Source organism: Populus trichocarpa, chromosome 5 (genome assembly GCF_000002775.5).
Source record: "Populus trichocarpa isolate Nisqually-1 chromosome 5, P.trichocarpa_v4.1, whole genome shotgun sequence".
In the NCBI taxonomy this organism is placed as follows: domain Eukaryota; kingdom Viridiplantae; phylum Streptophyta; class Magnoliopsida; order Malpighiales; family Salicaceae; genus Populus; species Populus trichocarpa.
In genome coordinates this window covers 20752186-20820656 of record NC_037289.2, presented here as the reverse complement: position 1 = coordinate 20820656, position 68471 = coordinate 20752186, and the positions used below count along the sequence as shown (strand labels likewise).

The following is a 68471-nucleotide window of genomic DNA, read 5'->3' as shown; positions in this document are numbered from 1 at the left end:
TTTATTTTATTTTTTTCAATTATGAGAACTTCATGGTCAGATTGATCTGTGACCAACTTTGCATCTAAGAATAGAGCAGCGTCTGGTTGAACTTGTCTGTGTCATACCAGTGCCACTTACATTCCGGCGCCATGCACGCCTTCATGATCGCTCGCCATCTTCTAATTCTCTGGCTCCACCATATGCTGCTCCTTCACTAGGGAATGATTGCGTAGGTTATAGTGGGCCTGTGGGTGGTTCTCGATGGGGTGGTGGTTCAAGACTGGATTATGGGGCGGTGGTTTTGGTGGTAGAGGAGGTAGAGGACGTGGTGGTTGGAATAATAAAGGTGGTGGGTGGGACCGCGAGAGGGAGCAGCATGTGATAATGGAGTTGCATCAACATTCCATGAATTCCCAAAATGAGCAAACTGTATGATACTTTTCTATTGAGAAAACACCATCTGGTTTGGTTTGGTACGTACTTTATTGGAATCAACAGTCATCGGCGAAATCATCTTAGGAAGATTTTGTATTAGTTACTGGTAAGACATTATTCAAGATATTTACAAGGCTGAGGCGAAGAACCAAGAAAGCCATATGGATCTGCACCGAAAAAAAGAACAGAAAAAAGAATGTGAGTTGCAAAAGAAGAACGAGCAAAAGTCAGATAGACTTATAGTACACCACATGTCTAATTAATGAAAGTTCAAAATAAAAATAGCAATATAGTAATCACTGCAGGATTGCCATGTTTTATTCATTGGCATTTTTATTTATGCTGACCCCTCTTGTGATAATATTGTAAATAATTTATTTTTTTTATTGATTTTGTACATGATGTAAAGTAGTATAAATTTATAAAGTTTAAGATGTAAACTAGTAGTATTAAAATTTTAAATATATATATTTTTTTTTACTTAATGTAAGGTAGTATGAACTTGTAAAGTTTAAGATATTAGATTATTAAAAGAATTGAGGTAAAATAAAAAAAATAACTAAACAACAAGATGATATATATATTATAAAGATGTTGAATGCAAATTAAATATGAAAATGAAGGAATAATTTCCCTTTTTATTTACCTAAAACTATATATAATAAAAACAACTTACAAACGTAGTTAAATCCATTTCTAACTTCGAAAAACCCTTAATTCATTTAAAAAACCAAAATTAAACCAAATAAAAAAAACTCTCGATCCTTGATCTACTTCTTCTAGCAAAATAAAAATTTCAAACTATCTTAATGTCACTTTTTTCAACGAGATGAACCAATTGACACCTAAATTAGCTTTTTGATAGTCGAAATGTGATCAACCAATAACTTTTTCTCTTCTTTCTTGTTTTTCAATGACTTTCTTAATTTATCCTTTCTAAAAATTTAGAGACTAAAACATGAAAAAAAGAATTTTAAGAACTAATTATAAAAGAGTTAAATTAAACAAAACAAAGTTTTTAAATGAATATTTTTTTGGATGAAAACAAAGTTTTTTGGATGAAAACAAAAAAGATCCTCTTCTTTTTTACTTTTAATTTGATCATTATTTTGTTAATTAGTTTTCACAATATAGTAAATTTAAATTATATTTTATTAAATTGAATTCTAATTCAATTTTGAAAATTTATCAAACACTTTAAATTCCTAAGAATATACAAAAAAAAATAACTATTAAAATATCATCAACATAATAGATAAAAAAAAGTTGAAAAAAATAATAGCTAAAATGAAAAAAAAATGTTCATTGAATAATGTCTCAATTGCTATATTACTGCACGGGAAAACATGATATTTGTGTTAGTTTATGAAGAGTGACATCCATGATAAAATGTACTTTTACCACAATATGCACTGGAAAACAAATTAGGTAATTATCATTCAAAATATAATTAAATATTAAAATAGTATATGATGAATTTTTTTTTAATGAAATAGCACAGTTTTAAGATATTACGGTTAAAAAACAATAATGTCACGTTTCTGAACCATGATATTCTCAAGAAGATCATTTTGAGAAACAACTAGATATTTAATAAAATGGTTGAACTGTAGTCAAAATGGTCATGCTATTTTGACTATTGAAAGATTTTGAGTTATTTTTATATTTTAAACTTGAAAAAGTTTATAAAATTATAGTATTTGTTAATCTGAAATTTTGTTTGCTTTATAATTTTATCAAAATTTAGACAAAGTTTCCTCTATATAGAAACTATACCCAAAATTTTATCCAGCTTAAAAAAACATGTAAAAATCCACAATAATCACAATCAATAAATTCTAACTAAATTCATTATATTCTCTTATACACACGCAAAATAAATATAAAATAATTCAATAGTATAATATTCAAGTAATTCTAAAATATATAAACATTGCCCATCTACTTATATATATTTCCAGTGTTTACTGGATGATGTGGATCAACCAAATGATTAAATCTATTTAGTTAATGTAATTGTTGTGTTCTAGAAAAATAATATTTAATAAATATTATACTTTAGAAACATGGTAAAATCAAACTATTTCATTTTGCAAAAAAAAAATTCAATCAATGTCATTTCCTCTAATTTTTAAGTTTATTGTTCTGATTTAATATTTAATATTTAGAAGAATAATATTTAGAAGGTATTATATTTTAAAAGCATGACAAAATCAAACTATATCATATCATTTTGCATAAAAAAAAATTTTCAATCAATGTCATTCCCTTCCATTTTCAAGTTTATTGTGCTGATTTAAAATAAAATAAAAACATATTCCTTATGTTTTTTACTACAATGCAATGAAAAGTAATGATGAGAAAGGTCCAATCTGATGCGTGATATGGGCGGGAATAATTTAGGTGGAGGTGTTTTCAACGCTCAAAAAAGGAATAATAATAATAATAATTTAGAAGGACAACAATGAAGAGCTGAGATTGTTGACTTTGTTTACTCTTTAATTTCTTCATTGGAAAACGTTTATATACATACAGTTGGCATTTTATTTTTATTTTTATTTTGTACAAGCTCAAGTCAACAGAGGGCATCAGCATGCTACTAAGGAAATGGGATATTTTCGTTTATTATCGGTGTTTAAAATAAATTGGTAAAATAAAATAGTATGAATTTTTTTTTATAGTAAAATAATATAATTTATATATATCATGATCAGTAAATGCAACACGGTATTCAAACTTGTTGTGATTCAAAAGCATGGAATGTTAAATAAATTCTAAAATGGACTGACACGATTTATGATAAAAAGAGAAGAGAAAAAAAAATTAATCACATAAACTAATCAAACTCTGATTACGACACTACCAATACTATAAAAAATATCTAAACGAGATGAATCAAACAACACTAAATAAATTTACAAACGGTGATTGGAATAGGTCACACTTGTTATCCAAAGACAACATAACATGGCAGGAAAAAAGTCACTTTTAAAGCTTAACTTTAGGGGCTTAATCATTGAATTTGGGGCAATTTGATCTTTTACTTAATGCTGATAATAATTAAAAAAAAACTATTTTATTTCTTTTTCATTTCATGCATCAATGTTGAATTGGTTGGGAAATAAACTTCATAAATAGTTTCTTTTCTGCTTTATTTAGGGTTATCACGGTCTTTAACAAATATCTGTTTTGAGATTGATATTTTAAATTGTGAACATCTAATTTTTATCATATAATTAAATAAAAATTATCTTTTTAAAAAATATTAAACCTAACAAAAAAACTTGGCTCTAAGGTCTTTTTTTTTTAAAAAAATCACTTTTAAAGCTTGACTTCAGGGGCTTAATCGTCATCTTTGGGGAAATTTGTTCTTTTACTTAATGTTGATAATAATTAAAAAAAGATTATTTTATTTTTCCTCATTTCAGGCATCGATGTTGAATTGGTTGAGAAACAGACTCTATGAATGATTTTTTTTTTTTTTTGCTTTGTTTAGGGTTATCACAGTCTCCAACAAACATCTGTTTTAGGATTGATACTTGAAATTGCGAGTATCTAATTTTTATCATATAATTAAATAAAAATTATTTAAAAAAACTTTTAAACCCAACTAAAAAACTTGGGTCTAAGATCTTATTTTAAAAAAAAATAACTTTTAAAGCTTGACTTTAGGGGTTTAATTGTTAATTTTGGGTCAATTTGGTCTTTTACTCAAAGTTGATAATAATGAAGAAAAACTATTTTATCTTTTTCCCCATTTCATGCATCGATGTTGAATTGGTTAGACAATAGACTACGTGAACTTTGTTTAGGGTTATCACGGCCTCTAACGAATGTTTGTTTTAGAATTGGTGCTCGAAATTGTGAGCATCTAATTTTTATCATATAATTAAAAATTATTTTTAAGAAAAAATTATTAAATTCGGCTAAATTCATGAACCAACTCACGTGTGACCGAAGTCATAAAATATGTCATCTTCCTTTTTAAGAAATTCACTGTTCCTATAAGATAAATTATTTTGGATTCGCATGATGATTTTTTTCCCTTTAATTTTTTTGGGTCATTTTTTTTCAATTTAATCACTCTATATTTTGTTAATCTAAAATTATACTTCATGATTTGTTTTATGCTTCTTTCTGTGGATTTTCTTGGTCTCAAATACATTTCAACATTGATTTGGTTTTGATTTTGCCGAGAATAATTTAGTTTGATTGTTTGTGAATAATTATAAATGAGGGGACCAAAATAGCAACCCTTCATTTTAAAAGATGATATTTTTGTTTTCTGGTTCTTCTTTCGTTTGGCCATGGAGCTTTCTTTTTTTTTTAAAAAAATATCTCTTCACATTGCGTTGAATGATAATTTGACTTTATGAATTGGTTTGCATTACTTTCTTTTAGCTTATCATAGTCTCATAAAAATATCTTGATATTGAGTTAATTCTCGATTTTGCAAAAAAAAAAAATCAATTTGTTTCTTGAGAAAAATTAAAAATGATGGGATCAAAATTAAAAGCTCGGTGAAATGACAACTCTTTGTTTTTTAAAAAAATTATGTTAGTGCTTTTAGGCTTAGGATTTTATCCAAAATTATTTTTGATCTTTTTAGTTTGAAAATTATACGATTTGGTTCAAGATTTCATTTTATTCACATTCTAGTAGTCTCTAGGTTTAAGAGAGAAGAGAAAAAGTCATTAAATTATGAAGAAAAAGAGGGAAGGGGTTGGTTGTTCAAATTGCATTCACAAAAATAGCTAAATTTGATGTTAAAGTGTTCCTCTAAAAAATAAAAGTGTCATTAAAGTGTTTTAAGGCTTCTATATTATTTGAAAATGGTAGATCAAAATTTAGAGAGTTTCTTTTCAGTTTAATTGTGTTTCTAAACAAAATCTAGGTTTTGTGAGTTGAAGAATTAGTTTTTTGAGGTTTTAAAAGTATTTTCAAGTGAAAATATATTGAAAATTGAGTTTTGGATGAAAAATAGCATAGCTTTATTTTCCAGATACCATTATAATAGTTGGATTATAGGTAGCAACAAATGCGTTGCTTGCTATATTTTTTTCAAAAAAATATGCTTATTTTTAAATAGCAGGCACACTGAGCCACATAAACCCACATGTTTGGGTTGTTTTGTTATCGTGTGTGTGTGTGTGTGTGTGTGTATATATATATATTCTTAGATTAATTAAAAAATATATTTTATTTTATATAATTTAATTTAATTTAATTTTTACTTTGTTCATGGACAATTGCTCTTTTTTTACAACCCATCATACTAAAAAAAGTTACTTATTTTGTTGATTTCTCGCGGTCACTGATTTTTTTTTATATAATTAAATAAAAATATTTAAAAAAAAACAAACTTATTGAACCTAGTTAGATCCATGCTTGATTTGCAAGTTTAACAGGTTGACTCGAATTGATCAAATGTATTGTTGCCTCAATATTAAAAAAATAAATATCATCTTGATTTTTTTAAGTCAAGTCAAGTTTTTATCAATTTTTTAGGTTGTCTTTATACTAGTCAAGTCGACCAAGTCAACTCTACACAGTTTAGTTTGAAACCCATCATAGGCATAAATTCAGGTTAGAAGGTTTCTAGGATGACCAATTGAGCCGAGTTTAATGATATTTTCAAAGAGTTTCTCATGACAACGCGCAAGTGTTGTATTATTATCATATATTTTTTTTATACTTGCATCAAAATTATCAGGGTTTTATTTTTTTAGGATTAAAACTTGCTTTTGGAATGTTGAGAGAATGTTGTCTAAGGACAAGTGCTCTAGTGAAAGTTTTCAAAAAAATAAAAATTAAAAAAAGCACTTTAACGAGACAAAGAGATTTTAGTTTGAGAAATATTATTTTATCCTAATTTTAAATATAATTTTCAACTCAACAATAAAGTTGACAAAATATAAATGAACTAGTTAAGTAAGTCATTATGTGTTTCATTACAAAATACCTAAGTCATAAATTCAAAATAAATTTCATTAATTTACAAAGAAATATAATTTTTTAAAATCTCAAACAAACTTTAACATGTACAAATCATACACTCATACAACAAATTTCTTTGAGAAAAAAGCTATAAAACAAGTAAATACCTAAACAAAATACATATACTACAAAAATATGCAATAAAAATTAATATTTTAAAATTGATTTCAAACAAAAAATGGATAGTTTTGCTTATTTTTTATGGGGAATCCTCAATAAAATTTGAATCAGAACAAGGATGTTAACAAACTGAGTATTGGAGTGGCTCGATTTGTGGTGGGAAGTTGATTTGTAATAAAATAGAGGGTGTGTGCTGTTTGTTAGAGTTGGGAGGAAGAATAAGAGAAAATGGAGGGAGGGAGGAGATGAGGATTGCTAGTCAGGTCATAAATTAAATGTTATTGACAGCATTACGAATGAAATTCACCGACGAGTTAGTTTCTTCGGTAAAATTATCTGTATGAATGACACATCATCATAGTTTTTGGTTTTTTTTATTTTTTTTTCTATCAGTAATTTTATCAGTATATACCGAGAGACTATTTTTATCGGTGTTTATCAATAAATATAGCGAGAGATTATTTTATCAGTAAAATTTATCATAATCTACCGATGAAAAAATTCTATCAGTATTTTTGTTTATATTAATAATTTTCTAGTAGTGATATCCTGAAGGCTAATGATTAACGCTAGAAGAAAAGGTCGTATTCTTGTAGGGTATACACAAAGCAAGCATCAATATATACAAAGTAGTGGTCTATAATATATATCGAGATAATTATAACCAAAGCAAGCATCAACAATTTAAGGCCAATGGTTAACGGTTGAAGAACAATATTGGCTAGAGTGTTTACACTTATCCAACTATGATATCGAGATTATAACCAGCAAATCACTCAATATTTCTGTTTATACAAGGCACACTAAACTATAAAACGTGTAAAGGGGCTAGCAAATTAACAAGGCTTGAAACCAAAAACCTCTAATGGTATTTACGAGGGAGTCATTAGTTTGTTTATTTTTTAATTAGAGTTTAATCCTAAAGAGTGTCTCATATCAAAATAATATTAGAATAAACCCTGTGGCCATAAATATAATTCCCCCGTCCCTCTGCCTTAATTATTTAACGTTAACTCTTTGATTGTGTGAATGTTGACTTGTCGAATTCTTTTTATGTCGGGGAAAAAATAACGTGGCTTGCAAAACCAGATTCAGTCCTCGGGATATGAAACCAAGTTGGCTCTGGCGATTTTACTTCCGATATTTTAGCCGTTAGGTTCAATTTTCTCTGGTCAAAAATTGGGGAATATCGGACAAGATTAGGTTTTAGACTTGCCTAATTAATGATGAGAATATTACTTGCCGTCTGAACATTGCTCTCCCATTTATCTAGCACTTATGAGAGTCCCTTGTGGCACCTTTTACACACACTTGTTTGGTTAAGTGCACAAAGTCCTAAAAAACGCTCCGGTTTTGTGTGGTGTGGTGCTGCAGCTGAAATCACAACGAGGGTACTTTTTTTTTTTTTTTTGAAAACAGCGTTTCAACCGATAGTAATTTAATAAAAAAATTAAAATTAACATTGATGATCAAATATTATAGATTTTAAAATTGATGATATATTTCTTCGAAACTAAGAACACCCATGTTGTAGTCATTGATTGTTTTGAAAATATACTCAGCACACATTCTCTCAGTTTAAAATGTTGATCCTTGGAATAAAACAAATGCTCGTATATATGAGTTCGTGCTGGTAGTACCCTTCATTTCCATTAAATAAACCCGATGTAGCATGAGCTTTGTTAAGCGATGAACGACTAGATGAACGAGCATGAAAACAAAACTTGAAGTTATTCGAAGATGCTAGAAAAATGGTGGTTGCCCAAGTCAGAAACTTGACTTTTGTCACTCTATATATATATATATATTCTGTAATTAATCTATACATAAAATATTTTTGTTGCTTTATGAATGCATGTCAGTCAGACTTTTCAATATTATTATAATTTTTGAATAATATTACTATTGTAAGTTAATTCAATTATATAACACCAACCAAAGCAATTATTCAAACATGAGCATCGGATGGATTTATATATATATGTGTGTAGTGGTGCTGTCGAGGGCTTGAATCGTTCTTGACTATCAAGCTCCCAACCACAGAAGTGTTTAGACCATGAAAGAATCTATTCCACACCAAAGTTGCTTCTCCTAGATTGATCTCCATTAATTAACATTAAACACATGCCTTCTGAATCATTCAATCCTCTACTCCACCACCGAAGATATTATTCTTTTGGGAGAGGATGAAGGGGACAGATAACGACGTTTGTGTGGATAACTTGAAATCTCGACGTGAATCATCAGTGTGGCAATATATTATGTAGATTGACTGGTTCAAGCGTTTTATGCTCAGACTCCAGCATCAGAAAGGTCAAGAACTCACTTAAGAGCGTTGCTTTTGCGGTTTCAAAAGTGTGGTTGTTTGGCTCCACCGCATCAAATTATTAAACCATTTGAAGATACGGAATGGGATGTAATTATTACTTTTAGTCTATAGTTTATATATATATATATAGTTCCTCTTGCAATGAGGTGGGGGCAGACTGAAGAGATAGAGAGATTGACTTGGTTATTGTAATTAGCTGTAATCTTCTAGTTACCAATATCGATATTAATTCAATTCAGTTTTCTCGATCTTTAAGCAAGTCACATTGCGTTTGAACGAGAAATGGATGCCAGGAACCAAGACAGAGCCAAACATAGTAAAAGCAAACTATTTGAACAGTACTAGTTAAATTTTAGGTAGTCTTGTCTGATCTCTGGGCCTTAATTTAGTTGAATCCTAACCACTTGTAATCAAGAACTCTTATCTAAAACAATTTTCATGCCAATTTAAAGTAGAAATTCTAATTAATTATAGCTCTACATTTCTTAAACATGCACCCATTGAAATGAAATTTTCCTCATCATCATGTTTGCAGTAAGGGGCACCTAGCAATAGTACATATCAACTAATTTATTTATTTATTTATTCGTGATATTAAAATAATATGATAGGAAAAAAAACACTTAGGTACGCTCCTTAAATATAAAATTTTGTAATTAATCAGGTACACATGTTTTTATATTTTAAAAGTTGTGTCAAATCTACTATCATATGTTTAACTGCATTTGATTTATCCTTAAAAAATTGTTATATATATATATATATTTGATTTATCATTGCATTTATAAATTTTTCGTCATAAAACTTTATAAAAATACATAACGTGAGTACTTGTATATGATCAAGTTCATATTTAATGTATTCAAAATACTTTTCATTAAAAGATAGAGAGTGTGAGAATAAGATTTAAGATTATAACGAGGTCCTGAGTTTTGATAAATTATTTGAGCATGCGATGCAATGCATGGAAAGTTTTGGGGAAAAAAATATGAAATTTTATTATTTTTGTTTTCTTAACGAGGGGGTATTTTTTGAACATGTAAGATCAGAATTTGGCCACGAGTGCGATGAAGATTTGATGAAATAATAGCATGGAGATAGAATAATTTCATAAAATATTGCATATAGTAAAAAAACACATGGACAAGCTTGAAGCAACCTCTAAAACAAAAGGATACATGGAATTATTTCCCTCAGTTCTTGATTTCTTATAGTTTAGGTTGAGTAACTGGATTTGTTTTTCTTCGTATGTCGAATCAACTCTCTGCTTCTTCCATTGATGATAATTCACGTATAAACAGTGATTGATTGATGTTTGTATTCTCAACGACTACAATTCTTAATGGCTCCTTTGTCAGAAAAATGTTTCTCTGTATAATATATTTAAGAAATCAAAAGGGTTTTCCCTTTTCATTACTGACATGTCAATCGGCGTTGTTCTCCCTACCGTCCTTCATTTCATATTTTAGCCAATGCAAGGCTTGTTTGCCTCCCTAGTAAATGATTCCCCGAGTACGAAATTAGGAGATGGTCAAGATCACCTTTTTTAGCCCGTAGTGGGCGTCGTTGATGTGGAGCTTGTCACGATGATTTGTACACACAACACACACACACCTCTCTCTCTCTCTCTCTCTCTCTCTCTCTATATATATATATATATATATATATATATGATGGTAGGTATTTTTGGAGAGCAAACAATGGGCTCGAGTCTTCTCCGAATGTCATCTCATGTGGACCCAACATTGGATGGCTTGATTTTACCAAATCGAAGAAGGGCAGAAATCAAGGAAAGAGACTGGCATTTAAGAGAGCCTCTTCATGCCACCTTTACAAGCTTGAACTCGGAGGAGTGGGGACATGAAGAACTGTGGTCAAGATAAGATAACAACAGAGCCCACGTACTCTTCTCTCTTGATGATTGCAGCCTTTTGAGCTTGTTCGCGGCGTTTGAGTGATCGTGGGAAATTGATGGCTGGAAGAGAATCGGCTCTTTAGTGGAAAAACCTTAAACGCTAGCGGAAAACTATCGAGTATTTCCGATAATAATCAAAGGCCCATTTACTTGAAGATTAGGGCCTTGCTGTTCCTATCATTCACAAGGGCCCAGATCCAATATAACTTAATATGGAGTCTTAGATCAGCCCATCGGGCTTCCGTGGGCCCTGGAATCAGGCCTGGAAATTAGTAATTGAAAGCATGCCCAAATCGATCACTAGAATGATAATTTGATAACCGTTAAGCTCGCTGCGTTTCAGAGAGGGAGGAGAGATGATATGTCACAGTCACGGTGGTGGTGCCATGGTAGTGCTTTGCAGGCCTGTATTGAAGAGGCCTATGTGCTTGTCCTCCAACACGGACCAGCTTCGCACCCAACTCGATCAGCTTCATGCTGAGGCCGAAAGCACCAGAGCCAAAGGTTTCATCCGTTCTTTCTTATCAATTCTCAATTTTATTCAGCTGATAATTTGAAAGATTAATTGTTTTATTTTTGGGTGGCGGTTAAATATAGCAAATAGTGCGAGATTGAGACTTATGAGATTATCAGAGGCAGCAGAGAAACTAAAACGACAGGCTGCTGTTAGTGTTATTTCTGGAAAAGAAAATGATGCAAGAGAATTGCTTTTTCAAAAGAAGAAAGTTATGCATGCTATTGGAAGGTCAAAAAACCGAATCGAGTTGCTTGATCAGCTCTCCTCTAAGCTTAATCAGGTACTAATTTATTATTTTTTTAATTTCATTTTTGGAGAACCTAATCTTTTATTTGCTAAAATATATTTGATTTCAGGTAATTTCTGTAAAAGAAAACCAGCTAATAGGGAATGTGGCTTTCGATGTTGAAGTTGAGACGAAAGATGATTCGAGTCCGGTTCGAATTGTATCTCCTAAGCTGGGAGTTACAGACTTCAGTTCTGATGATGACCTGGAATTTAGTGATGGTCAAGACTTACAATTATGTGCCCATGGAGAAACAAACCCGCCGGTTGATGAGGAAGTGGGATTCCTCGGCAGGGACATTTGTAATGATTCTAATGAAGAGAGCATAACCAGGGGTTTGAAGGATGTATCATCGTATGAGGACTTCTTGGAACATTTGGATGTGAAGCTTAATAAAATTGAATCAGAGCTTGTCACCATTTTGAATGTCTCAGCCTTGGTACTGAATGATAATGAGAAACCTAATAATTTTAAAGTGCAGCAAACGATAGAGCTTCTTGAGAGTGTCCGTGCTATTCGGCAGAAGTAGGTTTATTAATCAATCTTATGATTGGTGTTGTCTTATGAGCATGTTCTCCTTCTGTTTTTTCCTTTTCAAGATTTGATGACAGTGATGATCGCTTGTTGGAGATGACATCTGAATCTGTCTGTCTTTGCAGAATCTCAGGGATAATGCAGAAGAAGGTGGAGATCAGTTGAATTTTCTTTGTATCAGTCTTTTTTCCTCTGGCAGGTGAGGTTTTGCAGCAATGATACCTGCATTGACTTTAAAAGTAGTGATGTTCCGTGAAGGGTGCTGATTTGAGTATCGAAGCATGGATGCCATGCATTCTTGTATGAGAGTTTATGTTTCATAAATAAGTTTATTGTGCTTTCTAGTGTCTAATCCGACCAATCTGAGGTGACTGGACTTGGAACTTTAATGATGATGAGCGCTTCAAATGCACCGTTCTCCTTTTTTTATGCCCTTATTCACCTTGCTGTTATAATTTTGAATGAAATAAATTTCTTGCCGCCTTCACCTTCAAGGTGGTTCATTTGTGTTCAAGTACTGTTTCTGAAAGCCAAATGCATGCCCCCCTTTAATATATGGTGCCGGTTCCCAGTAGTCTCTGTCCCTGCCTACTTCTTTGGGCTACTTCAGTTTGGTTAACTTGCAAAATAAGGCCTCAAGTAGGACATAATTAGTTCTTGAGATAAATTATTCCTCAAGTTGCCATGATAGGAGAAATACTATTTTGGTTTCTTTGTTGGAAATAATGAGTAAATTGGAGAATCAAAATTTCTGAATCCATTACATCAGCACCGCGCCCAAAATGGAACTAATGTCCTTCTCTCTCACAGGTGATTTTCTTGTTTCCATCTTCTTTGGTTCCATGTGATTCAAAATGTTGCTGCCAACTTCTCCGTCTTAAGTTTCTTCTTTTAGTCATTGACTACTAAGTCGAAGCAACATGCTGCTTGAACTTGAGATCAGCAGGAAATGTTGATTTGCACTTGATTTATGCCATCTTATGTTTTTTATTTCTTTAAGTTAGCGTTTGTAATGGTTCCTGTTTGAATTACAGTTGCTAGGGTAAACTGAGGGCAAATCTACGAACCAGCATCTGCATGAAGCTCCCTGGACTCTTACAAGGTCATTCATTAATGTAACCTTGAAGGTTTGCCACTGTGAATGCTCAGCAATATTTTAGGCGACAAAATTGAAGAAATCTGTTGGTGAGTTGATGATTGCATTAGGATGGTGCCCTTTATTTTCTGTCATAGTGTCCACAATTTGCAACTCAAATAATTCCTTCGTAACTAATGTGCTATAGATGTAGCAAAGCATGCACTGATGAATCTGGAGGTTTAAAAGGTCATGTAAATGAATGTACCCTTAAATTGAGGGGATGAAAATGCACCTTTCTGAGACAGTTGCTGCTCTCCTATTAACCAGAGCAATCAACATTTGACAGTTCTTACGTGTACAATTTTACTTTCTCCTACAGCAGATAATCAACTGACAAATTAACATTTGAACAAAAAATGAAATTATAGATCTTTGCTTGCAAAAAGAATAGATCTTGTTTGTGTAACCAGTTGACCAACTTTATGCCAGTAGGAAATTGAACTTCAGTCATGATACCATCCTGCTTCTTGTATATTGCCTTATCATTTCTTTACCCTTTACCATAGAGAGTCTCAAGTCCTGCTTATCAGCGAGGCAAAATCTGGTTGGCCTGTTCCAATAGCAAAACCTGTTTAACTATCGTCACTTTACATGAGATCGGCAAGAGTGATTTTGCCACAGTTGGTACTATCTAATGAATCAAATTGGTTGCAGATCTGCTGGATGTCTTTCTCTGCTATTTTCCCCATCTCCTTGAGCTTGTATATTACAAATTCAGATTTGCTGCAACCAACAACACATATTAAGCTCATAAAGTTTGAGCAAATTGGAATGATTGCATTGAAACTTAAACATGCTGCGTAATCTGATTGACAAATACCAAAAACTGAGAGAGATCTGCTCAATTAACTGGTTGCATCATCGACAAAGTTTTTTTGCAGAAGCAGGGAGGTTGTGCTTTTGAGTACTGTTCTCATCGTTCAAAGTCTTCGGGAAGCATTCTGTACATTCAGAGAATTGTTTATCCATTTTATGTTAGAATTCACACACAATTTTGATTTCGGTCGTCTAACTGGACAAATTTTCTGGTCAAGCATGGCCACTGCACCAAGCTGTTTCATCTGTTTCTGTTTATCACTCTTGAATTTGAAGCTCTATTGATTTGGAACCGAACACACTCTTTTCCTTTAGCTTACAATGATAGGCTGATAGCTACTCTTAACTTCTATCTTGGTTGCCCGCAACTGGGATAAAGAAAATCCTACTAGAAAACAGACTAGGTTCCGACACCATGCATTTGTTTTCTCAAAATGCGTTGCACTTGAACTATTGCAATTAATGATTGAAATGTTCATTTTCTGCTATGATCACACATGAAACATAATAGCAGTGCCATGGTCCAACTCTGTGTAGCGTGGACTTGCCAAACTGTCAGCTATAACTTTAAGGACATCCCCTTGAGCAATCCTGAGATATAAGCTATACTCATGCTTCTCTCTTCCCAGATCTCTCTTGCCTTGTAATTATGCGAAACTAAGTGAAACCCTGTGTTTGTTTCTATCATGACACCACATCATTCTCCCTTTCCCAACTACGCTTATTTAGGTTTTCTTCACATATGCATGCACTAAGATTTGATTGGAATCAAGTTGGGGAAAATCAAGTTGAAGACGACAACAGCTTGTAAAGGGTTAATAGGATTTTGAACAGCGTAGCTTTAACTAGAAATCTGTTGATAGAAGATCATGAACATTACCTGATGGATCCATCATTATCGAGGTCTGCAGCTACTAAATCGCCCAGTGTCATCTTTTTCTGAAGAACCCATTTTGCAATCCTGCGATTCCTCTTGTCAATCCTTAGCTCAGCCAGGTACAAAAAAGCCCTGGCAACTGCCAGTGTGCTAACTAATAGCCAAATAATGGCGAAACATCTTCCAGTTATGGTTGTGAAAGCGTAATCCCCATAGCCTACGGTTGTCACGGATGTAACAGCCAGATAAAAACTATCAACCCAATCCAACTTCTCCAGGTAGTGCACTGTAATAGTTCCTACCGCAATGCAAACAATGACCACTGCCGAAGCCAAGACCACTTTCGTTCTGATTCTCATTCGTCCTTTAGCTTTGTCTATCATATAAGCTTGAACCATGGTGGTGGGCGTGCTCCCATCCATGGTGCTTAACAGAACGGCTTCTTGCTTATCGCAAATATACGTGACCAATCCATTTAACAAAATATCGATGAAGCCAAAACCAACCAAGATAAAACCACAAGTAAACAGCTTGGTAAAAGTTGTATCTGGAACGATATCACCGTAGCCAATGGTGCAAAGTGTAACCACTGTGAAGTACAAGGCATCTACTGGCTTGAATGTTGCGGTGCCCCTGAAGCGGCCACTGACAAGGAAAATCAACACAACAACCAATACATACAAGAATACGCCAACAAAAGCCTGCCGAACAATCAAAGGAGTTGATTTCGAGCCAGGTCTGGGGTCGAAAGAATCTGCAAAAGTCTCCCTGGCATCTGTAAACAACGATGGAGCCGAATGAGATCGGTAAGGGAGTCTTGTTTTCTTTTTGTTCAAACTAGCAATGAGATTTACATATGAAGAAGTGTTTGGTGTTGAGATGATGGGGATAATCACATCATTAGTGACAAGGTGTGATGTCGATTGACGTAGGGACTGGCCAAGATCAAGGTAACTAGAGGAGAGTTCTCTTCCTGGTCGCCTGCAGGACTCTTCTGCTATTGTTCTTGAGAGAAGATGCTCATCCATGTTTAATCAGCATGATTTGAGATAAGGAAAACAATCTTGTTTTCCAAGATGTCATAACACTTTTCCAACAACAAGTCAACACAACAAGGGTAGAGTTCTGGTTTTGATGTAAGCTTCGTCTAACAGTCAAAATGCAGCCACGTTTATGTATGTTATTGTTGAGAAACACTTCCAAGCAATCCACTTCACTTATTTTTCCATTTAAAGCCTCTGGACAAAGATATAAAACCGATTCCATCAAGCAAGGAACCACTCCCTCAAATTCCCTTCTGTTACAAGTTACTGTAAGCAGATTTGCGTGCAGAAAGTGGAAAACATTTTTTTAGTGGCGAGTAACTACTGAATCAGTACTTAAGCGGTTAGTGACTGTTTATTCTCATGGATACGAGGCTGGAAAATGTGGAATCGTTGTATATAAACTGGAGATGTCTGTTCTAAACAACGGATTAAATCTTTGTTAATCCAGATAATGACAGTGTAAATAAAGGATAAAATTAAAAAAATAAAATATTTATAGAAGAATTAAAAAAAAAACATAACAATTATAAACTAGAAAAAAACTTGACTTTGCTGAGGTGAATTAGCTAAACTTACAGGTAAGGTTATAAGATCGAGATAACCCGATTAAAAAAAATCATAAAATTCAATTTAAAAAAAAACAATATCAAATTATGAGATGTAAAAAAATTCAAAAATAAAAATTAATACCAACACTTATTAGTTTATAAAATTCATTTGATTGGAAACACCGAATAAGAAAAGCTACAAATATCATCTCTTTGAAATTTGAGTAATTTAATTGTTATATTGTGGTTTACAAAATATAAAAAATTAAATTATACCTGATTAATTTTATAATAATTAATAAATCTTATAAAAAAATCATATTATCCCAATAATAAATTCATTGTATTTTAGTAATTATAATAGTGTTTCGTATTTAGTTACATGTGAATCCTCCTTGCAAATCCTTTTTTTTTTAATTCACCAAATATCAAAATTACGTACTCTTTTTGTGTATATTTATTTTATTTTAAATAACGTACTTTCTTTGTCCAATTATCTCTGGAAAAGATAACATAGTATTTTAGACACCATCAGTTACAAAATTTGAAAAAAAAGGCCTCCCCGAAAACCCGCCCCGTACTGAATCTTACACTATGATATTTTATTAATTATTTTTTAAAATTTATTAAAATATTCTTATCATTCCGTTTCCTACTCGTAACTATCTTAATTTAAAATTACTCTCCGACACTGTAAAAAATTTTCCCCCACCCACACTGAAAATAAGAGCTTAAATTTTCTTCACTTTCTTGAGGGAGGGGTTGTATGCTTTCCGTGTCAACAGATTATAACCGTTAGCATGTGAAGCGTGTCAAAACAGAAGGTATGTTAGCTGTTTGGAATTTGTTGATGATTTCGCAAATACTGCTTATAAACTCTTACTTGATTAGCATAAAAGATCTTTTTTAGGTTGATTTTTAGTTGTTAGGGATTTGGGAATTAGTGTTTAACAGCTGCTGAAGGTTTTTTTTTTTTCAGCGTATTTCTGCTGCTTGGTTGTCTAGTTAATTACCGTCTGAAGTATTTCTCTCTACATTATTACTGGCTCTCTCTGTGCTGCATGAGATCAATAAGTACGCTGATGGTTTTGTTCATGCCTTGATTTTTATAGATTTTGTTTTTTAATATTACAGATTGCATTTCAACAGATGAAGGAGACACAAGAATCAAAGGTCTGGGGTAAAAACAATGGTTTTTGCGGAGCTAAAGTTGGTGGTGAATATAATGTTGGACATGTACCATCTCAAATCAGCTGTAATGGTGTGTTGATTATCCTGAACAATGTCAGACGCTTGTGGTGGCTGAATTGGTGATATTGAGTTGGATTTGAAATTGCATGTTCTTAACATGTGAACTCGTGTCCTCCTGGCAGACCTTGGTAAAGCTGCATATAGGAAAGAGAATGGGCTGGGTGCTCCTCCGGGGCCTTCTTCATCAACTTTGATATATTATGTGAAAACTGCAAATGAGCAGCCTTCATGCAACAGGTTAGTTCTGATATGAATTCAAGTCAATTGATCCCTAGTATGCATCTAAGTTATATAACAGATTATCAATAACTAAACTAGAATATATCCGTACTTAATTGTATTCAATTTTATTTCTTATTATTCAGGAGTGGTTTTGTTGGAGTGACTTAAAAATGTTAACTAATTTGTCCAATAATTAGTCTCTGTGTTCTAAAATGATGTATTATCTTCCCAGTCTGTGTTATGTCATTTTTCCTCCTGTTTCAGCTAGCAAATGTTTTCTTACTAGATCCTTAAAATCTTATTGTCAAGTTTAAACACTGAACAACACCATAGAAGTAAGTGTGTGTGCGCGTGCACGCGTGTGTTTCCATCTGATTTCTACTATGCATGAAATTGCTTTATTTTGTAAGATCTCACATACATCTTTACTCATTTGCTTGAAATGGTATGAGATCAGAAGAAACTCATATTTGTGCCTTTAAGTGTCCAAGTTCCGACTGCCTTTCCTTTTTAAGTTTAATTTTGATAACAATATTCCTTATTTGCTAGTTACATGCTATGTTAGCATTTGAAACAGTGTATTATGGTATCCTTACAAGAATGAGAAAGGGAGAGTATTTTAATTCTTCTGAAAAGGGACAATTTTTTCCAAATAGAATATGGCATTGCCTCCCCAATTTAGAGGTTTGAAATTTTCATATCGATGAAAAGCAAGGAATTTCTAATTTTTTTCCAAGAGGATGTATTGATTGCAACATTGCATTTGATCACAGGTAATGTGATGCGGTTAGGACCTTTCTGCCACCCTAGTTACTATCAGCATGATTTACATAATTCATCTCTTCCTTACTTTTTAGCACATTAAGTTTGGGCATTTTGCTGCTCGTGCTAAATGGTTGTGCTTTTAATGTCTTCGGAGAGACTTTTTTTTCTTTCAAATATCCAATCTTGTTACCTCATTTGAATACTTTCTATTGAATAGTTCATTGTTTCTTTGGATTGATCTTGAAAATTCCACTGCAGTGATTTTTGCAATGTTGATGGCAGAAGGCAAGCTACAGGAACTGGTGATACCATTCCTTCATATGCACAAATGTCATCAGGAACCCAAGCTGCTTGTTCAGGAGTTACTGCAGGACATGTTTCTATGGCTAACATTGTTAGGATGGGTAGGCCGTACAATAAGGGTTCCCAAATTACATAAGTGACATCCTATGCTCCTCAAGATGTGGTAGATTCAGTAAGCTCATCCCAGTACTGTCGTAAACCTTCATGCGATTCTTCTCCCTCTCCACCAGTAATGCACCAAGGTCTGCAATGTTCACGTCCTTCTCAAGTGCCTGAGACAATTCACCATTCTCATGTTAGTGCGAGCTTTCATGATGAATGGCCTGTGTTTGATCAGCAAACAGCTGCTGGTGGGTCATATACCTTTAAAGTGTCTAATGCCTCCAGCACTGAGATGTTTTCTAATTCAATCTTGCTTATATGAAGATGGGACTAATTTGACTGAAGACCGCCAATTGGAGGAGGTCCAAGTATCAGAGAGTGATGCCGCTAACAAGAATCCAGTTTCTAATTGTGCTGAATCTGCTTTTCCATGTAGAAGACAGGAAAATGTGAATAGTGCTGTAGGTGATTCTTGTTGGGGTGATGGTTTACTGAGGGATACAAGTTATGATTCTCGGAGACGCATGAATGATCGTTGGGAAGGTAATTCACATGTTTGTAGTTTGATGCTAATATTTTTTCCTCTAGTCCCCATTGCCAAACAGTCATTGTGCGTGCTGAGCTATTCCCTGTAACACCATGCAGTTGTAGAAGAATTTGAGAATGCCAATATTGCATTTGTCAAAAAGCAAATGGTGTTACGATTTACTTACATTTGTCAAAAAGCACAAGGGTGCTAAAAGAAACCAAAATATCTGCTATATCGTTTTATATCTAGCCTGACCTGATTCAATTTAGTAAGTCTCTTGGATATAGCAGGTATAGTTGGTTTGCAGGTCCTAAACCCGACTAGACCTGTATGATTGCATATGCACGCATCCCTAGTAAACCTAGCTTACCCCATGTGAATGCATTATTTTCTTCAGTTCACCCCACTTCTCTGCTGCCACTCACAACCCAAAAAATTTCAAGAACCTTCTCAATCCTTTCATCTTTTCCCCTATTTACAAACCAAAAGGTCCTAAGTTTAAACCCCAGATCTTCAAGAAATCAAAAAAATTCCAAAACCCCAATAATTGTTCTCCAAGAATGTCTTTTTTTTCTATTACTCTCATTTCTCTTTATCATCCTTTTCTATTTCTTTTTCCTCCAGGTTTGGGTTGACATCTGTGGTGTGGGCTTTGAATTGGTGTGTAGCATGCAATGTATGCTTTTTTTCTTTTTTTCTTCAGGTTATGGAGGCGGTTTAGATCAAGAGCAATAGTGATACTAAATTGTTTCAACTGCGGCCTGTTTATTTGATTTGTTTTGTTGTCAAAAACATAATCAATCCTATTTGATGTGTATGCTAAACTAGAATGGGAATTAGGATTGATTATTTTTTTGACAATTTTTTGTTTTTTGTTTTCATGAAGTGAAATTGTTTCAGTTATTTATAAATATTGAAAAGATGTGAATGTTTTCTGAAATATCATGTTTAAATGGAATTTGGTATGGCAGTGACTGAGGAAATGTTTTAATTAGCTCATACATCTACTAGGAAATGGATGTTGTAGTTTTGGTTATTCTCATATATTAGATTCAGATGTATGTATTCAAACAAACCATGTTCAGGGTAAGTACCTTAGCAAGTGACCTTTGAAACGGTTTAACTAGTTATGGTTTGAGTTCATGTCTGACTTTTCTCTTAAATTTTGATTATCGAGGATCAAGTGATGGTACTGCACAATTATCTTAACTTAGTCTCCAATGGTACAACGTTTTTTTATTTCAGTGTATTTGATATGATCAGATGATAATACTGTTTAGGTAACGGCTTATCAAATGAGAGAATTCTCTTTCTTTTATTTAATACTCCTAATAGAGTCTATAGTACAATCCTTACTTTTTTTCTTCTTTCCTTGTCCCCTCACTGTGAATTTTTAGGAACTGGTAGTGGCGTCCAATTACCTTTCCCAAATGTTGCTGCACCTTTGAACGATGAAGTATCATCAGCTGCTGCGGACTTGCAGCAGCTAAGTTTGGGGAAGGAGGAACCTGCAGTGCCTCCATCTGAGGATAATCATGCAGTGTTGTTTCCTGAGTATATGCAAGCCTTAGCCGCGGACTTCTCACATTTGAGTTTCGGTACATACAAATCTGGGACTTATCATGCAGTTTCTGTACCACTAGCACTGACTCCCGCAAAGAGTAACTTGGAGAAGGCTTCTGCAGCAGCAAATGGTCCATCCCCTCCATGCAAGGAGATTAGGCGTGAGTCTTTCAGCTTGATTCCAGTATGTGGTACCTGTCTATTTTCATGGCTCATTATAGTACATGCTTTCTTTCTGTGCAGAAATCCCGAGCTCCTTGTTGAGTACCTTCAAGATGAGCAGCTTGGATCCATGTCAGATACACATCGATTAACTGGAGGTGTTGGGATTCATAAGCTTTTATTTTCACCACCAGAGCTAATGAGAGAAAGCATTCATGAAGTACCCCGTGGGCACGAATACACCCATCCAACATCCATACCTGATTCTAATTTTAAGAAAACCCAAGAACTGGGTTTTCCCTTGGGTGTTAGGATACATTCAAAAGCTAAGAACCTTTCTTCTCTTCATATGGTAATACCTCCAATATTTTGTTGTTCTGCGTAACTTCAATTGATGAGTGGGAATTATTGATGCATAAATGCTATCTAGACATATCTTTATTATTTACACGTGGGATTTATTGGAGAAGCTCTCATACTGTTTAGTGAATATACTTGCTAAACTGCCCAAAAGAAAAGATTGGGTGGTTGTCATTTCTTTCCTTATAAATCCCGTCTCTTTTCTTTGTCTTGAGATTGGCACCCAACTAATTTGTTCATTGTCCCTTTTTTTTGGCTTTGGATTTTTCCTTTTCTATTCACAGTTTCATTGCTTGCTCTTGGAACCAATCTTGCACCTCATGCTAACAATGAAGATGAAATTTATGATGCCTGTATATATTATATGTGGAGATTTATTGTTGATTTTTTTTTTTTTTTTGATGGTTTACTTCTATTTCATAGTACTCTTTGATTTCAAAATGGTTAAAGAATAGCAGTGCCCCTGTGGTTGTAATTTTTTCCTTGCAGTTCAAATTTTTCTATCATCAGCTGTTAGACAATGTGGTTTATGGAGACAACTTTATCCGTCTTCATATTTTGCTATTCTAGATGCTGGCTGTTAATTTACTTTCACTGAACTTCGAATTGCTGTATTTTAGTAAACATGGACTGTTAGATCCTAAACTTGGACATCCTGTTGCAGCAAGCAAGTTCAACAAGTATACCGAAGGATTTATTGGCATCAACTATTCAATCTTCAAGATATTCTGAGTATGCCAAGTCCTCTTTCATTGGAACCCAATCAATGTCAAGTTTTGGTAGTACTGTATCATCGGCTAGCAATCCAGCCATCTCCCAGTCAGAGGTGTGTAAGAAATACCTGCTGAGTTTTGAATTTGGTGACTGTATTTGTTCCTGCATATTTTATGAGCATTTTAAGTTTGTTACTTCTTTAAAGAAAAGGGAGAGCTAAGGAACACAAAATTTCTCTGTGATGGATCTTTGAATAGATTTATGGAGAATCATGGACCTCTGAATTCCGGACTTCTATAACTATATCAACTTTGTATGCCTGATGTCCAAATAGAAGATTTGAGTGCATATAGGGGGTTGAATTTCAATTTTAAGTATAATTATTTCAATTGATTTTGATACAACTGTACTATGCCAATGTGATGTGAATTTATTTTAAGACTATATTTCATAAAAAAAAAAAAAAAACTTTGCTTTATGGTGTCAATATGATTTGGTGCACTTTATTATTTTTCTTCTTGTATTGGCTGTTTGGCATCTAGCCTATTATTGTTACATGCAAACTATAGATGTGTCCCTTTGCAGTGCTAAGAACCTCAGAAGTCAAATGCAACGAAGCTAATTTTTCTTCATTTGTCCTTGTGAATGCCCAGGTTCTGAGTCGGAGTGCTTTTTCTCTATCCGTGTCATGTTCACCAACACTGCCTGGTGTCACTCTTGCCCCACAACCCGCACTTTCCCAGCATCTTTCAGCAAATTTGTCCTCTCAACCAGCTGTACCTGACCAATTTGACTGGCTATCCTGCAATGGCTCAGAACCATGCTCATAATCCATCTGCTTTTCGTCAAGCATATCAAGATAACAGCGTGTTCCATCATTCCTTGTCAAGCATGGGCTACAGCCACCCGCAATACAAAACAGGTGCTTCCAGGAGAAATTTCCCCTTGTCTGATGTGAACATTTCTGGTTATGGAGGTTTTGGGAGCGCTGCCAACTTTCCTGGAGCCATTTTGCAAGCTGCTGCCTCAGCTGGTTCTGCAGGTGGCCATGATTTTTTGCTTTCTCAGCATCAAGAGAGAAATGATTTCACCACACTTCATCAGGTAAGGACACTTGGGTTCCCTCTGTTTTTGTATAAACATTAATTTCGCTTAGTCATGTGACTTATGGAAGCTCTCCTGTCTATCTTCATTGCTAGAAGGAGACTTCTTTTAATTGATTGTCCTTTGCTTTTGTATTTATTTCTATTAAGTAAACCAGAATGATGGCTCTTCAAGAATGATGTTCACTCTCCCAGACAACGGATATTTCAGTTTGCCAGGACTGTTTTCTGGACATCCAAAAGGTCAGCAGCAGCAGTCACAGGATTGATTATAGGTCCTTATCAACAAGGTCAGCAGCTCTCACAGGATTATGGTGCTCTATTTCATTCAAATGCATATCATTCTCAAGTCGGAAGTCCACCAGAACCACATCAAAGCCTTAGTGATCTTAGTTTTAGTAGTTCTCGAGGGCCAGTACCCAAGGTAGCAGAGCTACTAATGGTTATAGGTTATCATCTAATTAATTACCCAACTTTGTCTGAACAGCTGCTGATGGGTTTCTGTAGCTCTTTTTTTGTAGCGAGTGAAAAAGTGGCAAATTAAGTTTGTTTTTGCAGTAAAAAGTTCATTGATTTTGAGGGTCCGGATCCGTCCAATTTGTACATGCTTCAACTAGCTTTGTCCAATGCCTCCATACCGTTTTTTACCTAATTTACTGGGGCCTGATGTCTGACTTTTGAGATGTGGCTTGCTAATGCGAATCCCCTCAATACGAAAGTCAGAGAAATGATTTAGCCTTTTTACCAAACATGCTGGCACCGTTTTTTTAATGGGGTTTCTTACTAATAGTTTCCTTGAAACTGACATGGAAATCTTCGGGTGGGTATCTTATGATTAATTTATGACTTCCTGAAATGATTTCACATCAGCTTGATGTTTATGTGAGAAACAGACATTTGCCCTGGAAGGCAATTGACGTGAAGGGCATGCCAGTTGGGAGGTAGGCAGGGTGAAGAACGCATATAAAGTATAAACAACTTAATTACAAGGTTGGTGCCACTTAACCTTCTCCTAATTCTGATCATTCTTTTGGTTTCATGCAATAAATTTATTCGCACAAAATCGGCTACTTAAACCCAGACACCGAGCACAGTTGTGTATTCTTTAGTTTATGAATGGCTGGAGATTCCGAAAGAATCATGGAACGAAACCAAGAATCGGAGAAGGGTCATGACCGCAGACCGAACATGGAGGCCATCCTTGTGGCTTCAAAGTTGCCGAAGGCAGTGCCGCCTATTTCTTCGGCACGCGGGGGTGAAACTCTCAGGCGTCCACGTGGAAGGCCAGCTGGCTCCAAAAACAAGCCAAAACCTCCTATTATTGTTACTCGAGATAGTGCTAACGCACTCCGAGCCCATGCAATGGAGGTGAGCTCCGGCTGCGATGTGTGTGAGAGTTTAGCCAACTTTGCAAGAAGGAAGCAGCGTGGAATATCAGTGCTTAGTGGGAGCGGTTGTGTAACCAATGTGACCCTAAGACAACCAGCCTCGTCGGGGGCCATCGTGACCCTTCATGGGCGGTTTGAGATACTCTCACTGCTTGGATCTGTCTTGCCCCCACCTGCTCCACAGGGGATCACGGGACTAACCATCTACCTGGCAGGGGCTCAAGGGCAGGTTGTGGGTGGAGTTGTGGTTGGTGCCCTCATTGCTTCAGGCCCTGTTGTGATCATGGCTGCATCATTCATGAACGCGTCTTTTGATCGTTTGCCGTTGGATGAGGATGGAATCACTGCTGCTGTGCAGAATCAGCATTACCAAAACGGTCGTCGTCACCACCTCGATATCCCGGATTTGTACGGAATGCCGCAGAAATTGCTCACCAATGGTGCTGTGACCCCTGAGATTTACTCTTGGGCACCGGCGCGAACCATGTCAAAATCCTAATTAGCAGCAAATCTTCTAGCCTCTCATATTGGCAAATCCTAATATTCTTCGATGTTGTGTCATTTCACTAATGTGTTCAGGCTTCCTTGTAAAAGCACTTCTCTGTTCTGCTTGGCATGAACTCTTATTTTTCCATCAGTCTAGAGTTCCCTTGAAAACAGAGTGCATGGTCCATATATATATATATATAGAGAGAGAGAGAGAGAGAAAAAAAACTTCTTTAGAAGCGACTTTGAAATATGGCATGTGTTTAGATTAAAGAAAACATGCAAATGAGTGATAATTAAAATTGTAAGAAGCTACCTCATTCGATGATGACCAGATCTGTTCTTTCTTTCAACCCTGAGTTGCAGTGGAGTTCATCCACCTTGAACAAGAGAAATACTGAACTTCTGGGAACCGAAAGAACCTATTTTCTGACATGATATAATCCTCTAGAAAGAATAATCTTAATTGGTTCATATTAATCCTATCCCATCTCCTTTAACGTCAATCCCAGATCATCCAATGCATGGTAGATATCTTTGGATCTTGGATGCAGGCGTCCCCCCGCAACGAATTCATGAACCTCGCCATTCACTTCAATCAAACTACATCCAGGTTCTTTGTCCATCTGCTTCTCTTTCAGAGAGAGCCTTTGCTCAATTGCTTCTTCAAAATGATTATGAGCAGCATAAACGTTTGACAGAAGTATAAAACTTGAGCTCTCATTTGGATCCAACTCATTCACACGCTTCGCCGCTTGTTTTGCCATCTCAATGTTTCCGTACTCCCTGCAAGAGGAGAGTAAAGACCCCCATATAATGGCATCTGGGTTTACTGGCATGCTTTTTATTAGCTCTTCTGCCTCTTCAAGGAGTCCTGCTCTGCCTAGCACATCAACCATGCAGCTATAATGTTTTATCGATGGCTCGATCTTGTATGTTTCTGACATTAACAAGAAATAGTCCTTTGCCCTGTCCACCATCCCAGCGTGATTACAAGCTGTCAGGACTCCTATAAAACTAACATGGTCCGGTTTGAGATTTGAAGACTCGAGCTTTGAAAATAATCGGACTGCTTCATTCCCACGGCCACTCATGGCTAGGCCTAAAATTAGGGAGTTCCAGCATGATAATCCTTTCTTGGGGGCACTCTTGAACACTTGAAGAGCCTTATCTATGCTTCCACACTTGGAATACATGTCTATAATCGCTGTAATAACAATAGAGTTCAATGCAAAATTGTTCTTCACTATATAATCATGAATCCATTCTCCCTGTCTCAGTGCTCCTAAGCAAGCACAAGCATTTAACAAGCTCACCATTGTAAATTCACTAGGCTTAATCCCCTCCTCTTGCATTCTGCTAAAGAGCTCCATTGCCTCAAAGAACCTGCCTTTCCTCACATACCCACTAATCATAGAATTCCATGACACTGTATTCCTCAACAACATCTTATCAAACAACCTCCTAGACTTATCAATCTCTCCACATTTAGCAAGTCCTATAATCATCGTATTCCACGTAACAACATCAAATCCCGTAGCTCCATCAAAAATTCTCTGAGCTTCACCCAAAAACCCACAATTTACATACATATTCAAGATTGTATTTTGTATAAACTGATCATTTTCAAGTCCCAGTTTTATCACTCTGCCATGAAGCTGAGCACCTTCGTGGGCTAGACCAAGTTGAGCATAAGCCTTGAAAACTGAAGGATAAGTCAGCCTTTGAGGTTGAGTAGTTGGTGAAGTGAACATCATGTCAATAAATAAAGAGATTGCATTGTGTGGAGTTGAGCTTTGAGAGAAGCCTCTGATAATAGTGTTCCATACAAAAAGGTTTGGGTTTCGTATTTGTGTGAAGACTAAGTAGGCATAGTTGATGTCACCTGCAGGAGAGGTACAGAAGGCCAAAACACGGCTAGCAGCAATGGTGTCTTTCGCTAGGCCAGTTTTTATGAGTTGGGCATGGATTTTTTGAAGGTCTTTCATTGAAGTGCAATTTTTGTCTAGCATGGAGAGGTAAGGTTGGTCTGAGATGAACTTGGATATGGAAGCCGGTGATGGAATTAGGGAGCAACAACATGGTATCATTTTCTATGGTTCTTGTTTGACAGTTTTTTTTTTACCGAATGCCGCGTTATCCCTTTTCTGTGCAGGGAAGACAGCGGAATGGATCCGTTGTCTAAGGTCAATAGGCCCATTAGCTAACTCTACCACGGAAGGGCATGGATCCGTTGGTTGAAGGAAAATGTGGGCCTCACATGCTTTTTATTGAACCATGGGCTTTACATGCAATGAATCTCTGGCCCACTCCATATCATCTGTTTGTATATCTTCGGTTATTTGTACTCTTATTAACAAAAACTAAAGGAAACATGTTGCCAACAAAACACTATATGTAAACCTCATGTTAGAATTTTTTGAGTTTGTAAATATTAAGATTTTTATTTGAAAATGGTAAAATTAAACTGATGAATTTTCATGTTAATAATAAAATATAAAAAAAACTATATTACATTAAAAATTAGTCAGATTGATAAGACAAGATATCCTGTGAAATGAAAAAACCAGATTATTAAAATGAAGGGTATTATTGTCCTCAAGGGATAAAAAATATGAGTATATTTTAGAAGCCAAGAGTGGCGGACTGTTTAGAGAAGGAGAGGAAGAGTTTTTTTTTTTCAAATTTCTTCAATATTGTACCTAAATTCACATCTCCATGCAATAATTAAGGGGTAATAAGAGACTGGAAGGAGATTAGGCTATGAAAAATAAATAAAAACCTAGAGGATTTGGCATGAAAAGTGAGGAGGAAAATTTAAGAGGAAAGAAAAACTTGTTTCAACACTTTCTTTTCTTCAAATTCTCTGTTTAAGAGGTAAAAAGTTTCAATCTAAACTTTAATTATATGTATGTTATGTGATAATACATTTTTATTAGAAAATACATTATATAATGTGGGTTTGAATGAATGGTTGACTAAATGCTTAATGTAGTGTTTGAATTATGCTTATATTCATGAATATTGTATGGGTGATGACCGAATTTGAAAAAATTGAAAAATAAAACCTATTCTCATAACTTACTAAGATTCGGGCCAAGGGGAAAGAAATTGGGGAATGAATTTGTTTGATGAAATTATTAGGGAAATTATATTTTGAGATGATGTGTATTGTATTAGAAAATCAAATAATAGGTAAAATCCCTAAAATGATAATTTAAGAATCATTTTACTTGTCCATAAGGTTTTGGCCAAGAAAGAAAATTAAAAGGGGAGGGACGGTAAATTGTTAAATTCTTGTTCGATTTGAATTCACAAGAAAAAAAAATAAATTGAGAGTGAGGAAATTAAAGAAATTCTATTTTCTTTCATAATGGACTGTTTCAAAAAAAAAATAGATAAAAGTGAATTGATTTTGGAAGACATATATACAAAAGATGTTAAGTGATGTGTAAGATGAAAGTGATTGTTATAAATGATGAAAGAGCATATAAAAATGTTTTAATTATGTGTTAGACTTGTAAGCTGAAATTGTGACAGCATTGTCATCTTGGGTTGTAGTTGAAGTTTGGACAAGTAAATGAGAGAGTTTTAAATATGTTTCTTCAAGAAAATTGTATCTTATGAAAATAATCTTAAATGATTTGATTGAATGTTTGAGTTGTGTTAATTGTGAATGATGAAAGATGTCAACGCTTGGAAAAGCTAAAATTTTAGGAGAAATTCTGCTGAAATTTTGATAGAATTAAAATGTCAAGATAAGATTTGACCTATTAAAATAAAAAAAAAAATTATTTGGTTTTACATCAAATCATGGCGGACAAAAATCATGGGAAGTTAAAAGTTGAAGATGTTACACTGCAGATACACTCCAATTTCACTATTCATTGTTATAATGTAATGACTATCGTTCCCTAGACAAAATATTGAAGGGGGGTATTTCAGTCTTTTTTAGTGACCTATTTGTTATTAAAGATTCGCCAAGAGTAAAAATAACTTTTTATTTTTTGAAACAGTAAAACGACTCTAATACCTTTTAAATCAATTTTTATTAAGCTATTAGGTGATGATATTTACATCTTTTTTAATTTTTAAAGCACCTTGAAAGGACATATTTAGAATTTAAACAATGGGCCTAAAGGCCTTTTGATCGTTTTAGTATGGTTTTCTCATTAATTTCATAATTATCGAGGGTAGTTTGGTTTTTTTAATCTAATTAATTAAAATTAAATTTGAAAAAGTTGTTGGCGTGTGCCGGTGTATTTAGGTGCTCGCGTCATCGGAATGGTGTGTGTGGGGTCTCCTAGTGGCCAAACTCATGATTCTGTCATGTTGTTGGAAGCATCGCTATGTTCACTTCTTACGTGTTGTTTGAGGTGTGGCAATTTGTCGTCAATGAGCCCTTTTTTTTCTTTTCTCTCTAATCCCATAAATAATACAACTCAATCCTTTTTATTTTTGGTATTTTGATTTCAGTCCTTATTCTTTTGATATCTAGATGTTATTTTTTGAACATTTTATATAAGTTTTATTTGTTTTTTTATTTAGTCATTCAATTTCAATTTGTCATGTTTTACTTTTTTCAATTCAATCCTTATTTTATTTATTTATAATATTTTCCTTGTTTTTGTTTGTAAAGGTATTATTGGTTTTTAATTTCATTATTTAATCGAAGTTTATGGTGTATTATTGTTTTCGATTTGATTCTTTTTTTTTTTCCATTTGTTTAAATTATTTTTCATTTCAATTTACCATCCTATAAAAAAAAATTGGGTTGCCTTGTAATTTATTTTTTATTTTGATTTCATTTTTATTCTTTTAATTTTTTTTAATCTTAGTTCCTTTTGTTAATTATTTTTTTTTCTTGATTTTATCCTGTTTTAATATAAATATAATTTTCTTTTTTTTTTTCTCTTTGTTTAGCTGACAATTCTTTTTCTTTGTTTTTCTCTTTATTATAAAATAATATATTTTAAAGTCTCATTTAATAATTTAAGTTTCTAAATTAAGATGATAATTTAATATAATATTAAATATTTGATGATTAAGCGATTATAATTTAGATTTTATTATCTCTATTTTATTTAATAAAATTAAAAATAAAATAATATTAAATTTTAAATTAAAACAATTTATTTAAAATTTTAATTAAAATGTTTCATTAAAACAACAGGCATTACGTGCCGGCTCGTGAGCCAGCACCCCCAGGGACAATCTTCTTGAACCATCTGGTATATAGCCTGCCATTTGCCAAACAGTATAAAAAAGAGCGGTTTGTAAAATTAGATTAGAAGGCTTACTAAAATCGGAGAAATTAAAATCGATAGATAGAGAGAGTGCAGCAGCAAAGAAAGAAGAAAAATGAGCAAGATTTCTCTCGAAGATTATCTCCATTTTTTTCTATCTCACAAGCAATTCGGTCTCTCCCCCAATTTCCTCAATCAGGTAATCTCTCTCTCATTTTCTGCATTGATTGATCTTGGTTTTGATTTTCGTGTACGTTAATGTTCGTTCTATTTTTGCAGATTATTCGCATGCACGGCTTCAAGAAAATCGATAAAGTCTCTCAGGTTCAAATCCAACACACTAATTGATTTCTGATTTTTAATTTCTGTGCTTAAATTAAGCTATGCTTTCTGTCATAAATCCACGATCGAGCAGAAGGTGTTGATAGATGCGGTGGATAAAATAGATCTGGAGAATCTGTCACGCTCCACAGTGAAAGAGAAAAACGAAATATCGTCATGCACATTGATGAACATGGAGGACATCGTGGCGGACATGAAGAAGCTCGACTGGCAGGAGTGCCGCGTCACTTCCATCCAATCACTCAACGCAAAATCAGATCTCCAAGGTGTAGCTGGAGGAGGAGGCAAAAGGAAGAGGAAGAGGAAGAGAGGTAGTAGCAGTGCAAGAGGTGCTGCTGCTGCTATTGATGCTCTATCTACTACTACGGCTCTTGTTTGATTCTCTCAAACTTCCTACTCCTGGTACCACTACTGTCATCACGGTATCTGCACAAGTAATCGCTTTATTTCGTTTTCTTCAGCTAAATGATTCTGAATGCATCGCATAACAATAGAAAATGGACCTTTAATTTCAAGCAGATTATATATATTACTATTTTCAATTTCAATATATAAGCATGTTAAGTAATTACAGTTATGTAAATGCAACTTCATGTGATACACAGAAACCATTTTTTTTTTTAAATTCCACTACCTGTAGATGGCAGGAAACAGTGATCATGGGCAAACACACGAGGAAAGTAAGGTAGAAGCACAAAACTACTACTGATAATAACAGCAGCAAGGCAACATTTTTCGCATTAATATTTTTTTTAAAAAAAAACAATAAAAAGTTATTGTAATGTATTTTTAAATAAAAATACAATTTAAATTTTAAAAGGTAAATGAAAGTACTGTTTGGCTTCTGGCAAACTTTAGGAGGACCCATGCCTGTATATTGGGTTAGCCGTGGGCTTGACTCGATGTGAGTCTGAGACTGAGACTGAGACCCACTGATATCTTGGGCTTTCCTTACCCACTTATTTCTTGGACTGGGCTATTGGGAAGTACGGAGTGGGCCTACACGCAGGCTTCTTTTTTGCTGGGTGAGGAGTAAATTAATTCATGATCCTCGATCATGTGAATTTTGATTTTAGTCTCTAAACTTTCAGAAATTATTTCTTAGTCACTGATGTCTTACAGCTCGATGAAATTATTGGATGGGTTCGAAAACGAAAATACTAGAATCCAACTTTACTAAAACATCTATTAAAAATAATTTACCATTAGAAACTTATTCCTTTTCTCGATTATCTTAGACGGTGAAGTTTTTTCTACCTTTCGTGAGATATACTTAGTTTTGATTGGGTAGCATCTGTAATAAAGGTTATCCATAAAATAAAATAAAATAAAACTGTCCACGTCACTTCCTAATCTTTTCGAGCGATGGAAAAAGAAACCCTCATCATCCAAAGCTACGAGTCTAGTGGGAAAGAACCGCGGCATCCCTTGCTAGTCCTTCTTATCGCAATGAAAGTTCAAGTATATCGATCTTTTTCTTTGTAGGCACTGTTTGTTTGTTTTTATATTAGGAAGTGTTTTTTTTTTTTTTTTAAGAAACTGAATTTTTTTTTGTTTTAAATTGTTTTGATTTGATGATATTAAAAATAATTTTTTTTTAATATATATATATATATATATTATTTTAATATATTTTTAAATAAAAAATATTTTAAAAATTAATCCTCATATCATACTAGAAATCACCCAACCCACCACCAAAACAACATTATCTAAAACGGCAATCATAGCTTTAAAATCTTCTCCTAAATCGGGCAACAATAGGTGAGAACGTATAAAGTGACTAGGAGAGAAATGTGTATGCCAAGTTCTAGACTTGTCCACATTTAAAAGATAATTGTGAGATAGCTGCAATTATGATCAAACAATAATGATTGCTCTTTTAAAATTTTATGCTTAAATGTCGCCATGGAACACATGGCCGCTTAAAATAACATAGCAAGAGAGCAACAATCAAGAAGCGACTTTATTTGCACTAGGAAAAACAAGGAGAAAAGGAGGAGTCTAGGAATATCATATAGTGCATAGACATCCAGTTGGTCAAAAGAGCAACCTCAGGATAGACTTCTGGACTGCTCACCTTTTGTTTTTTAAGACCAATTTTTAGTTTTCTTTACGTCAAAATTTAGATATAAAATTTTGTTGGATTGATGGTTAATATGAACATTTGATAATAATGGCAATCAAATGCTAAACACTAGTAGAAGATTTAAGAGTGTTTGAGAGTGTGATAGCGGTTGTTTTTTTAAAAAAAATTCACTAAAAAACATATTAAAATAATAATTTTTTATTTTAAAAAAATATTTTTGATATTAAAACATCAAAACGATTTAAAAATATAAAAAAATTAATTTTAAATTAAAAAATTAAAATTTTACACAAACCTGTTTAGAATGCAATACCAAACGAGGGTCAGCTAGAACAAGAAAAACCCTCCAAGTCTTTTTTAGCAAGGCATTTTCCCTTATCCATCAGCTAGTGTTTTTCTTCTTTTTCCCTAACTTTCTGATTTTTAAACAAGGACCTCGTCATGTTCATCCTTGACTTATTTCCTGTAATTTCTCTCCTCTTTTTTTTCCTAAGCTTTGCTCCAGGGGTGTATTTTCCCAAATGTTTTTTTGGACTTTTAGCCACTTTCAAATGAATCAATGGGGTTCCACGAAAGAAAGAAGAAAGAAGCTTTTTAAGTCAGGGCAATGGGGAAAGCCACAACCTCTCTCTGGACAAAGGCAGAGACCATTGCCCTACTACTTGACATAGAAGCGACTCCACTGGTTTTTCGAAAAGCAGTAAACTATGAGAGACCTTGAAGCGGTGACTCCAACCACATGATCCACATAGCTCCTGTGGCAAGGTCTGATCACTCTAGGCCAAAAGAATTAGGAAAAAAAAAGATGCTTTTAGAGCTCTTCACAAGATTAATTAGTAATAAAACTCAGTTGTCATCGGTTTGTCCTGCTTGATTTTTTATTTTTCTTAATGTTTTTCCTCTGCAGTAATAGGAACCTTGCTTTGGCTTTTCTGCATAGCATCAGTATACCTTATGCACCACTGTTTACAAACAGGGAATCATTATCTATTTCCATACATGTTGAAGTGAGAAATTTGACAGGTTCGTGTCGCCATGAAGGATAAGAAATAAAAAGCACATTCTTTCTATGTAGTTGGCAGTCTTGATCAAGAACAACCCAACAAGAAACTGTAGCAAATACTTTTTTTTAAGTCTTTAACCCACCAAAAAGCAGAGATCAGGGGAGAGAATACTTGAGTATCACTCATACCACTTCGGTTGATCCAAGCTCATCCCTCGGAAGGTCATCAGTGGGGCAGTCCACCTCGCGCTGTGCTCTCTCTTTCTCTCCCTCTCTCTTTGTACAGCATCTGAGGGGGCACCAAGTCGAGCACAAAGACATGCAGCGCCTATCTTGCTTAGCTAAGAAAGCTTACTGGACATAATTGAAGGTTGGCCTTGCTCTCATTATTTATGAAACACTAAAAGAAGAAGAGCAGACCAATAAAAATAAAACAAAAGGCGAAATGTAGACATCATCGTCATCATTACAACCATCACTTACCAGCCCACACACCAAGCCTAAATCCCAAAACAATTCTCTCCCTTTACTTCTTTTTCAACCTTCTTCTCACCTTTTCCCTCTTTTTTTGTTCCATCTCTTGCTTGTGAACCCTCCTCCTCTACACCCGTCTCCTTTCTTAAGTCTTCCTCTACAAACACATACATTACCCCCTCCCTCCCTTTCTCTCAAGAGGGTACTTATTCCACAAAATATATATTCTTTACACAGCACAAAGGATGCAAAATCCTCTCTTTTCAACAAGATCATTGATGCTTCTGTAATTTAACATTTGTTTGCTTCTTTTCCCTTTCTTTGCTTTGAATAAAGGGTAAACTGATTGGATAAATACATCAAAGAAGAGAAGAAGAAGAAGAAGAAGAAGAGGGTCGGGGGTTTAAGCCCATGGGTGGCAGAGTCATCTACTCCCTAATGTTTTGCTTACTCGGTCTCTTCCTTTCTTCATCAGGTGATGGTTTACTCTCTCATGCTTGGAATTTCTCTATTGCAGAACCAATCTTGTTTCACAACTTCTTTTCCATCAGGCCAAGGAAGCAACGATTTCACATTACTGGTTTTTTCATTTCTTAATACATTGCTGATTTCCTTATTTTCCTGTTAACTCAAGCATGGATATCCAGGATTACATTACTGAAACAAGATGGGTTTTCTTTTTTGATGAATGAGCCTTAGCTTTGATTTTTCATCTCCTCATTCAAGTTCTTGTTCTGTTGTTGGTTCTCTGGAGTCAAACTGCAGCTACTTTTTTGTCTCAATCATGGTTCTTGTTCAATTTCAAACTTGTCCTTCTCTTTTTTTTTTTCTTGTCAATTATTAAACATGTTGGCCTACTCTAGGTGGACACTCATGTTGCACTGTAAATTACCTATCCACTCACGACTTTAGAGTTCAGCCTAGTCGGTGAATTTTGGAACCATGCACACACTAATCAATGCCTTGATGTCAAGTTTGAAATAGTGTGAACAGGATTTGCTGAGGACTCCTGCTTTCCAATCACACATTACACAATGGAAGCTTAACTTTACTCTTGATGATTTTAAATCCAGGTTCAAGTGTTACAAAAAGGTCAGCAAATGAGAATAGTGAACGAGCAGGCCATGGATCAAAACAGGTTGTAGTCCTTGTGAATTCTATTTCCGGCAGCCAAAAGGACATCACAACCCCGATAACCACTGTTCCCACAATAATTCCCACCACATCGACTCCCCTGATAAACCCAAATTCAGACCCCGATTCCACATCGCCCGCTACCATTACGCCAATGGTAACCCCAACGTCAACAACAACACCTGTGTCTCCAGGAGCTAGCTGGTGTATTGCTAGCCCAAGTGCATCACCAACAGCGTTACAAGTTGCTTTGGATTATGCTTGTGGCTATGGCGGTGCTGATTGCTCAGCAATTCTACCTAGTGGAAGCTGTTACAATCCAAACACTGTTCATGACCATGCCTCCTATGCATTCAACAGCTATTATCAGAAGAATCCAGTGCCTAGTAGCTGTAATTTTGGAGGAACTGCTGCTACTACTAGCACTAATCCAAGTAAGTTCTGTCCTCTATCGTGCCATTTCCTTTTATTGTTCATGACTTCATGTCACGTCTTGATGATCAAGTTATAAATTAGTCCCTCTTAATTTTGAAAAACGAGTTAAATAGTTCCTCTAGTTTCCAAAACTAATAATCAGTCCCTTGACTATTGTTAGTCATGCTTAATTTAACATTACTTTGTTTCAAGAAATATATATTTTTAACTAATCTCTCCATGATATCTATTTGTTTTTTCAACTTCTTAAAACGAAAAAAATAGAAGAAATTGAAAATGGACAAAAAAAGGAACTAAATAATTAGTTTTTAAAATAAAAGAGACCAATCAGTTCATTTCTTGAAACCTTTTCCCCTTTAACGCCTGAATTCCGCTCGTCCTTCTCGTTCTTTCTTTCTTTTTAATGAACGATCAATGCTAAATTTCGGGTCGCACTCTTGTCCCTCTAACCTTGCCACTCATCTGTAAGTATCGGTCTAAAAGGCTTCGGGGGATTCGGCTTCTTTATTCCTTATTCTGAAAAAAAAAAAAAAAAAAAACAGAGAAAAGCGACGCTTTTGCCTGTTTCGGACCGGACCAAATTCACCAAAACCATTTACTGATTACTTTATTTTTTTTTTCTTAATGCTTAACTCTGCGGTCGGTTTATAAATTTGATTGAGTTCTTTTATTAAATTAGTTAGAGTTCAAAACATGGATAATTTCTCAATTTATTAGGTGAATTTCTTAGAATTAAATATTTTTTTTAATCCTAAATCTAATCAGTCATCATTACATTGATCGATTATTAATAATAGTTTTTTTAACTGATATTATTAATAATAATTAACCTTGAATTATTAATTATTTTTATTAAAACAAAGTAGTGTCATTCATTTTTTTTTAAGATCCTTGATATTGACTTGAATGGATTTACTCGTATAAATCAGATTACAGAAAATCTACTTTAATATATGTACTGAATGATTTAACTAGAAACTTTACCGAAGTTAAACTTTCAATCCTGTATTTCTTAGATCAACTTAAAGATATAATTTAAAAAAAAATCATTTAAAAAGTGGAACTCCATGTTCTTTTTGTCTTTAGCTAATTTTCCATGTTCAAGTTTATAGTAATTTAATCAATATTGTGCTCTGTGTATGAGATCGAAGCTTAGTAGAATTTTTGCACAAACAAGAAGGGTGCAGTTATGGAGTCTCGTGCTGAAATTTTGGTTCTGCCAAAAACTCTAATGAAAGTGGATTATACTACTAATTTTTTTATATATATAAATGAAAAAAATCTTGCACTCTTTGTTAAATTGCCGGGGCAACACCATATAGCTCCCCAGCCTATATATCAAGTCTAAATTAGTCCCTAAACTAATTTTTTCATAATAGATCTCAGTTGCATTCGCATACATATTTTTCAAAATTCCTGTCTGGATCATAATGGGAAAAAAAATGATATTGTGACTTAAACTCGAAGTCATCATATAGCATGGTTGACAAACCCATTTCGAGGAGATTAATTTTTTTTAAAAAAAGTTTATCTTAATACTAGATAATTAATTATTTTTATTAAAATGAAATCATTTTATTTTTTTTAATTTTTTAAGATTCTTGATGTTGCCTTGACTGGGTTTAAATAGATTTAGTAGATTAATCAAATTCGGAGCACAGTTGACAAACCTATTGTGAGGAGATTAACTTCAAAAAAAATTTAGCTTGACCCTAGATAATTAATTATTTTTATTAAAACAAAATAATTTCATTCTTTTAATTTTTTTGAGGTTCTTGATGTTGAATTGATTGGGTTTAAATGGATTTAGTCAGTCAATCAAATCATTAAAAATTTAATTTGATATATTAAATGATTTAACTAGAAAGTTAATCGAAGTTAAATTTTGGATCCTGAATTTCTTGAATCATAATAATTATGCATTAAAGAATAGAAATTACATGTCAACTGACCTACAAATTATTAGTTGCCGATGGACATTGTTGTGTTGATAGTGAGTATCTTGTTGGATTAAATTAAAAAGACTGAAGTTTTGAGTCTTGGGTTTCCCGAGTTAGCTAATCAGACGAGTTGTAATAACCCTACGTCTAAGAGGATAGAAATGACATGTGAACTCACCTCCAGCTCACTGCATCTCGAGGGAATTATTTCGGAGGACGTCGAGGGGGCAGGCTAGATAGAAAAGATTGTGATTTGGGTCGCTTTATCGAGGTCGTTGAAAAATAGCTAAAGTGGATCTTTTTACTGCCGCTCAAGCTACTTTTAGTGGCCTTTTACAGACGCTTGTCAGTCGTCAGATTTGTGGATTAGCTGTGCTCAGATTTATTCTTTATTATTATTTACTTTGCTAGAGCTCTTATTTATATTCAATACAATTTCAGGTACTGGGACATGTCAGTTTCCTTCCACTAGGTAATGTTTCTTACCGCCTCTACTTTTTGTCTCCTTTTCACCTGGAAAAAAAACAAAAAAAAAAAAGCTTTCTGCTGGTTGATCTTTTTTTACTTCTCATCTGGATTTGGAATTGTTTTGCAGCACAAGCTCGTCGGTCTTGAACACAACAAACTCAAATGGCGCAACTGTTTATGGTGCAGTGCCTTCGAATCCTGCCCCATCGGTAGCTACCAAAATTAACGAGAAACCACATTTTATGTCTCTGACATTTATCATTTTGTTGCTGGCTAAATTAACATCAACTCCGGGCTACAGGGGATAAACTCACTCGATTTGTTGCATTTATCATGTTGCTGGCTAAAAATGTCGATCTCTGACATTTGTAGATGGTGCTATACTGATCTGTTGCTTGCCCTGCTTGCTAGCTAGTCTATGCTTTTTAGAAGACTAGTGAGCAGCTCATGTGCAGGAATGCTGAATGCTATGGGGCATAATCTCATGCCTTACTTTTTTGGTTACGAATTGTATTTGATCTGTAAATTAGTTGCTAGTAGTGATCATATGAAGGGAGGTGGTGTAGAGAAAGAAATTGCATTTTGATGGTGGAGGTTTTTTGTGCTGGTAGAAACAAGCAAGAGGAACTTGCTCTTCTTTTTGCAGTGTTAGAGATTTGGCATTTTTTTTTCTTTATGTTTTTGTTAATGATGAGAATGAGAAATTAACTTTGTTCGTTCGCTAAAATGCTTTCAAGCTGTTAATTCTTCTGGGAAAAAGGTCAAGTTCTTGGATAGATGATACCATATCCCGTGGCTCTCGTAATCTTAGCCTTGCATTTTCACGTCACAAAAGCAAGTTCTTGAAGAAATTTACCCCCCTTCAAAATTGGATTCATTAACTCAGTGGTATACTTGGCAGTGATTTTTATTTTCATGTATAAATTGTGATAATTTTTATGCTTTTTCTAATATATATATATATATATTATAGAGGTCTTATTTAATATTTTTTTAAGATGTTGAAGAATAAAAGAATTAATATATTTAACTTATGAATATATGTGTTTTTCAATAAAAATTTTAGTTCAATTTAATATATCCAACATGTTATAGTTTTAAAAAAAAATAAATAAACCGGATTTATATTTTATAAAATATGAAAAGTGAAGTTGATTACAATTAAAATTTACTATATTATATCCGGGAACACCTCTGGGAACTTTAATCATGTTATTATTGTAATTATTTTTAAGAGTAACTAGTTTATCAATTTCTTTTTACAACATGCTAGTTAATAAAAAAAAGTCAAGATTAAACGCCGTTGGAATCCAAATTAAATGATTTTGTCATCCCACTAGCACAACCAAACTTCTAAGATAGAAGGATGATTATCGCACGCTAGAGCTTCGGCCAGTAAAGTGGGCCCTTAGCATTTGGTGGCCTTTCATTGTGCTACATAATTTTGACGTCTTCATCATATATTACGGCTTCTAATTTTTGTTCGCGTCCTTTCATGGAAGACCCTTCCCTCATCCAACCCATCCTGATCCCCAGAGATATTGCCACTGCCTCCTCCTCCTCCACCACCACCACCACCACCTCCTTCTACTACTTTGATGACACGGATGCTGACTACATCAAGCATTGGTCTTCAAATTCTAGCATCATTCTTCGGCTTCTTTTGATCACTTCCATTGGAATTATCTCCATCTGGGCAAACTATGAAGCATCAAAAGGCTTCGGTATTACATTAGTCAACGATGCCAAAGACTCCGCAGAAGGCAAACGCTTCACCCTCTCGTACATTTCCAACGACAAAGCCACCCGTATAATCCTAAACACTAGCCTCTTCGTTGAAAACCTTCTTTATCCGAATATCAACGACGACACCAAGAAGCAAGTGATCCACCATGTTACTCTAAGGCTGGCCAGCAACAACCTACCAAACTTGGTCACGGTGGACACCAACACCAACAATGAGTTTGTCATCAACATAAGTCCATCAGTATTAATGGGCCATCCTAAAAACCTTGATTATGCAATTACATCAGTTGTTTTACAAGGTATGGCTCGTGCATGGATATGGGACTCCGAGTCTAGAGCTCCGCAATGGCTCCTTGATGGCATGGTGGAGTACATTAATGGGTTGGCTGGTTTTGGCCCTGTGAGAAATCTTGGTGGCCACGAGTCACTGGATGATCAATTTGGTAAATTTTGCTCAGGAGATAAGGATCCTATGGTTGTGGCACAATTTTTGAAAAACTGTGAGAGACATGAAAAGGGATTCATCCAACGGTTAAATAAAGCTCTGAGAGACGATCATCAGTGGATCGGCCGGACGGTGGAGGACGTGCTAGGGATATCGGAACAGAATCTATGTGATTTGTACAAGAACACGTCACAAGGTTTGTCAAGCTGGTGATCAAAATTTTAGAGAGCTGGCGTGACCTGTCCACATGGTATGATTTCCAATATGAAGACAGTGGGGCACGATGCGAGGATAAGGACTAATTATTTGATGGGTTTTATGCAAATAATTATTACATGAAGCTTGTGTGTCAATATCTTCTGTTATTCGTTATATATTCTCTTTCTTTCTTTCTTCTTTCTTTCCATTTTGATGGCAATAAAATAAATCACTAACCATTGTTTTTAATATTTTTCAATACTGCCCGATCAATTATCATCCACGCAGCCACTAATGATCAAGCTAGAGGAAAATTTTGTAGGTCATGAGCATATTGTTCACAGGTGATCAGACTCATAATTAAATTTGTCAACATGATCGACTGTTTTTCTGGTACAATAATGGAAGAAAGACAGAAACTAAAAGAGAAAAATCGAAGCAGAGGAAGTTATGTAGAATACTGTTTTTTTATTATTATTATTATTATTATAACTTATAAAGTTAACCGCATAACTTACAATCTAACAGATAAACATCATATCTTGTCTGAAGTCATAGGTAATAGATAAACATGGTAACAAATGAAGTGTATCTGGAAAGATCTTAGCTATGATGGCAAACATCATATCCTGTCTAAAGTGCTAGTTTATAAGGATCTGATATAAGTTTAAATCCAGTTTGTGCTCATTTCTCATTGCAGTTTCCTTATCTTGTTGAAAAACAATCTTGAACAGAATTTGTTGCTCCTGAAACCTCTTCATCCTCCAACATCTCCCCACTGAGATAGACAGATTTGTGGGAATAACAATCCTTACTCCTCCGATAGGTTGAGCTTGCCTTATCACTCCATTTATTCCCACAAATCGTGTTCTCTTGCTGGTTTGCAAGCTCGTGTGGTCTGTTAATAATTTAAAGGATACAAAAATTACTTTCAAAGATATATATGTTAGTAAAACGAAGTGTGAATAATGAGGAAAAAGAAAACACAGATGTGTAGTTTGTGGTCTGGGGCAGGTTGGGCCATGGTCGATTCATTTTGTCCCCAAAATGAACTGGCTGCCTAGCTTTTCAGTGAAGTTTGAAAGGGCTATTGGACCCAAATCTAAATCTACACCAAAAGAAACCAAGCAACCATTTTTTTTCATGAGGGGAAATTAAGAAGCTCTATCTGAAATGGAAAAGGAAGTGCTTACACATGTAAGAAACGTTTCTAAATTCTATGTGCCAACCAAATTTAAGGACTAATTAAATCAGGATTGAGTTGCTAATTCAAAATATGTACGAATAATAAATTTTATGAGACTTGTTTTACTCACTATGCAGATTTTTTGCGAGCAAAAAAGAGCTATCTTTTATAGGTAGTAAAAATAATCACTAATAGGATATTTTCATGTTTAACATTAAGATTTTATGGAAGATGGTGTCCAAGAGTTTTAAGAAATTAGCCGAGTTAATTATAGAATTTATTCTTGTACCCATTATTGTTCTCAAAATGAGTTCCCTTTGTACATTTCCTAGATCATTTTTAATTCTATGCGTTCACTTGTCTTAATTTCTCATTTGCACGGACCCAACTTGATATGATGGCATGTGGGTTGGTGGGTGTTTTTTTTCCAAACAGAAGAAACCTACTAGATTGTTCTCAAAATCACTTAAACTCCATTCTGTCTATATTCAAAAAATAATAATTTATAATTTTAAACACAAAAAAATATTAAAATTTTAAAAAACACGAATTAAAATGTGTTTTGAAACAAGCTATAAAATATATATATTACATATTTTAAAAAAGATAGATGCATGCTGGAGTAGTAACCCTAAATTGCGCAATTGATCCACTCACAAATTAATATCTTATATAATATATACTAGTATATATATTGGCCTGTGTTCCATATCAGGTCAATATCATTTTCTTTTTAAAATATATTAATAATAATAAATGTGTCTTGCAGTCATATCAGACCAATAGCTTTGGGTTTTACGTCCCTGCCAGACCTTAGTTCCTGGAGTGTAACAAATTCAAATGTGATCTTATTACTATTTTTTTCAATAATAATAATATTTTTTAAAATAATTATTAATAATTATATAAATAATATTCACAATAATGAAAAGAATAATAACAATAACAACAACAATAATAATTTTTAATTTTACTCTCCAAATCAAATCTATGGTTGTTTTTCAATAGTAATAATATTTTTTTAAAAAATTATTAATAATAATATTAAACTTGACTGACCCAAGTTTTTATAGTTTTTTATCTCTTCAAATCAAATTTATATTTTTTATTCAATAGTAATATTATTTTTTTCCAGATTTATTACTTATAATAGTAATAAAAATAATAAGAATAATATTAAGAATAAGTATAATACTAATAATCATTAGTATTATTGATTATCAATACTAATGATTATTAACTTGTGTTTGTCTTCCTTGCTAAACCCAAGTTATTTGGATCTGACGCCCCTGCCAGACCCATGGCGTTCCAGATCCAGGGTGCTAGGGTCTAGCAGTCATGTCTAACCCGAGCGTCTGGGATGTGATTGTTTTGCTAGACCCGAGTGTCTAAAGTCTAATAGACATGTTTGATCTCAATACCAGGTATCTAATAGTCATGTCATTCCCCAACGTCAGACCCCAAAAACCCAAATAAATTATTATGTTCTTAATCATTCTTTCAATATCAAATATATCACATATATAAGACAATCTTACTCCTACTCCCAACTACATGTTTAGTAAATTTTTTTGTTAAGAACAAATTACATTATTATACTATTTTAATTTACAATGATCTATACCTTGATGAACAATGATAATAATAAATAAATAAAAAACCATTCCATTTAGCTTTTTTTCTATAATAATTATAATATGTATCCAACAACATCAGTAGTATTAATTAATTAAAGTCTTCATGCACGAAGATATATCGTTTGCATTTACCCCATCATTCATTACAAGTGCAGAGTATTCGAATCCAAATGGCTTGCAAGCACAGCACGCATCACAAAATAGTATGGGAAAGGATCATTAACTCACATGCATGTGCTCCAAGACAAAACCACCATTGCCTCCTATCTCTGCCATACTTCATAAGTCTGCAATTACTATAGTAGTCCAGTAAATATCTTCTTTCATTACAAATTGCAAATTTAAAATAAAAAGCTTGATGGGCTACCCTACTTGATCGACCATCCAGGGTTAATTTAACTTACACATATGCGTATCGCTGAATATAACACGCCCCACTTGGAACAGTAAATGTTTCAGTCCTTGGAAGAAAAACTGTTTACAGAGATAAAAGACATGGATTGAAGAAGTTGGCTGATCATGAGGGGTTGGAGTGTTAACATTTTTGTTTTCAGAGGGCCATTATGTACAACATTACTACTCTTTTCTGGAACACTCCTTCAACAACTTTTTTGAACTCTGGGTGCGCCACTGTCTGCTTTTTTATTTTCTGCTAGGGCTTTAAATAGTTCCGTCAAAACGCCAAAATTTAGGTCAGATGGGCTAGAATATCACTACTGCATTTGCATGCATCTAAAACTGCATTCATGTTGATGTCTACTACTAATAATGCTGGCTGTTCATTGATCAGTAGAGAAATGACTTCATATCATATCTTCACATGCTCATGATCAGTAGAGAAATCAACTTGACAGTAACACAACAAAAATATCCATGCACTAGAAGAAGGTTTTAGTAATAAAAAAGAAATTGGAAAGTCTAATTAGATACATGATTATTTGCCAATTGACTGGGATTTCTCTCTCTTATCCTGGACAATTCCTTCATTTCCTGCGAGCATCATGTACTTGTCCTTCCTTGTAAGAGTAGTGCACTCAAATCCTAAAGTATCAGCCAATTTTCTTTGTATGTAGTTTGCAACTTCACAGCTTGATCTCCCCCCAGCACATGTGAGCTCTCTAGGCAACTTCTCAAGAATCTGGATGTGGTAGCTGGGTCTAGGGTTCATCAAAAAGAAAATGGGATCCAAGCATTTTAACCCACTTGCAGTTGTTCCATAGAACATGCTTACACGAGTGTTCATGGCCACAGGGACCATCTCATTAGCTAGTTCAGCAAACAGAGAACTAAACCTCAACAAATATGGCTCTCTACATGTGGTTCCTTCAGGGCATACCACTAAGTCACCTTCACTTAGCAATCTTTGCATTGTCCTACCATCTTGTTTTCTATCTCTTGTCAACCTCACCGTTTTAATAGGGGCAATTATTTCTGACATCCTGCTCAGGCTGTACGTGACAGCAGTCAGTGGCTGACCTAAAGATGTGCTGAGAAAAACCGGGTCCAAAAGTGTTCGATGGGTGCAAACATAGAGTATCCCTTTTCTGTGACCTGACCTTGAAGGGCTGCACCCTTTGACTCTTAGGTCCAAACCACTCCATATGCCCAAAAACAGTGCTAATTTATAAGGAAGGTGAATACCAACAAAGAGTCTAAAGAAGGCAAGAAATACTCCTATTGGGAGCCACATAAACATTGAAAGAGTAGCCAACGGAGTGGGCAAGAAAGCTAGCCTTCCGTCATGAAATACAAGAGGTTTAGGGTACTTGTCCCTTGGCATTACCGAACTTGTACCGCTCTTGCCCTCGTCCCTGCTCACCACGTAAGCTTCCTGTCACATCCACACAACAAAATCATAAACAAACATCAATAAAGGACCATAAATTTGTGACTGAAATCTATATGGTAGTATTGGGTCTTCTCCTACAAATAGAAATCGACACGTTAAAATGCGCTGAAAAGGAAACATAACCAAAAGCAGGAAATTGAAGTGCATGCGTGTACTTTGTTATCAATGTTTATTTAAGATACTTGTGGCTCTCTAATGTTTTTGGAGAAATTCCAAGACATTTTAAGTATAGTAACAATCTGAATTCTTAAAGAAACCACCTTAAACTAAGTAATTAAGCTCAAGAATATTGTCTAAAATGAAGTATGGTAACCATCCGATTTCTTAAAAGGTAGGGACCCATATTAAATAGTTAGGTCAAGGACTACCAAAAATGTAAACATGCACGTTCTAGGAAAAAAAAATTCATTATAAAATCCCCGAAAAGGATTTCATGTTCTTATAATGTTCTCAATCAAGGAAAAATATTTCTATGAGAGGAATTTTAGGGGAAATATTGTGAATACCTTGCAAAGCGATATGAAAAGGTGGTCATGGAGGCTTGAACTTCCAAGGCCTATGTCAGGCTTCTTGTCTCCGAAGTAATCCTTTAGGGCTCTGTGCTTCAAAACTAAACCAGAATCAGACACCAAACCGGTAAAGTAGTGCCCAACAGTGTGCAATTCAGTCCCTGTCACATTGTCAAACAGCAAATATTCCTTGAGAAATCCTTCGACCATGACTCTAGGGACACTTGTAAAAGCAAACCTGGACCCAGTTGAAGCTAACACCTCAAAAGCCTTGAGATGAAGATTCTCAAGATAAAACTTAGGCAAAACAGCTCTACTAACATTCTCCATATCCTTCAACCTAAGCCCACAAAAGGTGATAAATATCATGGCCCTCAACTTAAGCTCATAGTCTAAAACCCACAAAATAGGACATGATAACAGCAACAAAAATGCTCTAAGTATGCTACCTCCTTCGAAAGCAACTAGCATGAAATAAGGAAAGAAAGATTCTGTTCTTAATAAGCCCCCATGAATGTCACACACCAAAATATCAGAGCCCCTATTTTCCAAACCACACTTGAACACATTAGGGAACGAAGGAGCTTGTTGCTGTGATGATTTTAGAGAATGGTTTTTCAAAAAGAACCCGTAACTTCTCATCTTCCTAGCAGCCCTGTAACATGAGTTAGCCAGGAGCTGGTACAAGATCCAGTCTGCAAACTTGAGAAGCACCATTTGGAAGACCATGATAGTACTTTTCTTTAATGTCAATGGTATAATATGGTTTTTTAGGGTACTATGTTACTGTGTTAACTACCTGAGAAAAGGCAGCTGAGTACTATAGCTACAGAGAGATGCTAGAGACTGAAAGGGAGGCTAAGTAAATAAGGGAAAGAGGCTTGTGAAGAAGAGGAAGGAATGCAGAGAGTATTTATAGCCAGGAGTCATTAAAGGGAAATGTGTAAGTGAGAGGTTGACCACAGCCTTTGGTTTTGGTTAGCCACAGCGCTGGCATCAATTGCAATTGTAATTACTTCTATCTTCATAAGGGCTTTCTTCCCCCTCTTGTTCTCCTCTTCCGTCCTTTTTTTTCTTTATAAATTCTATTATCTCTGAAAGCGCTGTCGGTATGCGTCTACCAGGTAATACTTCCTTCTTTGGCTAGCAAATAGTGGCAGGTTGGCTTCTTTTTTTTCGGGTTGGCTTGTTGGTGAACGCCTTTGTAAATTCTGGATTTTGTTTGAAAATTCCGTCTCTCTCTCTCACCGATTTTCATCTAGCATTGAAAAGGTGTACTTTTCGAGGGAGTCCCTTAGCAGTCCTCAAGTTTGTCAACGGCCAGGAGATAGGGATTGGGTTTCGATTTTCAATCCATTTTAATCCTGACGGACCAATCTCAAGTTAGATGAACCATACCATCTGATCATTGACTTCCATTAACTAATTTAAAATCGTAAGTGGTCAAAACTTAAAAAGTAAATTTCAACTACATTAGCCAGTGGCTTATGATGGTAATTTCCTTAGTATGATATGATCATCACGGCCATTGGTTTTCATTGGTTTCCAACTAGATTTTTTCTTTGAGATCACAGCTTGTTGATGATAGTAACATAAAAGGATAGAGATCTTCTTGACTTGGTACTATATTAGGGTTTACATTTATTGGTGCATGGGACCACTCTTCGGTAGAAGAAATCCAACAGGATTTGTCTCGATCTAGGCCTAACGAGTTGGTGAGAGCTCAACAGTATTTCACCAAGAATGTAATTATGCAATTCTTTACAGAAAAACACCGTGCCAGTTTCCGAGGTTCCTTTGACAGCCCATCTGCTAGGGTAACATGCGTTATTTGTTAGGTGCCGGCCATGCACAATGTGAATTGGGCAGGTTTCAATATTCTGCGTGATTCAAATATTTGTTTGAATCCATACAAATGAAAATAAGAACATGGGATTTTCTTGAACTTTTTGTTGATGGTAGGTAAGGTCATGCAATGGTCCAGTACTCTTAAATCATTTGATTTCAATGTTGGATCGTCATGCATATGGCTCGCATTGGACTAGACTGCTAAAAACTATACTACCATCACCGATCTGCTCTTCCTTGTCATTTTTTCTAATAAATTAAATATCCAAGCATGCATGCGTTACCAAAAAAAAAAAAAACCCAAAGGGAAGATATAAATGCATGGTTCATGCATGTTTTCAAGGAAATGCGGTGGCAATTTGTGTGTGAAGCAGTGTTGTAGGTTGGATAGCACATGGCTCGACGGGGGATGATAAGAATAGTAAAATTCACCTAATTAATTAGCAAGTCATTCACGCGACGCAGTGAAATTCACTCAGCTCGGGAACACGACTTTTTGAAACAGTCTTGGTCAAAATTAAAATCGGTTCATGCTTTTCACACAAGTTAGCAGAAATTGCATATGATCACTACAGTTTGAAATTTGAATCGTGGGAAATGGACCTCGGAGACTACAGCTCATAAATTTGCCAGCAAATTGCAATGCAATACAAATTATCTATATTGTCTTTGCACTCAGGTGCGTGCCGTGTGAAACATATATGGTCCGTTTTATCTATTTTCTCTCAGATTGATCAGCTGTCACATTGATTCTGAAAGGTGGTGCTCACAGGAATCTCGATCGACACCTTAGGCGGTGATGCTTCAGACCGGTGGAAGGCGCCGCAAGTCTACTGGTTCCAATTTTCAAATTTGTGCAGTCAGTATACCATGGCTAGAATCCAACATGGAGCCATACAAGTTACAGCCAGCGCTGCCACGTTCGAAATAATTCGCTCATTCTCACTAGATATTAATTAAATTCGTTTGATTAAATGTAATGTTATTTTTCTATTCTGTCTGCCTAATTTTTTAATTTTTTTTGTACATATATATTTAATGCTCAAGACTCCACGTCATACATAGCTGCTAATTAATCAAATTATAACCCCGCCCGATTATTATAAATTATCTATTAATGGGCTGCCGAAACCGTAAAGGGCCCTAGCCTTGAAAATCATACAGCATATCTAAAAATTAAATGCATTATAGATTAGCAAGAAATCTACTATAGAAAATGTTTATGAAGTTACGCACAAAACCGTATAGAATGGATGAGACAAAATTTAAAAAAAAAATTGTGATTTTGATAATTGATAATAAAAAAAATTCTTCTTTTAATAATTTATAAAAAATAAAAAATGATATAAAAAAATTGTAAATTTAGAAGTTTGTGTATTTTGAAATAGAATTGTAATTAATAAAAAGAAGAAGAAAGGTATTGGTCGGAAATGGCGGCAGCTGAAAGCTCCGGAACCGGAAAAACAAAAGGGGGAGCACTCATAGATTATGGCTCAGGCCTTTTAATGGTGGGGATCGTTTTTCAAGATGGACAGTAATTTATGTAGAGGCCCCAGGGCAATCGATTATTCGTACAATTGTTTTTATTTATTTTTATGAATACAATTAATTTAATTTAAAGAGAAGTAAAGTAAAGGGAGCACTCGTCGATGGTGGATCTCACCACTTTGAATACGGGGGCCCACCAACAGAGATAGTAGGTAGGATAATCACTAATGAGCCTCCAGTAGAATTAACGCGCGTTAGGCCCATCACATCCATCCTGGGGACATGTTTGGCAACAAGGGCAGAACAGGCTTATACGCGTCATAGATTATGCTACTTTCCTTCCCGGCTCCCGCCATACGACACTAGCATTCCTCAAATTGGGATCCAATTACTAGTGCATTTTGAAAAATCCAACGCTTTTCTTGTTAGGATATGCTTACCTCTAAAAATTATCGGTTGATGCAACATGCTTAACTTGGTCCTAAAATTACATGTTCAATGTTTCAAAAAATACTAGTAGTTTAAAGACTATATATTGAATAATCAATTAATTTTTTAATTATAACAATTTAATTTTTTTTTAATTAAGGTGACTAAAGACTGGTATTTGATACCTGATAAGTTAAGATGATCGATAACTAATATCTATAAAAGGTTTTCTTGATGAATTTTAATTTGAGATTTTTTTATGCTTAAATAAAAAATATTGTAAACCTGGAACATGAAGGATTCATGGGGTATCATATAACCCATGAGTCTTTCTTTTATGGAAAGGAGAGGCAAAAATATAATTTTGTTCTTATTGCATTAATGAAAAATAAATATCACTTACACAAACATTGATGCAAATAAGATATGGTGGCCCCTTGAGTTATTCATTACACAACATTAATATTGATGAAAATATAATAGGCTTATAAATAACTTTTATACATATAAGAGTGTACAAGAGTAAGATCCAAAATGTAACTAAGCTTATAGGGGCTAAGGTTTTTTTCTAGGTTGCGCGCCATGAGAGATAGGTTCTTCCTCTAGGTTGAGTCAATGATGTTGGGCTCTTTCTCAAAACTAAGGTTATGAGGGTTGTGCTCTTCGTCAAAATGGAGCCTATGAAGGCTAAGCCATTTCCCAAGGCCAAGCCCGAGCACATTGCCTGGGACTGCGGGCTTTTGGGCCTTCGATGAGTAGGGCTGTTAAATTTAGGTGTATCACCTATGAACTAGCACTTTGTGTATTTTGATGGGTCCCATAACAAGGAAGTAAAAAACACAAGGTTTTTTTTAAACAAAAAATATAAACTACGAAATATGTATATGGTAACGTGGTGTATAGTATTTTTAAAGGTGTTTTTTACTTGAAAATATATCAAAATAATTTTATTTAGAATTTTTTTTACATTACCATGTTAAAATCATTAAAAAACACTAAAAATATTAATTTTATGTTTTTTTAAGCTAAACACACCACACAAAAACAAACGATACAAAATAGTATCAAGTTATGTTTTTTTAATAATACTATTATTTGGTTGTACATAAAACAGCGTAATTAAACTTAGGTGCATTAGAGATTTGGATAATTAATCTGTTCATATTGATGTTGAAGTTAGAATATGTAAAGGAGACGTTAAGTTCAATTATATTGTATTGGTTGGACCAATGAGTGAAGCATTAATCTAGTTATATATTTTAAAAAAAAATTGCAGCTTGTGAAGCTTAAACTTGTTGTTTTCACACTCTAAAATTATAGATTATTATTATTTTTTTGTTTATGTTCTATATATTACAATTCAAAGGATTCAACAATGTAATCACTGATTTATTGATTGAACAAATAACCCGATGACCCAATAGACGGGTGAGTTTTATAGCATTGTCTCTTAATTAGAAAATGCTCTATCAAATTTAAAAGTACTTAAATCAATTCCAGCTGTATATCATATTAAAATAATATTTTAATATAGTTCTTTTTAAAAATATTTTTTTAGTTGAATATATATTAAAATAATAGTTTTTATATCAATAAATTAAAATTTTAAAAAAAATAAAACAAATATTAATTTAATAATTTTTTAAATAAAACACAAATATAAGCTAAGAGCAACTCTAGCTAAAGAAACAAACAGATAGCCAAAACTACAAATACTATTATTTTAGCTAATATCACTATTATTTTAGCTAATATCTTTAATTTTAACAATTTCAACAGGAATAGCTATTTAAATAGCTAAAATATCTTTTCTTTCAATAAAATGCTATTTTTATATATTTATGTAGAAAAGCCAAAAACAAGAAGAAAATATATATACTCAAACTTTAAAGCCTGAAAATTTTAATAGTATCATATAAAATTAAAAATTAAAGATATTCATATAAATAAATTCTGATTTAAAAAGTTTAAAATTTAAACTTAAAATTATATCTTTTAACTTTCATATTACTTCATTAATTTTATAAATTACTCAATTAATCGAATAATTAATATCATGATTATATTATATAAAAAATAATTGAATTAGTTATATAATTATATTAAAATTAATTTAATATAAAATATATTAAAATATAATTAATTATTCTAAATAAATTATTATACATGCATCTAAACGGCCACACCCGAAAGCACTGTGGATTACAACATTAATCCACAATGCATTTTTTTTTCTTTTTTTTTTTTGCATTTTTTTTCCAACTCCCCCCCCCCCTTTTTTTTCTTTTTTTTTCAACTTTTCTATGTTTTTTTTTGTTGCATTTCTCTTTTATTTTTTTTCAAAATTATTTTTGTTAATTTTACTTTTTAAATATTGAGCTGGTTAAAAATTTCACTTTGTAATTTTTTTTCTTTAAAATATTGTGTATTGCTGCGGTGTTTTCCCATATAGTTTTTCTATTTTAATTTTTTATTTTAAAAATTATATTTGTCAATTTTTTTTTAAATATTGAGCTGATTAAGAATTTAGTTTTGTAATTTTTTTCCTTTAAAATATTGTGGATTGCTGCGGTGTTTTCCCACATAGTTTTTCTTTTTTATTTTTTTATTTTTCAAAATTATATTTGTCGATTTTTTTTAATATTGAGCTGATTAAGAATTTAGTTTTGTAATTTTTTTCCTTTAAAACATTGTTAATTGCTACACTGTTTCTTCGCATGGTTTTTTTTTTAATGATTTTCTTCAAAATTATCTTTTTTTATTTTATTTTTTAATATTGAGCTGGTTAAAAATTACAGTTACAATATGTGAGGAAAGCACCGTAACTTTCTTCGCAAATTACTGTGGATTACTACAATGTTTTTTCTCACGAGGTTTTTTTCTGTTTTGTTATGTTTTTCCCTAAAATTATCTTTGTCAATTTTATTTTTTAAATATTAAGCTGGTTAAAAATTGCAATTAGAAGTAAATACAAGTTTTTCCTCACAAAACACTATGGATTGATACAGTTTTTCCTCACTTGATTTTTTTCCAATTTCTTATGTGTTTTCTTTTTTTGTAATATTTTTTTCCAGAATTATCTTCGTCAATGTTTTTTTCATATTGAGTTGGTTAGAATTTAACTTTATAATAAAGCTTAATCATGCGGGGAAAGCATTGTAACTTTTCTCACAAAACATTGTGGATTGCTACAGTGTCTCTCCACATGGTTTTTTTTTCTTATAATTTTTTTTAAATTATCTTTATCAATTTTATTTTTTTAATATTGAATTGTTTGAGAATTACAATTACAAGTCATTACAAATAAGGCTAAATCATGTGGGGAAGCACTATAGCTTTCATTACAAAACACTGTGAATTGCTATAGTGTTTCCAACATAATTTTCCCCCTTTTTTTGATGTTTTTTCTGTTATTTTTTTTTAAATTGTCTCTGTCGATTTTTTTAATATTAAGCTAATTAAGAATTTAGTTTTGTAATTTTTTTTCTTTAAAACACTGTAAATTGTTGCAGTGTTTTCCCATATGATTTTTTTATGATTTTTTTCAAAATTATCTTTGTCGATTTTTTTTAATATTTAGTTGGTTAGGAATTATAATTACAATAAAGTTAAATCATATAAGGAAAGTATTATAGTTTTTCTCACAAAACACTGTGGATTGCTACAATATTTCTGAAAATGGTTTTTTATTTTATTTTATTGGGGAAAACACTGTAGTTTTCCTCACAAAACATTGTCAATTGCTACAACGTTTTTCCTCATTGGTTTTTTTCCTTCCAAAATTATTTTTGTTGGTTTTTTTTTAATGTTAAGTTGGTAGAGAATTTAGCTTTGTAATTTTTTTTTTCTTTTTATTAACTGAAAAGTTAAATCATATGATGAAAACATTGTATATTTCCTCACAAAATATTGCTACAAATTATTTTGTTCAGTCTCTAAGTTTTTTATCACCAACACAACTTTTTTTCATCATGAAATATTTGTTTCATCATACATTTAGTTTCTATTACTTATCTAGCACTGATTTACAATTATAATACTATTAAATATATTTATTTTATAAACTCAAAGTAGCGCGCGGACACTTTATCTTGTTACTATTAAAATGCATATAAACTAAAATATATATATATATATATATATATATATATATTATTTAAAAAACCATCTCATCAATTTGGCTAGCTCTTGAAAATAGCATCTTCTTCGAGTTGCTCTAACGCTGAAGTACAGTTCTGAAAGCATCGTAACAGACCCGAGAAACCTAGTACGGCGCATTTTGTAGCAAATCATAAAATAAGAATTAAGAGTTGTGTTTGGAGTTTGGAGGCAGGGAGACCGAGAGAAAAAAGAAAAACACGGAGCAGAGAACATGGAGGTGGACAAAGTAGAGACTCAAAACCAACAACAGAAACACAAGCAAGTACATCTGTTTTACTGCTTGGAATCCGAAGAGCTTGCCCGTAAAGTTGCCGGTCACTCTGACCTCATCACCCTGCAATCCATCAACTGGAGGTCCCTTCCTGTATTCTCTCTTTTCTTCTCTTGCTGCACGTATTTATTATTATGTTCAGTTTATTATTCTTTACTTTTAATTTTCGTTCTTATCTCCATTGATATGATGTGGGTATTTGCTGTTTTAGTCATCTTTCTTTGTTCCCCGACAAAGAATGGCACTCTTCTCTTGATTTTGACTTATGTGGATGTGTTTGTGTGTCTATGGAATTATTTTTTTGTCATAAATAAATTCTCTTTCACAATTCTACCAATAGTAAACTTACTGTAAGTTCACGACCATTATGAAAAATACAACAAATTTATAAGCTTTTTATTTTTTTTAGTGTTTTGTGGGACTGCTAGAAAGATTACTTCCAAATTTATCAGTAAAAAAATATAATTCTTGAATGTGAGTCCTGCTCTGTATTCTACTTGAATATTTCCTTTTAAGGTCTTAACTGGTTCAACTCCATATTCTATTCAAACAAGTCTTCAGTTGAATGGCAAATGACCTTGAGATTGTGGTGCAAGGTTTATTGCATTTCTCGGGGTTGAATGTTATATGAGTGGAAGAACTGATTGGTTTCTTTGTTTTTTATCAGGAATTTTGATGATGGATTTCCTAACCTTTTTATAAACAATGCTGAAGATTTGCGGGGTCAGCATGTTGCCTTCCTTGCATGTTTTAGTTCCCCGGGAGTTATCTTCGAACAGCTATCTGTCATTTATGCGCTGCCACGTCTGTTTGCTGCTTCTTTCACATTGGTGTTGCCTTTCTTTCCAACTGGCTCCTTCGAGCGAATGGAAGAAGAAGGGGATGTTGCAACTGCATTTACCATGGCAAGGATATTGTCAAACATTCCCATTTCAAGAGGTGGCCCCACTAGTCTAGTCATATATGACATACACGCACTGCAGGTTGTTTCCCTGCTATTGCTCCACAAATGAACCAACATCAATAATTACTTTATATTTCACCTCGTTGCTTTAGAATATCTTGCTGAATGTCACAAGTTCTTTTTTATGAATTACCATTATCCATAGCAGGCTTCATCCCTGGTCTTTCCATAACATTTGAGTTACTAGGCATGCATCAAGTTGTTTTTTTCTTTCAACTGTAATCAAAATTTATTCTTGAGGGGTTTCTTTTTTTATCTATCAAAATGTGACCTCTGATCACTTTCAGCTCATTGAGCATCTCAAAAACACTTTGGCTCTCATTCTCTTCTTCTTATCTATGCCCTTTGAGTGTTTCTCGAATGTTCTTTTTTTTTTTTGGTTTCGAGTAAGCAGGCTAATAATTTATTTATCAATCTTCTTCTCATGCAGGAAAGGTTCTATTTTGGGGACCAAGTTTTGCCTTTATTTGTGACTGGGATTCCTCTGTTAAAGCAACGTCTTCACCAACTTCCTGAATCCGATAAGGTATGTAGCACCAGAATGTTTTGATTATTTCTGTGAAACAGGGTTTTGTTTCTGATCATCGTGATGGCTATTTTGGCATTGCTGTCACTATAACTCTAATGTTACTTTGAAGAATTTTATAGTTCAGTAGAAATATCTTGCTTGCCACCAATTGTGCTCTCCAATTTTGATTTCAGATTGCTGTTGCATTTCCAGATGATGGAGCTTGGAAGCGATTCCACAAGCTGTTGGATCATTTTCCTATGGTTGGTTTGATTTTTTCTCTCTCAAATGGACTGAATGATATCGTACTCCAATTCCCATGTTGTCTGGGTAATTAATGTTGTTGAATGTCAGGTGGTATGTGTGAAGGTTCGTGAAGGTGATGAGAGGATAGTTAGAATAAAGGAGGGAAATCCTGCTGGTTACCATGTTGTCATTGTTGATGATTTGGTACAATCTGGAGGCACACTTGTTGAGTGCCAGGTATTCATTTTCCAGATCATTTCTCATCTCATTTAAGGCCTGCAATTCGTTTCTTGCTCGTTCTTTTCTTTCTCATTCTTTTATTCCTTCCTTTTTTTACCTTCTTTCCTTTTCAGTCACTGCATTCTGATTTAAAAAATCACCTTTTTACCTATTTAAACCTGACTTCTTTTGTTAACATACATAGCCGACATATATTGTATATCATTGTTAATGTACTTTTGTCATCTCTATAAGTTGCGGTTTGTATAACATTCCCAATTTTCCACCTAGCTCTTTTCTTAAATCTCCAAGAGTTTGAATATGGCCATCAGTTTCAGATTTGGCCACCATTGAGTCTGGAATCAACTTTATTCTGGCAAAAAATAAAATGAAGGAATCACCTCTTATGCAGATGAATTGTTAAAGGACAGTAGGCCATCGCTGGCTGTTCTCGGTTCAGGAACCGAGGCCATGCATCTTTAATAAGCAATGCATATATAGACATGCATCAATGTATCACTGGTTGGTTGCATTTATCCACATTGAAGATCTGCAACAGTAGTGGAACTCTGACAAATTACCCTTTTTATCTTCTTGCCTCTCTTTTCTTCCAGAAAGTATTAGCAGCTCACGGTGCAGCAAAAGTAAGTGCATATGTCACCCACGGTGTCTTTCCTAAGCGCTCTTGGGAGCGTTTCACTCACAAAAATGAGGGTAAAGACCTGCATGTTATCAGGCATACTTATCCTGATCTATTCTTATGTATTTTTCAGTTGAACCTTTTAACTTTAAGCCATATGATGATAGTGCCATTTTTTTTTAGCAGGCATGGAGGATGCATTTGCCTATTTTTGGATAACAGATTCCTGCCCTCACACTGTGAAAGCCATAGCAAATAAGCGTCCATTTGAAGTTTTGAGTCTTGCTGGATCCATTGCTGATGCTTTACAAATATGACTAAGATACTCGAAGGGGTTGCACTGTAGGAATTGATACATACCTTTGTCGTCCTTATGGGGAGCTGGAAGACAATCTGATAGTAATAAATTTTGAAGAAAGCCTGTGGGCATGATCTTTATGCCACTTGATATAGTTGGTTGATTGTGCACTCCTAAGAACTAGAGTATACTACTACATATTTACATTTGCTTGACTCGGTGAGTTTTAAACCTCATCTGCCATTGAAAAGCATCTTCTCGTTTGAAAATGATCTATGTTCAGGGAGATGATAATGGACCTGTAATGTAGTGCAAGAGAAATGAAGCTTAACGAACCGCTACTCAAGTCAGTTGTGGATACGCAATCTCTGTTGGCGTTCGTGATGGTCGTTAATAGTTTTGGGATGTGTTTGATTACTAACTAGCTGATAACTTGAGTTATTCACGCTTCGACATGGAGAGGACTCGAAATTTCTGATTAATCTTGTGGCTTTGACCCCAAGGAGAGGACGTGCTCATGGACCATCAAGTTGGCCAGCGATATCATTGTTCTCAGTAAACACAGGTGCCTGTATCCATAGATTGGAACCTAACGCAATAAAAAATATATCCTCTTCTCGTGACAGATGATCCATATTCTATAGATTGGCAGGCTAAATGAACCTAAAACATACACTGATGCTAGGGGGAAGAGAGAGAGGAGTGGACAACTGTACAAGCATATACAGATTCATGTCTTTAAAGCTACAACATTGCAAGACAGGATGAACCGGATGCAGGGTCTGTTCATCTTCCATTCTATACAACTTCTGTAAACAGCCCGTAATCCCAGGTTATCCAATGAAAATGTTCACATTATTTGCAAATGGCCTCCAGAAACAAGTACAGAAACAGAAAAGGATCAAAGCGAAAACCCAATAGGAGTTTTCCATGTACAAATCAGTGAGAAATGCCTTCACTTCTCAGCAAAATATGTTATGCCTTATCCTCACATAACAGTTGGTTGCTCTACAGACGAACAAAATGCCCTCTGCCAATTGTGAGATACTGTGCAGCATCCATGACGCAAAAGTGGAGGCTGCTCATCATTCAATCAATATTGTACCCACTCTTTAGTTTCTATTCCAAATTTATACATTCAAAATGCCTACACAATGGTTAGCACTCCTGACCACCATTCAAGGCCAAGAGCAATTTCAGCTGTTAATTCTTCTCCAGTTTCTCATCCAGACTGTCCTCTGGGCAGTCCAACGAATCCCCAGAATATGATCCATCAGGCTGACGGATACAAATGTTTAAGTTACCAGATAGGAAAGGTTCCTGCAAGATCCAAAAAATAAAATTCAATGTCAGCAAATAAACAAATGGTGTAACATTCCAAAAAAAGAACAAGAAAAAAAAGAGGAAAGGAAATGGGATAAAAAAAGGAAAGAAAAGAAAAACAAATGGTGTTAACATTCCAAAAAAAGAACAAAAAAAAAAGGGAAAGGAAATGGGAGAAAAAAAAGGAAAGAAAAGAAAAACAAATGGTGTAACATTTTTCTAACCCAAATTGAAGTTAATCTGGTCATATTACAAACTAACTAGCTATTGTCAAAATGGTCTTCATCGTTTTCCTCATTGATTTCTTATATTGAACTAAGTACACATTAAATACACGGTACAAATATAGTATTTTGAAGAACATTCCAACTCGTTGACAGAATAATCACCGGTACTTTTTTTTATCACAAGCATAAGTTAACAACTTCTTGTTACCTGATCAGTAGCCTCTTGGCCCTCAGAGTGGAAGAGAATTGGACGGCATCTCTTATCTTCATTCATTAAGCTTGAATTCTGAAAGTGTGTCACAAGGGCAGCCTTGCCCTGAATTCGTGCATATGCAAGTGAAGCGACTTTTTCACTATTAAACTTCTCCCACCTTTTCCCATTAAATGCCTGCATAATGTTATATGCATAAGAGTCTAGCCAATATATTGCCTGAATTTGTGATCAGCCAGTCCGGTTTAAAAATCTGATGTGTTTTTTTACTCTTTAAGAATCAAAACACTCACAAAGAGAATGACAAACAACAAATTTCTGTTAATGAACATAAACCAACCTTAATTTAGATTTTACCACATAGATGACATAAAAGTACATATAATTTGATTATTTAAGACAGCAATTAAGATACCAAAACCAACCTCATAGAAGGAAATGATGCATGCAGGAGACACCATATTGATGAAGGCATAACCCACATTGCATTTATTCTGCAACCAGAGCAGTTCAGCCATCAGCACATTCAACTTGAACAAGTTATGTTTATAACACCAAATGAATGTTTTCCGAAATGTTATTACCTTAAAATCAATGGGAAGATAGAGAAAGTCATAAGTACCGCGGTGATTTTCATCAATAGCAGCCAGCAACATCTTTGAAGTATATCTAGAAGGGAAACAATAGCATAAGAAATCATTGGGTGACCAACTCAGTCAAAACCAAACATCTAAGTAATTTTCAAAACAACAGTCCTCTTACTTATTAGGAATGTTTTTAATCATTAAAGTTGTCCTATTATCTTCCCCGCTAATGATTTTATCCAAATCAAGCTGATACTGCTTCTTGCTATCTATCTGGCTCCCACTATTCTCAACTCGCCGACTTCGAACACGTTCAGCAAATCCCTCATTGCCAATTGTCCCTGGTCCAGAATAAGAACCAGCCCCAAAAAACATAGGATTATGCCTAGGCAATGACATCATCCTGTAATTGGGTGAACCATTTTCAGTCAGGGGTGGTCCTGGAAGTCCAATGCCTGCACCGACAGCTGCATGGCCACCCATGTTCATCATATAACTTCCAGTGCTGCGATTTAAACCCATACCCCCCAATGCAACTTGGTTCATGAAGGATGTTTCTGGTGATTCTGGGAAGAAGCCAAAATGCCTATCAAGAGGAAGAACAGACGGAGCAGATCCCACGTGATGGTGATGTGAACCGAGGAGAGATCCATGCCTGCTGATGTGTGGAAAACCCTGTCCTTGCCCATGTGATGGAAACGCATTTCCAACAGATGATGTTGGCCAAGCAGAGGAGCTCGCACTCTCAGAGTAAGAAGCAGGACTTCCCCAGAGAAACTGAGGACCAGTCAATGTGCCTATACCAGATGAATTTGATTTCGATTCCCCAAAAGTAGACATGGGAACAGGACTCGTGCTCAATTTCTGGTCAGTGAATGAACGAGAATGCTGATAGGCTGCCCCTTGCATTGATCCCGAGTTGGCAAGCATCTGGTTTGCATGGTTAACCCTTCCATGGTCCTTTCCAATTGGGGCAATCTTTGCAGGGTTAGACACATGAAGGGGGAGAATTGAAGCCAGCCCAGGCAAATTATTTCCATTTACAGGGCTGAAAGTTCCAAGTCCTGGGGACTTGCTAAATCCATGCAATGGATTATGTTCAACTGGGCTGCCAAATTGTAACCAAGTACCTGTCATGGCAGTAACAATGGTTCAGCCCATAATCTAAAAAGAGTTTCAACAGTACAGGTCCTTGGAGCTGATAGAAAATGCTTAAAAATAACTGAGTTCTCATACAATCATAAAGAAACTTAAGAAATCATTTACTTGGAGGAGAGTTCCCCACTGGTGAGCCTACTTGATGTCGGAAACTTCGTACTTCATCTTGTTCCAGCTCTTGAGTTATTTGCTGCATTATACTACATATAAAAGACTCTTTAACTTCAGGATGATCAATGAATATAACATAGATCATGCTATAAAGGAGACTCAAGAAATATACGTAGTTTATACTTTGAAGACCCAATCATGTCATGTGAATAAAAAACAAAAAATATCAAAGCAAGAAGTGACAACCACTCTGCAGATATGAACCCAATACAGAAGGGTGATGGTTGTCACTTAAACCAAGGATCCTGGCATTATAGTCTCATTTTTATCAGGATCCTGAATTTGCTTCCAAGTTACTATAAATTTACAGAAATTCTCATATTAATGTAGATTAGGCTTTGGATAAACAATATTCTTGTCTGTTTTACTTTCTTAAACATGTAGATCTTCACTAATTTCATGCATGGAAGAAAAATGGAACTGACATTCAAAATGTTAATAACCAACTAATAATTCCTAAACTATGTTTAATACACCATATTTCCAGCTGACGCTTCTTTCCATGAGATACCCATGCATAGTACTCATTAAAGGAAGTATCAATCTGCTATCACTGTTTAGATTAGCATAAATATGACTGTCGTTTTTTCGAAGGCATTGTTTCACCAACCTTTTTCTAAAAGAGGGAGGAGGAGGGGTTTCCTAGTGCACCACATAATATAGGCTTAACTAAACATAACAGAGGCGCTTTGGGAATTTTTTTGTATTGATTAATAACTTCTCTCACATGAACAAACGTTTTCATCCATTGCATTTGTGGAAAAAATTTGAAGACGAGCAAGAATCAATTCCACAAAGAAAGCAGAAGCACGAATTGCTATGCATCAGCGACATCATACTAATACTTACTTTCTACGTGCTCCACCAGGGCGGCTAGGTTCAAGCTTAATGCGTTTCCCAGCAATATCACTCTTATTTAATGCTCTGAGAGCTGCCTCCGCAGCTCTAACATCATAAAATTCAATGAATTTATGGTGCCGCTTGTGTGGGGTTTCTCTTATCTGTGTTTTCAATGAAGTGAAACAACAGCCGTAAAGATAATGAAAGACTCAGATGCTTATATACAAGAATCACTCCAAGCAACAAATAATAAATAATCAAATAGAACCCCCTAACACGTACCTCTTTGACCTCTCCATATGCCCCAAATATTAGGCGAAGGTCATCATTTGATACAGATGCATCCAAATTGAAGACCACAAGAGTTCCTTGATTTACATCTTTTTCTGAAGGGTTATCCTGATATGTGGCAGGAAATAATGTTTGATAAAGATGTTGAAGTGATCAAAAGTGTCAAAATGAACAAATTTAAATGAACTTTCTATTTAAACCTTGGGAATTGAAAAATGAATGTCCAGTTTTCTCCGCCTTAAGGGCTTATTTTGCAGAGCACGCATTGCAGTCCGAGCATCTCTAATATCATAGTAAGATATCATCACAAAGCCTCTATGCTTGCAAGCAGTGTATAATGTTCTGATATCCCCATATTGCTACAAGAATTGAAAAGGTTTGAGAGTAAGCACTAGCTATTGAGAAAAACTTCACATCTATATAATTAAGCTTATGGCTACCCCCAAGCTTAATTGACACGTATTTTAACTAAATTGATTTCATCAACAGCAATGTGAAACAACAAATTTCATATCTAATTTGCAATTAACAAAAAGCAACACTATATACATCCTGACATCAAAATATAAACAAATACAATAAAGAGGTCAGGAATTTAATTTAAATTTAATCAGATGAATCCAAAAAAACAGTCATTAGAGATCATTATAAAAGTTTATCACATTAGCTAAATACTGATGCGAGTTGCACCAACTATCACAAATTTTATATATTGATTTAAAACCAGAGAAATAGGTTGCTTGAAAATACTAAAAAACAAGAGCACATTCTCAATCAGAAATTGCAGAAGAGAAAGAAAGCAGGTAAGTAGAGTCGATGCAAAGTAATTGTTCTATCATCTAAAAGGCTTCGATAACTTTGACAGTGTTTCGGGAAAAAGTCATTTATGACAAATAACCATATTCACGATGTATGAACCAATCAAGCATGTGGTGATCCAAATATGGACAAATTTTCAGAAAGGATTTAGCATGATCAACATGGCTATTCTTTAAGCAAGCAATAAACAGTAAAGCAACAGGGAACAATCATTTTTAGATGAGTGACATCTGGCATTCTAACAATTGTGAACATACCTCAAAGAGAGATCTCAATTCAGAGTCCTCCACGTTACTATTGATATTCCGAACAAATAATGTTCTTGAAGGATGCTCCCCATATGGATGTTCCCCAGCCACTGTTCCCACACCATTTGGAAGAGCATAATGACCAACCCCATTTGCAGGAATCCCATCAGTCATGTTTAGCTTGGACATACCAATACGAAGGCTTTCTTGTGATTCAAAATCTAGCTCCATCCCCCCTCCAGGACCAAAGAGATCAATTTCTTCCAAATCCTCCAGTTGACTAGGCAACCCACTGAGGTCGAAATCATCCATTATGCCAGCAAGAAGCTCATCATCATCAGGAAGCAAATTTCCAATTGCACTTGGTTCGATGTCTTCGAATAGATCAGTAACCTCAGTTTCTAGGTCGAGATTATTCAAGCTAGGTGGGCTATCATCAATAGATCGACCATAATTCTCTGAATCATTAAAGTTCACTGCATGGACAAAAAAAATTTCAAAATAAAAAATATATGTTATCAGAAAAAATCCATAACACCTAGCAAGAAGAGCTTTAGACATACGCTTTTCATGTGAAAGGACAGGCAATGAACTCGAAAACAAGCTTGCATCACTCGATGACTGAAATGCATCAATTCTAAGTGGGATGCCCCATGCACCAGTGACCACCTTCTTACTACTATTAACAGCTGGAATTTTTGATGGACCTATAAACATACACAGAAGTCCAATCAAGACATTATCAATTTAAATCATACATCTACACTAACAAAAAATAGGCATGTGTGTGTGTTAGGTTTTCAAGATATGAGGGAGTCAAAAGAAAAGGAATGCATCAGGAGACTTACCAGGTACTGCGTCCTTTGAGTTTTGCTCCATTTTTATTCTCTTCTCACTAACACAGCAATTGGAAAAGAACAGACACTCAACCATTGAAAGGGTAGACATGAACATAAATTTATCGTGCAACGAAATAAGGTAAGATCAATTCGGTACTGATCAGAAGACTTTAATTGAGTTCAACAAGCAATTTCCTATATTTTCAGCAGACAAAATATAAAAAGAAAAAACAATCCCTAATCCAGATACATTACTCCCAATCTATCAATTAAAGAAATTCCATGTTCTAATTCTGCAAAATTACACTCTCAATCACATGTTAAATCTTATAGAGGCTAAAAACAGGCGTGTGAACAAAAAATTAGCACACAAAAACACTAGCGGTAGGCACCCAGTCAACACTAGAAAAAAAAAACCCAGCAACACCAAAAATAGCAAAATTTGATTTAATTCAAATCATGCAACCAAACAAAATAAAATATATATCAGGTCTGCAGCAGCTCATAAAGCTCACTCCACAGTTCACTCAATTTCGAGTCAACCCTGAGCTCCAAAAACCAGAAATTAGACAAAACGAAAAATAATAATAATAATAATAATTATTATTATTATTATTATAAAATCAAATTTAGCATGCCCAAAAAAACAAAAACTCCAAACAGCATCATTAACTCCCTAACCAGAAAGAAAATAAAACAATCAAAGATCAAACTCTAAGAGATTAAACTACGAATTACCTATGATTAAAAAAAGGGAGAGAAAGAGTACCTTATTTTGAGAGGGAGGGAGAGAGAGCAGTTAAGAAGAGGGCATTGAAGACAGACTCCAAACAAAGAAGCTAACGAATTAAGCCTTTTGTATTGACGATCAAATTACTTTTTTTCTTTTTAACTTCACTGCTACAATGGAAAAAAAATATATAAATATATATATATAATCACGAGAGGGAGTTTCGTAGAAGTATCTTCGTATCTTTCTTTTACTCTTCTCCCACCTCTGCCTTCTCTCCCGCCGGGAAATTAGAATGAAAAAATAAGCAAATATAATAATTATTAAGAGAGAGATTTTTTTTAGAGAGAGAAACAGAGAGGAAAATGATTGGAGGCAACCAAGGAGGGAAGGAAGGAAGGAAGGAAGTAGTGGTGAGTGCGAGTACAACTTCTTCCGGGAAGTAATTATAATAATAATAGGAAATAATAATAATAATTATTATTATTATTATTATTATTATTATTATTGAAGAAGACGATAACAGATTAAATATGTTTATTTTTTTGTTAATTATTAGAAATAGAATTCCGCTGCATTTGAATTTCATTTGGCGTCCGTTGACACAAATCCATTACTCATCCAATATACTTCCTTTTTTAAGATGATTAAAAAAATCCAAGGGTAAAAAATATAGGTTCTTTTTAAATTGTTTTTTTAAAGTAAATTGACATCTGAGATTATTTGAATTACGAGTTTGCCATGGAGAGGGACGGTATTGAGTGTCTTGTCAAAGCTGTGGTGTGATTTGATAGGCGTAAATACAAAGAAGTGGTTGATTGAGGGAGTTGTGTAGGATTGAGTGTACTTGATTGTTACACGTTTTGTGTTTTCACTTTGAAGTAGTGGGGTTAGTGACGTGATGTTTGCGTCAGCAAAAGTGGATGGATTCATCTACTCCTTGTTAGATACCTCCGGGGAATAAATGAGACCAATTATATAATGCCACGTTTGTTATGATTTATATCGGGTCCCATGCCACGTGGATCCCACAAAGGAGTTTTGCTTTTTCGCCCCACTCGTGGAAAAATGAGAAGCAGAGAACCTATCTCAGCCGTTCAATTGGAATCAAAAATCTTTCATGGCAGTACGGGTCGATGGGAAAAAAAAGGGATTAACATTGTGCTATGTATAGTCTATACTCTTTTTTCACACGCTTATTATTGCTATTGTGTTGGTTGATGTCTTTTAAAATAATTTTTATTTGTAAATATATTAAAATAGTTTTTTAAAAAAATTATTTTTTATATTAATATATCAAAATTATTTGAAAATATAAAAATAAAATAAAATTCAGATTTAAAAAAAAAAATTATAAACCGACTCTTGTTAGGGTGTATGTCTAACATTGTTTAACTTGTTTTTAAAGTGTTTTTTAAATTGTGTTTTATTTGAAAAAATATTAAATTTCAATTTATTTTTAAAATTATGTTTTGTTTGAAAAATACTAAATTAGTATTGTTTAAATTTTTTTTGATAATTTTAATGTATTGATTTTAATATATTTTCAATAAAAAAACATTTAAAAGAATAGCATGCACCGCATTACTAAATAAACAAAAACACAAAGATATATGTGAATGCAGCAGCTTAAGTTTTAGGTTCTTTTAAATAGTATTGTTTGCCTTGCAAAATCATCAATTTGATGTTTTTATCAGTGTTTTTATGGTTTTGATATATGAATAACAAGAAAAAATCTGAAAAATAATATTATTTTAATTTATTTTAAAAAAACACTTCTACATCGCAATGCAAAACATTTATATTTTTTATTTTAAAACACATTAAAATAATATTTTTATTATTTTTTTAAAACTATTTTTGACATAAGTACATCAAAATGATAAAAAAATATTAATTTAAAATAAATAAAAATATAAAAAAGTTTCAAATTTTTTTAAAAAAAAAAACAATGCCAAAAGATGCGGCTGCATTGGAAATCCTAATTGGCTAATTGGAGCCAGGAAATCAGCTGCTTGGATTGCACAACAAAACATAGAACCAGCAGGGAATGCTCGGAATCAAGATCCAATGAACATACTGAGCGCGTATCGAGCATGAAGACTATGGATTCGAATATCCAGTCGACTCTTTCATCGAGAACACGATCCGAAAACTTTATTGAAACAATTCGAAGAGCTGTTTCAAACAACCCTGGATTGCTAGGCTTGTTGGGTATCTTCCTCGGAATAAAACTCCATCAAACAAATCCACTTCCCCTTGGGCTTTGATTCTCGAAAGCCCATCTACAGCCATTCTTCTGCTTCCCCTTGAGCCTTTCCGAAAACATTTTTTTTATATAAAAAAAAATTATTTATTTTCTTTTCATATGAATTGTTTTGGCCTGGTATTTCTTTCATTTAGTTTAAGATGATATTTTAACGCTAGCATTGTGTATGTTAGTTTCCCCTATGCTTTGAAGAAACATATTTTCTTAGTTTTAACTGAGGATTTGAGGGCAAAACATCAATGAGTTGTGAGCACAAGATACTTGAGAGAAAATGTGCTGACATGAAAAAACAAATGTATAAATCAACCTGACAAATTCTATGGTCAAGAAAATAAGAAAGGCTTCCGGGATTTAAATATTTTCACTCAACAGGCACTATTACACTCAGATCGCACAAGGATTGCAAGCTCAAACTCTGGACATCCGACAATATTTAACAAAAAAAATAAAATAAAGGAGGATAGGGTTTTACTATACCTTACAAAACATTATTTATTATAATATTTTTATTTTTTTTTTTAATCTAAGTTTTTTTCATATAATTTCAATTTTATTATTCAATATTAAATTTATTAATGATTGAATTTTATAATTTTTTCAATTTACTTTTTATGCGGACATTTTAGTCTCATAACTCAGATAAAAAATGTAACGGGTTGACTCAACTAATTTTGAGTTTTTTTTTAATTAACTTTTTTTTCTCGATCTCGTCATACAATGTTTGATTAATTGAGAATTTATATCTTTTTTTCAATTGATTTTTTTATTTTATTTTCATCCCTCAACATTTGGTTTATTAAGGATCAGGATTCATAATTTTTTTTAAATTAATTTTCATGAGGTTATCTCGGTTCCTGACTCAAACTGCGGGTTTGACAAGTTAACTCAATTGACTCAAGTTTCTTTACCCTTTTTCTAATTGATTTTTTTCTTCAATTTCATCATTTAATATGGGGTTGTGTGAGAATTAAGAGTTTGTGATTTATTTTTGTTAACTTAGGTTGATCGGAGTTATTTTTTTTGTTATTTTTTTAATTTTTTTAAAATTTTATTTTTCAACACTAAATTGATTGAGAATTGGCCCTAGTGATTTGTTTTAATTTTATTTTTACTGGGTTATCCCGATCTTATAACTTAGATCGCGAGTTTGGCAGGTTAACCAGGTTAACTCAAGTTATTTTTTTAATTATTTTTTTAATCTCATAATTCAACATTGAATTTATTAAAATTGGGTTTCATAATTTGTTTTAATTTGTTTTATATGGGGTTATCACGGTCTCATGAATTGACAAACGGATTTACAAGTTAATCCAAGTAAACTTGAATCAATCCAATATGATATCGTTTAAATATTTATAAAATAAATTTCATTTTGAATATGTATTTTGAGTCAAAATATAATTTTCTTCTATAAAAAAATAATAATAGCAACACCTAATTTTTTTTATATTAAAAATAATAATTTAACCCACGCACGAGCTGAATAATCCGAGCTCTATC

At 34.1% G+C, this 68471-nt stretch overlaps 10 protein-coding genes across 23 annotated transcripts; 6 read left to right on the top strand and 4 right to left on the bottom strand.

The window, feature by feature from the left end:
* Positions 1–11060: 11060 nt before the first annotated feature.
* Positions 11061–14327, top strand: LOC7464802 (uncharacterized). Of its 3 annotated transcripts, none has more exons than XR_008059311.1 (6): positions 11061–11282; positions 11376–11575; positions 11652–12106; positions 12241–12314; positions 13150–13300; positions 14135–14327. XR_008059311.1 is itself a non-coding variant. In XM_052453215.1 (5 exons), exons 1-4 carry the CDS (start codon positions 11135–11137, stop codon positions 12278–12280), a joined length of 843 nt encoding a protein of 280 aa, XP_052309175.1. In that variant the 5' UTR covers positions 11061–11134; the 3' UTR covers positions 12281–12314; positions 13150–13538. The 3 variants fall into 3 exon arrangements, 1 of the variants encoding a protein (XP_052309175.1); XR_008059310.1 differs by having other exon boundaries at positions 14124–14327; XM_052453215.1 differs by lacking the exon at positions 14135–14327 and having other exon boundaries at positions 13150–13538.
* On the bottom strand, positions 13446–16096 carry LOC7464644 (two pore potassium channel c). Of its 2 annotated transcripts, none has more exons than XM_024602120.2 (2): positions 14950–16083; positions 13446–13976 (listed from the first exon to the last, which is right to left on the bottom strand). In XM_024602120.2, the coding sequence occupies exons 1-2, from the start codon at positions 15972–15974 to the stop codon at positions 13841–13843; spliced, it is 1161 nt and encodes a 386-aa protein (XP_024457888.1). In that variant the 5' UTR covers positions 15975–16083; the 3' UTR covers positions 13446–13840. The 2 variants fall into 2 exon arrangements, with proteins under 2 accessions (XP_024457888.1, XP_024457890.1); XM_024602122.2 differs by lacking the exon at positions 13446–13976 and adding an exon at positions 14311–14437 and having other exon boundaries at positions 14950–16096.
* A 1051-nt stretch (positions 16097–17147) lies between these two features.
* Positions 17148–25661, top strand: LOC18099637 (AT-hook motif nuclear-localized protein 16). 5 transcript variants are annotated; one of them, XM_024601650.2, is made up of 7 exons: positions 17148–17364; positions 17675–18028; positions 19037–19431; positions 19508–19726; positions 21110–21459; positions 23165–23615; positions 23765–24204. In XM_024601650.2, exons 3-6 carry the CDS (start codon positions 19314–19316, stop codon positions 23339–23341), a joined length of 864 nt encoding a protein of 287 aa, XP_024457418.1. In that variant the 5' UTR covers positions 17148–17364; positions 17675–18028; positions 19037–19313; the 3' UTR covers positions 23342–23615; positions 23765–24204. The 5 variants fall into 5 exon arrangements, with proteins under 5 accessions (XP_024457418.1, XP_024457417.1, XP_024457421.1 ...); XM_024601653.2 differs by lacking the exon at positions 23765–24204 and adding exons at positions 21519–21789; positions 22462–22623 and having other exon boundaries at positions 17164–17364; positions 19037–19726; positions 21110–21436; positions 23165–23310; XM_024601649.2 differs by having other exon boundaries at positions 17153–17364; positions 19037–19726; positions 23773–24204.
* LOC7464642 (pentatricopeptide repeat-containing protein At2g42920, chloroplastic) lies at positions 25498–27625 on the bottom strand. 3 transcript variants are annotated; one of them, XR_002981936.2, is made up of 2 exons: positions 25805–27625; positions 25498–25641 (listed from the first exon to the last, which is right to left on the bottom strand). XR_002981936.2 is itself a non-coding variant. In XM_002306705.3 (1 exon), the coding sequence occupies exon 1, from the start codon at positions 27576–27578 to the stop codon at positions 25971–25973; it is 1608 nt and encodes a 535-aa protein (XP_002306741.2). In that variant the 5' UTR covers positions 27579–27625; the 3' UTR covers positions 25757–25970. The 3 variants fall into 3 exon arrangements, 1 of the variants encoding a protein (XP_002306741.2); XR_002981935.2 differs by having other exon boundaries at positions 25507–25651; XM_002306705.3 differs by lacking the exon at positions 25498–25641 and having other exon boundaries at positions 25757–27625.
* A 3135-nt stretch (positions 27626–30760) lies between these two features.
* LOC7464641 (uncharacterized) lies at positions 30761–31659 on the top strand. The gene is made up of 3 exons (XM_002307513.3): positions 30761–30933; positions 31014–31058; positions 31150–31659. The coding sequence occupies exons 1-3, from the start codon at positions 30850–30852 to the stop codon at positions 31453–31455; spliced, it is 435 nt and encodes a 144-aa protein (XP_002307549.1). The 5' UTR covers positions 30761–30849; the 3' UTR covers positions 31456–31659.
* A 2004-nt stretch (positions 31660–33663) lies between these two features.
* Positions 33664–39260, top strand: LOC7464640 (glucan endo-1,3-beta-glucosidase 12). The gene is made up of 5 exons (XM_024601654.2): positions 33664–34538; positions 34979–35117; positions 35716–36210; positions 38593–38623; positions 38747–39260. The coding sequence occupies exons 2-5, from the start codon at positions 35054–35056 to the stop codon at positions 38925–38927; spliced, it is 771 nt and encodes a 256-aa protein (XP_024457422.1). The 5' UTR covers positions 33664–34538; positions 34979–35053; the 3' UTR covers positions 38928–39260.
* An 821-nt stretch (positions 39261–40081) lies between these two features.
* On the top strand, positions 40082–41257 carry LOC7464800 (uncharacterized). The gene has a single exon (XM_002307511.4). The coding sequence runs from the start codon at positions 40115–40117 to the stop codon at positions 41021–41023; it is 909 nt and encodes a 302-aa protein (XP_002307547.4). The 5' UTR covers positions 40082–40114; the 3' UTR covers positions 41024–41257.
* Positions 41258–44586: 3329 nt separating this feature from the next.
* Positions 44587–47155, bottom strand: LOC7464639 (glycerol-3-phosphate acyltransferase 1). The gene is made up of 2 exons (XM_002306704.4): positions 46187–47155; positions 44587–45662 (listed from the first exon to the last, which is right to left on the bottom strand). The coding sequence occupies exons 1-2, from the start codon at positions 46916–46918 to the stop codon at positions 44766–44768; spliced, it is 1629 nt and encodes a 542-aa protein (XP_002306740.4). The 5' UTR covers positions 46919–47155; the 3' UTR covers positions 44587–44765.
* Positions 47156–54115: 6960 nt separating this feature from the next.
* On the top strand, positions 54116–57530 carry LOC7464799 (ribose-phosphate pyrophosphokinase 4). 3 transcript variants are annotated; one of them, XM_052452788.1, is made up of 7 exons: positions 54116–54469; positions 55054–55369; positions 55781–55876; positions 56053–56121; positions 56213–56341; positions 56938–57028; positions 57201–57530. In XM_052452788.1, exons 1-7 carry the CDS (start codon positions 54327–54329, stop codon positions 57278–57280), a joined length of 924 nt encoding a protein of 307 aa, XP_052308748.1. In that variant the 5' UTR covers positions 54116–54326; the 3' UTR covers positions 57281–57530. The 3 variants fall into 3 exon arrangements, with proteins under 3 accessions (XP_052308748.1, XP_024458127.1, XP_002307546.1); XM_024602359.2 differs by having other exon boundaries at positions 56938–57037; positions 57150–57530; XM_002307510.4 differs by having other exon boundaries at positions 56938–57037; positions 57147–57530.
* Positions 57531–57964: 434 nt separating this feature from the next.
* LOC7464638 (protein MEI2-like 2) lies at positions 57965–65127 on the bottom strand. Of its 3 annotated transcripts, XM_002306703.4 has the most exons (13): positions 64742–65127; positions 63982–64028; positions 63697–63840; positions 63143–63609; positions 62267–62425; positions 62058–62174; positions 61785–61936; positions 60873–60964; positions 59785–60736; positions 59607–59691; positions 59448–59516; positions 59020–59199; positions 57965–58581 (listed from the first exon to the last, which is right to left on the bottom strand). In XM_002306703.4, exons 2-13 carry the CDS (start codon positions 64010–64012, stop codon positions 58465–58467), a joined length of 2565 nt encoding a protein of 854 aa, XP_002306739.2. In that variant the 5' UTR covers positions 64013–64028; positions 64742–65127; the 3' UTR covers positions 57965–58464. The 3 variants fall into 3 exon arrangements, with proteins under 3 accessions (XP_002306739.2, XP_024458124.1, XP_024458125.1); XM_024602356.2 differs by lacking the exon at positions 64742–65127 and having other exon boundaries at positions 63982–64708; XM_024602357.2 differs by lacking the exons at positions 59448–59516; positions 64742–65127 and having other exon boundaries at positions 63982–64710.
* Between the last annotated feature and the right edge of the window lie 3344 nt (positions 65128–68471).

Excerpts from the sequence above, each read along its gene's own strand:
- LOC7464799 (XM_002307510.4), top strand. The coding sequence starts at position 54,327 with ATGGAGGTGGACAAAGTAGAGACTCAAAACCAACAACAGAAACACAAG. Across the intron at positions 55,370-55,780 it reads ATGACATACACGCACTGCAG|GAAAGGTTCTATTTTGGGGA; the intron begins GTTGTTTCCCTG and ends CTTCTCATGCAG. Across the intron at positions 56,122-56,212 it reads TGTTGGATCATTTTCCTATG|GTGGTATGTGTGAAGGTTCG; the intron begins GTTGGTTTGATT and ends GTTGAATGTCAG.
- LOC7464802 (XM_052453215.1), top strand. The coding sequence starts at position 11,135 with ATGATATGTCACAGTCACGGTGGTGGTGCCATGGTAGTGCTTTGCAGG. Across the intron at positions 11,576-11,651 it reads TCTCCTCTAAGCTTAATCAG|GTAATTTCTGTAAAAGAAAA; the intron begins GTACTAATTTAT and ends ATTTGATTTCAG. Across the intron at positions 12,107-12,240 it reads GTCCGTGCTATTCGGCAGAA|AATCTCAGGGATAATGCAGA; the intron begins GTAGGTTTATTA and ends CTGTCTTTGCAG.
- LOC7464800 (XM_002307511.4), top strand. The coding sequence starts at position 40,115 with ATGGAAGACCCTTCCCTCATCCAACCCATCCTGATCCCCAGAGATATT.
- LOC7464644 (XM_024602120.2), bottom strand. The coding sequence starts at position 15,974 with ATGGATGAGCATCTTCTCTCAAGAACAATAGCAGAAGAGTCCTGCAGG. Across the intron at positions 13,977-14,949 it reads GATAATGATGGATCCATCAG|CAAATCTGAATTTGTAATAT; the intron begins GTAATGTTCATG and ends TGTTGGTTGCAG.
- LOC7464640 (XM_024601654.2), top strand. The coding sequence starts at position 35,054 with ATGGGTGGCAGAGTCATCTACTCCCTAATGTTTTGCTTACTCGGTCTC. Across the intron at positions 35,118-35,715 it reads TCTCTTCCTTTCTTCATCAG|GTTCAAGTGTTACAAAAAGG; the intron begins GTGATGGTTTAC and ends TTTTAAATCCAG. Across the intron at positions 36,211-38,592 it reads TACTACTAGCACTAATCCAA|GTACTGGGACATGTCAGTTT; the intron begins GTAAGTTCTGTC and ends ATACAATTTCAG.
- LOC7464641 (XM_002307513.3), top strand. The coding sequence starts at position 30,850 with ATGAGCAAGATTTCTCTCGAAGATTATCTCCATTTTTTTCTATCTCAC. Across the intron at positions 30,934-31,013 it reads CCCCCAATTTCCTCAATCAG|ATTATTCGCATGCACGGCTT; the intron begins GTAATCTCTCTC and ends CTATTTTTGCAG. Across the intron at positions 31,059-31,149 it reads AAATCGATAAAGTCTCTCAG|AAGGTGTTGATAGATGCGGT; the intron begins GTTCAAATCCAA and ends ACGATCGAGCAG.
- LOC7464642 (XM_002306705.3), bottom strand. The coding sequence starts at position 27,578 with ATGATACCATGTTGTTGCTCCCTAATTCCATCACCGGCTTCCATATCC.
- LOC7464638 (XM_024602356.2), bottom strand. The coding sequence starts at position 64,087 with ATGTTCATGTCTACCCTTTCAATGGTTGAGTGTCTGTTCTTTTCCAAT. Across the intron at positions 60,737-60,872 it reads AGTGGGGAACTCTCCTCCAA|GTACTTGGTTACAATTTGGC; the intron begins GTAAATGATTTC and ends CTGCCATGACAG. Across the intron at positions 59,200-59,447 it reads GCATCATTTCCTTCTATGAG|GCATTTAATGGGAAAAGGTG; the intron begins GTTGGTTTTGGT and ends AACATTATGCAG.
- LOC7464639 (XM_002306704.4), bottom strand. The coding sequence starts at position 46,918 with ATGGTCTTCCAAATGGTGCTTCTCAAGTTTGCAGACTGGATCTTGTAC. Across the intron at positions 45,663-46,186 it reads TTTTCATATCGCTTTGCAAG|GAAGCTTACGTGGTGAGCAG; the intron begins GTATTCACAATA and ends TGGATGTGACAG.
- LOC18099637 (XM_024601649.2), top strand. The coding sequence starts at position 19,375 with ATGTTAGTGCGAGCTTTCATGATGAATGGCCTGTGTTTGATCAGCAAA. Across the intron at positions 19,727-21,109 it reads CATGAATGATCGTTGGGAAG|GAACTGGTAGTGGCGTCCAA; the intron begins GTAATTCACATG and ends GTGAATTTTTAG. Across the intron at positions 21,460-23,164 it reads AGTCTTTCAGCTTGATTCCA|GTTCTGAGTCGGAGTGCTTT; the intron begins GTATGTGGTACC and ends GTGAATGCCCAG.